This window comes from Ascaphus truei, chromosome 3 (genome assembly GCF_040206685.1).
Source record: "Ascaphus truei isolate aAscTru1 chromosome 3, aAscTru1.hap1, whole genome shotgun sequence".
NCBI lineage: Eukaryota > Metazoa > Chordata > Amphibia > Anura > Ascaphidae > Ascaphus > Ascaphus truei.
In genome coordinates this window covers 342,929,271-343,001,359 of record NC_134485.1, presented here as the reverse complement: position 1 = coordinate 343,001,359, position 72,089 = coordinate 342,929,271, and the positions used below count along the sequence as shown (strand labels likewise).

The following is a 72,089-nucleotide window of genomic DNA, read 5'->3' as shown; positions in this document are numbered from 1 at the left end:
AGTATAGTGGTACATCCTACCCATATAATAATAATATGGGCATGATAAGCCTCTATAGCACTCAATGGGCACCCTAATAAAAATACAATAATACACAAGACACACAGTAATAAAACGTAACTAAACTCCAAAAAAACACACTTCACTAAATAAAAACAGTAGCCAGCTAATGCAATCAATAGAAGCAATTACAACATCAACAATGAATTAATTCAAGCATTACCCAATCAAACCAATTAATCCCTAAACCAACTCAAAATGAATAGTAACACTAACCAATGTAAACAATGAATTAATCCAACATTAATTAATGTAACCATTAAAAGACAAAGAAATAAATTAAAACAATCTCTGAAGTATCCATAAAACATATGAGCTAACATAATATAACATTAAGTACAAGCGAACACCAATCGCAAACCTTTTCTTACATTAACCATAAACAAACAATCACATCCACATCATTAACTGCAATAACAAGCGAGAAATGCCCCCCAAATATTGGCATAATAATGTATTAATCTGTACCATAAAGAGGTACAGATTAATATATTATCAGTCAATGTGCCTCCCCCCAAAAATAAAAACCCAAAGAATACACCTGTAAAAAAAGACATTTACAAACATTCTATATATTACTTACCATTAGAAGTGGTGGCCCTCCGACTCCCGGGGAAACAGGAAGCTCACGTACCTTGAAGGCCTCCAACATCATACAATGCCATCCGCCATGAAGATCCTGCTCAGGTACCGCAATCTTCTTTTTTCTTTCTTTACTCACCGTCTTCTATCTTCATCTGTCACCATTTCTTGATCTTCTTTATCTTCTTTCTTCATCTGTCAATCCAAAAAACCCCATGCTAAATCCCAGCCGATGCTGTCTCATCGGCTTCTTGGGCTCAAATGAGGCGTCACGGCCTTAAATATGGCTTGTGACATCACATTTACCCTCACAATGGTTAACAGCCACCTGATTGGCTGTTAAAACCATGTGCAGACTTAAAAAAAATTTTTTGCCGTGACGTCACTTAAAGGGAATGATGACAGCCAATCAGAATGGCTGTGCTTCATTTACCTTTAACATGACGTCGGTAAATCCAAGATGGCCGCTGTGTCACAAGGTATTTCAGCCAATCAACTGTTTGTATTTAGTGAAGTGTGTTTTTTGGTAGTTTAGTTGGCTTTTCTTATTGTGTGTCTTATGTATTACTGTATTTTTATTAGGGTGCCCATTGAGTGCTATAGAGGCTTATCATGCCCATATTATTATTATTATATGGGTATGATGTACCACTATACTACTCAATGGGTATAGGGTGGGTATAGTCAGTCTGGGGTGGGTGCTTAGGCCTCCCGGGTCAGGGTGGGTTAACCCCTTAATAACTATAGCGGTTAGAAACCGCTAAGGTGATTAAGGTGTTAGGGACCATTAGAATGTATTTATTTTCTATATATGCTTTCTGGCAATGGAGGACAGAGGGACCTGCTGTTGTGGTATTTATTTATTTTATTCATGTATGCTGATGCAGTGTTTAATAATGGGTAAATAATCTATTATCCATATCTGGATAATTGTTATTTTGCCCATTACTGTACTGTACTGTATGGGTTTGGGCGGAGGGGGGGCGTGTATTGATCTGTTTTTAAATATTTATTTAAATATATATTTCTTTAATAGTGTAGAGGTGCAAGGGGTCTCCGGAGCTGAACCACGTTGGTTTTATGTCCGGGGACCCCCTGCTTCCCAAGATACAGGCCCCATTATGGGGTGCCGGTATCCCTCTGCATTGAAATGTCCCGCGTCACGTGACCGGGACATTTCCTGCTCACCTCAGCCAGGACCAGCTCTGTCCAACTTGGACCCTGCTCACCTCTCCCAGACAAACTCAGACCAACCCCCCAAAAATACAGAGCTTCAGCCTACCTGTAACTAGCTACTTGGTCATATGTAGCTTGGCAATATTGAATGGATTTGTAATGTACAAATATGATCCCACTGTACAAGACACTTGTACACCTTTGGCCAGGCCTGCCATTGATCGGGAACTGCCACCGCATCCAGAGCAGAGACGGGACACAATGGAAGGACAAATTGACCTTCTTCTGGAGAGGAAGGACCAAATAGCAAGGGAAATGGTGGGAATGGCGAGTGACATCGCGAGTCTCTATACTATTATAGGACACAGCAGCAGGAGAGAGCGAGCCATCTGGAGGAAACCTCTTCATTACCACCCCCTTTGTCGTCTTGCAATACTCAGATGTTACCCAACATCCCAGACAATGAGGACATTATGGCTACGAGCCTCTGTGATAAATAGACAGACCAGAAGGAAAGTGGCATCCCGGAGTAGTTATCTGTACCTGCTTTCCAAAAAACACCTGCAGCAGCACAGAAGCAAAGACCCAAGATGATCTATGAGGATACAGAAGAGGACATCACGCTTTACATAATACCAGCGGAAACGTGGGAAAAATATGTAAAAAATCAGTAGAGGACAACTCATTTGATTTGCCCAGCTAATATTTCTACACCATGTGGCTTTTGATCGCTGTGCTCAGTGGTACAAAAAAGTAAACTTTGACCGCTCTAGGGTTAAGATGGCTATTCCACATTTGAGGAGAGCTATTTTAGAAGAACAATATATAAACTGCTGCACAATTGAAAACTGTTAAATACACAATCAATGCACTTTTACGGCATCAGAGGACTGTGGGTTGGACTAATCAGTGATTGAAACTGATAACTGAAACATGAATTTATTGAATAATACCGTTTTAATACAGTAATTTATTTTATTCATTTTTTAATCCTTGTTGTGATCTATTTCTTGCAGGTTTGGCAGGCTGAAACCATGTTTGTGTAGGAAATGCATACAACAATACTGTAATGTAATTCATGCATCTATTTCTTCTCTAAATTACAATCTCACAATTATTTTACCATTTGAACCTGTAAAAGAAACAGCAAGAAGAAGATGTCGGTTGAAGATTGTATTATTTTAAAAAGTTTTTGCGTTACTTTAGTCATTGTTTAATCCTTGTTTTCATCCTTATTTTGCAGGTTTGGCAGGGTGATACACATCAACACCATGTTCGTGTAGGAAACAGATCAAGCGATATTGGATAATGAAGGTAATGTACAGTATGTGCTCCATTCAATTGCCAGTACCTGTAATGCGCATGCGTTCCATACAGTTCACATGCGTAGAAATTCAATGACACACATATGCGTTTCAACCAGGATTCATAGATCACGCATGCTCGGAATTTTTATGACAGACATATGCCTTCCTTAATGTTTTCGGTAGTACGCGTTCCACACAGTGTATCTCATGCATCTTATTCTTCTTAATTATTAATAAATAAAATGTTCCCAATTCTGAAACTGCATAAGAGATAGCCAGAAAAGGATGGTCAAAAAAGACTGTATTTTTATAAGAAGATTGAAGACGATTGTGATATAATACAAAGTCTTTGTTATTTATATCTTAACTGTCATTTACTTTGTCAATTCAAAAATGTCACACTTAAAAACACTTCTTAGACATATAATGTTTTTATGGGAATAAGTGGTGGGATACATTGAAATATCATATTATATGAAATGAGCGGGAATAAGGGATGGGTTACATTGCTTTTAGATTAAAGAGTAAAGACACACTAGCACACTAGCACTAGAGTACTACAACTGGCACTAAGCTCTGTTTTTGTGATCACGGCTCATTCGCAACTCAGTTGCGGTCGCCGCATCCACAAAAAAGCAAATAAATGCTGGGGATTTACACTAAGTTTCTCGCGGTCACAGAGCCAGTAAGTCTGGCTACATCTGTAATGCAATTAATCAAAATGTACAGTTCTTTGGATAGCTAGAAGATTTACCTAGATAAGAATGTAGCCCTCCCAGAGTAGCGTCAATTCCTTAACCCCAAAGACAGTACACTGGTAAACCTTTGGATTTCTTGATTTAGGATCACCACTTGACTCTCATTTTAGTTTTATTTCCCAGAACCGATGGTTCAATATCATTGTTAAGATCAAGGTTCACTGTATTGTATGCTGGTTTCTGAGTGATCCGAACTTGCAAGATTTCAGCATCATATTGTGTCAGATCTCTGGGTCATAAAAAAAGGAATCTTTACAACTCTTGCTGCTTGCTTCACATTAGGATTCATTTATTACCCTTAAAACCAAGCTCTCCAAACTAAAGCCCAATAAAAATACTGATACCAAATCTGGATGTAAATGGCTACAGTATTTATTAAAATAAATGTATCCCCTCTACCCCCCCACCTCCCCTAAGGGGGATTTGCAAGCAATGGGTGCTACAGTGCCAACCTGTAGGCTTACAGAAGGCCTAAGCCTCCGCTCCTATGGAACTTGGGGTGCAAGGTGCAGCACCTCCACCTGTGAGGATCCTGCCACAGATGAGACGGTTCCTCACAGGAACCTATATACATATACCGTAAATAACCACGCACACAGCAGTGTAAACAATAACTCTTTACCAGCAGGGTCCTAGCAAATACACATGCATAAGGCTGTGCCTATAGTGCCGTCGTTGGCGACGGCGGGTGACGTCACCCGTCGCCGTCACCACCAACGAAAGTTATGTTTTGCCGGGCGGCCGGGTCGCGGGATTCCGGCATGTAACGCGACGGCCCTTGAAAAATCAAATGTTGCTGGCTTCAGATTTTCGCGACGGCGGCGTCGCTCCGTCGCTTGTCGCCGTCGCGTGCACTATAAGCGCACGCGGTGGTGGCAATGTATTTGTTTTCGGGCGACGTCGCCGTCGCCAGCACTATAAGCGCGGCATAACACAGCACAGCAATAATAAGGTATCATCCCCTTTCCTCCTATCCCCAGGAGCAAGCTATATTCCCTTATGGTCTTGGAGTACAATGTCCTTTGGGCACCTAAGTCAGCAAGATGTCCGCCAAGGCAGTACCAAGTGTGAGTGTGGGGTCAGCTTTACCCTCACTTGTGTTTTGGTGGTGCACGTGGGTCCCTTCCTGGGTACTCGTGTACACAGGGGAATTCCGCTCAGGAGAGAAGCAGCATCCGTGATCCCATGATGCAGGGCCTCCCAAAATATCCCCTCTCATTACTTCTGGCAGCCGCGCGGTCGTTCCTCCAGGCCTGGGGAATCCTCTGCCACGGTCTGTTCCGCTCTGTTGCTTTTCCACAGCGTGAGCTAATAGGGCAAGTCCCTGACTACTGGCCAGCCCTACAATACTCGTCTGTGGCGAATAGGGACTAACTGGAGCCTGGGGTGTATCTCTATCCTAGCCCTAGGCAGCCTGACTGGCTCCCCGGACAGTCCTTCTTCTTCCGCAGCGCGGGCAGCTCTGACCTTGCGGTCTCCAGTCCCACAGGATATCCTATTGCTTTTTGCCAGTCCCAAAATGGCTACCGCATGTCCTGCATAGCAAGGGGAATGTCCAGCCTCTCAGCTTTGCCAACCCCAACATGGGCGACGCACCTCCGCTGTACACTCCTTCTAATAGGTGAGGAGGACTACCCTGCTACATCAGCAAAACAAATCCTTGCCTGCCAATAAACAATCTTAACATATTAAACATGTTAACATTACCATAGTTACACCAATATGCCAGCCACTAACACTAGTTGCCAAGTGGGCATGTACTCTGTCACACCAAAAAGTAAAAAGTGAAAATATTGTGTGAAAAAAGCGCTAATGCTTAAATATAATTAGTGAAAAACTACTAAAAATAGTTACAAAAAACCTTAAATGAAGGACTAGACAACCTGAAATAAATGACCAATACAGATCACTAACAGTACCACAACAAACAGAATATGACGGCACCCAGATAAAACTTATGTAGCCATGCATAATAATGGAAAGCAGACATCTTCCCTGTTGGCAGTGAACCCTGGTAAGTACAGGAATGCCATTAGTAGTTATGGAGGTTTTCCCTCACACCCTGGTGAGGTGCCCTATGTATGGATAGGAGTGGCTGCATGCTCTGAGTCCCTGGATAGTGACATCAGAGATGTGCCTGCCCCCTGAGGTATATAAGGCACAACACTGTCAAGTTAGAGTTGTTGTTGCTGAAGTGTTTGGCTCCTGTGAAAGGGATTGCAGGATAGCTTTGTGACCCTAGTGCTGTAACTAGTGGCACGAGTATCCAAATCAAGCCTGTCAAGGCCACACTGTGTCCAGGGACCTAGCACAGGGGTGATCTCCCTACGGGGAGAGGGGATCCCACTCCAATTAGGAGGGCAGTACCTGGCAAAGGGACAGCACGGAGAAATGTGCGGCTAGAGCTGAAAGCTGCATGGGGCAGTCTACTACAGTAAGATCGTCAATAAAGATGCCCTGTTCAAAGATACCCCCACTGTGTGAGTGTGAAATTACTCTGCAGTGGCAGTCACCACCGGGAAGGAGTTCCTCACCAGGACCATCTCCCTGCGGAAGCACAGATCCTGATGAGGTGGAGGCGCTGCACATGATATAGGTAGGACTCGCACCCACTACCTCAGCTACCTGTTCCTGATGACATCACCAAGTACCATCATGCGGGAGACTCAGGAGTCCTGTTACTTGCAGGTGAACCACCATACACGATCACGTAATGGGGACCGGTTAGACCACACGGGCCAATGTGAGATTGGGTGGGTCAGACAGGAGGGAATACCCGTTACACTTATATCACCTGAGTGATTACCCAATGACAGTCCAGCCCTCTGAGTCCAAGTAATATCCAGAAATGACTTGCTTGGTGTCTCATAACATGTGGGAATAAAAAAGACAAATCATAGTGCAACACTGGATTGCAGACTGATATAACAAACAAACACCACCGACACAAAACATTTACAGTAGAAACAGAATAGCTACAGTTTAACTGTTAACATTTAATGAAAAACTGAATGATGCGATAACACTCAATTCCCTTGAAATATAGGAAAACACTGATAGGAGATCACTTCCCGAGGGTTAAAATTGAAATCCTACTCCCAAGAATATGAACATAAGCCAGCATATAGCAGCACCAGCTGCACAGAGTTTCTGTGGTGGATGCAATGGAGAAGCCTCACAGGGCACTTCCAGACCTCATGCGTTGCCGCTGCGTGTCCCGCTGTTGCGATCACAGGCCAGCTGTGGCCGTCGCAGTCGAGTGACGCATAGCACATGCGTCGTTGCTCGGAATCCCTGTGGTGCACTGCGCATATAGCGCTGACAGGCAGGTCTTTCCAAAGTGATAGCAAAACACTTAAAAGGCAATAAAACCGAGGTGCAACTTTTCCAAGTCCACACAAGTGATCAGCACAGTGTATAGAACCACCCTACGCGTTTCATGACACTCAGTCACTTCGTCAGGGGCATGATGGGTAATGGGACCATACGCCTATATATACACTCATAATAAATCAATAAAACAATTAGCACAATAAACAATTAATCAATAATGGATCAGTAAAGAGCTATTCTGTTACAAACATACAGATATGCATACAAATAACCAACAAAGAACATAAATAACATAACAACAAAAATTCATACAATACCAGTAATGCAACTAGGATGAATGGAAAAGGGGATGATAAAAAGGAGCCTGATTGTATCAATGGAAACAGTCAAGGACACAGATGAAATGAAATTGAACTCTCCTTCAATGGTCAAAACCACACTGATCTCCCTATTGGGAAAACCATAACCCATAGGGAGCCCAAATTGCAGTATATAAAATATAAAATATCATCCAATGGACACAGCTTTAAGTATTAATAAAGCTCAACTCTTTAGGAATGCCCCAAGATCAAAATCAATGTTAAGATCCAAAGGTGACAGAGTTTTTAACTCATAGATCCAGTAGGATTCCCTTTTACTAATACCATTAATCATAACCCCACCTCTCCAGTTGCCTGAATAACCTTTAATAGCTTGGCATACAGTACCAAACCTACAGGGTTTTTCTGGTGATGTACCAAGGAGTGATGTGACACACTTTGAGTAGTAAGCCCTTTTTTAATATTGTATACATGCTCATAGATGCATCTCTGGTACGATCTCCCTGTACGTCCTATATTGTAGTCCGCAGGGACATCGTAACAGATAGATCACAAATGTAGAATGGCAGTCAATATATGAGCGAATATTGTACACTTGCTAGGTAACATTAGAAGCAAAGGTAGTCTGATTTGCACTATATTTACATGCCGTACATATTGTACAGGTAAAAAAACCTTTGCCTTTGCATATTTTACCTCGTTCAATACCTATATTAGGACAACTGGGGGCTAATCTCATTTTAAGATTAGGTGCCTTCCTAAAAATAATGGAAGGTTTAGGAGGAAGAATCTGCACAAGGTCAGTTTCCCTCAGCAAGATAGGCCAATATTTGGACAAACCTTGTCGAATTTTAGGGGCCATCGCATTGTATTGGGTAACAAAGGAAACTTGATTTGTAGATCCTACCTCTGGTCTGTTTTTATTTTTATTATACTCCAAAAGGCCAGATCTATCGACCTGCTGTATCTGTGATAATGTTAACGTGAGTTCCTCCTCAGGATGTCTCCTTTCAATAAATTTAGTCTTAAGTTCGTTAGCCTGAGACGCAAATACCTCATCATTTGAGCAGCTGCGTCTTAGACGAACAAACTTCCCTTTGGGATCAGACTACTGGACTGCTATAAGAGACTATCTTCACTGACGACCACGCCACGCGGTGACCACTGCCGGCGGATGGGGACGGACCAGCCACAAGGTATAGACGGTATGGTGATATTATCCACGCCAGAATTCACCCCACACGTAGGCGGACGACCACGTGGATCAGACGGATCCCTTTAGTATTCTGTGATAGCCGGTTGCAGGAGCCCTGGGCAGGTACCTATTCAGTGCACTAACACTCCATGGTATAGCGCTATCTACAACACATTGGGTGGGCCTTGACACAGGAAAAGGGACATCAGGGAATTGGTGCCCTGCACTCAATGTACTTTGGGGACATTGACGTATACAGTAATTGATTGTACCGAAAACAAAGCAAAGGTGGAAATGTATCACTCCCCATCCCTTCCCCCTCTTTTTTTTCTTTTGTACCCTCTCCCACCCACACCAAAATAACTTGTGTAAAAAAAACTATAAAATACAAGTTAAAAAAAAAAAACAATCCAACTGATGAGCACATTCACATGTCTCAGACAGGACCACTAACCGGTCTTTCCCCATAATCTCTCAGCATACGATGCTATAAAAATCGCAACTGAAGTTGAGAAAAAGAAACACTAAATGGGCAGTGGAATTACGATGGGATTCACACATCTTTATTGAGGTTGCACAGTGGTGACTGCATGGAAGGCCCTCACTGTGTTAGATACTGTCATCAATAAATACTTCTCTTGATAGAAACATGAAAACCCTAGTTCATCTACAGCTGCACTTTAAACAGAAAGAAAGGAAGGAGGGTAGGTACTGTAGGTGATATGAAGGAAGGGAGAGAGAAAGCTGGATACAAAATGGGAAGAAATTCATTGAGAAGAGGGAATGGAAATTAACAAAGAACTTTGTATTTGCTGTTTACTATTCTTACAAATTCAAATTTCACTTGTGAGCACATTCACATGTCTCAGATAGGTCTGCAATCATGCGTTGCACAATTATCTGTTAGCATACACTGCAATCAGAGATTCAGGGAAATTAAATGCTAATGAGAACATAGTGTCACCTTTTGCTTCCAATCCATTTTAACATGAGCCCCTATAAGAGTATGTCTGCCGTATTATACAGCATTGTAGCACAGCCTGGGTTAAAGAATGGCATAGCCAGTACAGGGCCGGATTACCCATTAGGCAGCCTAAGCACGTACTTAAGGCACCAGTAGGGGCACCATAAAAGGAGAATAAAAAATAATAAATTATTTGATATTGCAAAAAAAGCATATTAGTAGTCACCATGGGAAAAATCAAAACTGTTGGATTTTCTTACACTCCATTATATACTCATTCCCGTTTTTCTTCTCTTTTCTAACTTATCCCCACCTAAACCACGGGGTGTACTACTAACGTACTTCGCAATAATGCGAGGAAATCAGATCTTGTCATGTGTTGCAATAAATGTATGTTTAATTATTGATATATTTTTCTGAATTTGATATATACTTGATTCGTTGTTTTTATTTATTATATATACCGAAAACTATGTAAAATTGGCCCTTTGTGGACAACTTTGGCCCACCATGCAAAAATGTTGAGCATTTTTAAATCGAATATTAAGTGTGAAATGTGGAAAATTTGTACATGTTGATTTGTAGGTCACAGTTGCAACATTTGCAGTTTCTAATATCATTTTCATTTGTACCGTTAGATGTCAAGACTGATACTATTTTATATGTTAGTCCTCTATGGCTCGTTGCTGCATCCCTACATGGCTTTGTGTAACCCCCTGCTTTTAATCTCATTTCGGTATGGTTTTGGGCGACGCGAGCTATAGAAAAGTTAGAATCCCTATACCAAGAATTTGTTTCAAACTTTAGTATTTCGTATGTACAAAACATTTGTCTAATTTTCAATACTGCAATTATTTTCAAAGCAAATGTAAGTACAGTATTACATTAGGATAGTGATAGCATCATTTCTATTGTATATCCTATATTGTGTATTTCATTTCAATACAATTGATAGATTTTGGCATATTCCAGTGTTTTTCGTTTTATTCACATTGAGTGCTGAGGACTTTACCTATGTTGCTTTATAGTTTTAGAAGGGTTTAGGGTCCCTCCTGCTGTTCCCGTGCACCAGACATTATATACTTTAATCTTTATTTGGGAGTGCTGTCTGTAACACCGTACTTTAAGTATTATGCCGTTTTATTAGTAACTTAAAAAACGTGATGGTAATAATGCCAAATATTAATGCGTTTTGTATACATTTTTGGTAAATCAAAATGAAACAGTTTTTATTGAAATTGTAAAAAAAACTGGTTTAATTTCAGCATACTGTACTTGTAAGTTTTATGGCGTTTTGAACGGTTTAGTATTGTTTTTATTTTAAATTATATATGAGGAGCACCGTAATCTTTTCAGTGTTTAGGGCCTCTAAAGGTCTGAGCCAGTAAACATACCTGCAGACAGCTGTTTCAACCTTTTGGATTAGGTCATTTGCATGTAATTTCCCAGAATCCCTGGCTGCAGTGGAAGCACTATATGCTAAGAGATAATTATGAAAAGTTGAGTTGTAGACCTGTCCCAAACATGCAAATGGGATTTTTTTGGGCCTTAATCGCAAGAATATTTGTATTTGCTGTACACTGTATGGTGGAGGGATTTTGTCCCTTATTTACACCATAACTTATTTAATATACGAATAGTGATGATGTTGAGGAGACCATCCATTTCTTGTTGTGCTCTGCCATCTGCTGGTGAATGAAATTAAAAGAAAAATAGTAATTTAAGGTACTAAATCATCCCATCCAAGTGGCTAAACTGGTAATAAGACATAATGAGCAACCTCATAATAGGCTTTAAAAGTTACATGTACAGTGATTTCTGTAACATAACATTTACTTAATGTATAAAGGAGGCAAATTTTCTAAAGTGTGAAGCTATTTCAGTGCAAATGAGATGTTTATGATTGTAGCTTCCTCTAAAACTTGGATTTAGTACATTGTGCAAAGCAAACCCCCATAAACCTGTATCTGTAACACTAGGCCGTTTGACCTTCTAAGAACCATTTAAAGTGCACTAATATAGCACCAAAGGGAACTAATGGTACTTATATGTCTAAGGCTTCGTTCCCGGTGTCTGCGGCTGCGTGCGCGGTGCACACAAGGTACGGCCCTCTATGTGGCCAGCCCCAGTAGCTGCCTGCGCGCGCCTGCACAATGCACGAAGCGCGACCGCCTTTGCCAAAAGGCAAGAATTTTGTCTTGTAGTGCGGCGACCGAGCAATGGCCACATCACGGTGGCGGTTCAGCCAATGAGGGTGAACCAGCCACGTGATGTCATAACTGCGCCCCTCCTCCCCCCCAGTGCCGAGTGATCTGAAGTCCATCAGATCGCTCGGCTGCAAGGGGAGAACGCCGGGAGGCGCTCCGTTGCACGCGCACTGGGGCTGTAGTCTAATTGAAACTGGTCATTGGTGGATTTTTTTGAACACATGTCACATCCGAGGGTTCATTTCTTTAGTAATATTCATTACCTCTATACTAATACTTTGTGGTTGGCGCCGCTTGTTAGGTATGGTTTATGTGTACCCCGGTGGCGGCCATGTTGTGTTTGGTGCCTCCGGAAGGGGAGGGCCTAAGAGCAGGATTTCCTCCATGGGACAGGGGACCATTTGTGACAGTTGCTGGTCTCAGAGTTCTGAGACCTGTGTGGCAGTTGAACTGAAGCCTGCAGGAGTGAGGAAGTGTCCGGGGAGCAGGCAAGCAGGCAAGCAGGCAGGCCTAAAATATACACCCCTAGGCAGTCCCCTCACAGTAGTGAAGTGTGAAGGGCCGGCCATATCATTAGGGATTTCCCTGTAGTGAGGGATCGCAGCAGATGAGTTCTCCAGCAGCAGCAGCCTCGTGCAGCATCCGGGTGTGAGGCGTGAGGGGCTGCTGTCAGAGACCCCGCTCTATGGAACCCCGTCGCTGACCGCAGCTTGTCTGGAGTACTCCCTGGTTAGGCCGCAACCAGGAAGGTACCTGTGCACCAACACAAGGGGGAGGGTAGTGCTGCCCGCATACACACATTGGGAAGGGTTGTTTGCTGGACACCATGGTATAGGTGCCCAAGCACCCAAGGTATCGTTGGGGCTAGCTACCCCATGGCGTTCTACTGTTATTATTGTTGTTTTTGTGTTGTGTTCTGCTATCCGGGATCCTCATAGGTGGAGGCATTGCACCAGTGAGAGAGAGAACACATCGTCACCCCAGGCTCCCCATGATAGGAGGCCCAAGTCTCCTGTAAGTCAAACAGGTAGCACCAGTACCGTAATTACCGCGATATTCCCATTGGGATAGGGAAAGGGTGTTACACTTATATTATTAAGGTAACATTATCTAGTGTTAAAGTTTGCATCTGAAACTGCTGAGAACATTTTGCAAAGATCTTGCACTGGTTGGGAGGTGGGCTAAAGCCTGCTACAGAAATCAAAGGATGCCTTAAAACTCATAAAAAATAGCATAAAGAGTTTGATAATAATAATAATAATGTAAAAAAAAAAAACAGTCTACCTTGGTGTTTGGTGTGCAGGCTTAAGATATTTTGGCCATTGAATCAAACTAAATGACCATATGTTTTTAGTTTAGATATACATATACAGTGGTCGACAAATCACCAAAAATCTACTCGCCGAACAAAAGAATCTACTCGCCACCTAGTACCACACGTGTGCTGCTTGGGCCAATAGGAGCTCGCCACAATGTTAAATCCACTCGCCCGGGGCGTGCAAATGTATAGGTACTTTACTGTGTATCTGTGTCATTGGAAGTAGCATTGGGCTCTGTCTGTGTTCTATGTTCTGTCCTTGATTTTAACTATTATCTAATAAAGCGGTGTACAAACTGGGGCCACGCCCCCCAGGGGAGCACTAGATTTTCTGGCATTTAAATTAAATGCCGGGGGACAAAGCGAGGCCTCTATTAAAAAACTCACCTTCCCGCGACGCGTCGTCATGTTAACCTGGGGTCGAGCGGGAGGTTGGGGTGGGGGGAGAGGCGCGAGGCACAGAGGAGAGCAGGCAGGGAGCACACAGGGAAAAGTTTGCACAGCCCTGATCTAATACTACATAACTAATTTATTTATTTTTAAAAACATATAAGATTTCACATGTTTTGCTTCTTTAAATAAGTTGTGCTTGAACATAATGCTACAGTATGTTATGTTGCTAAGACATTTGAAAAGCAACAGTCCTTTTTACAACTTTTTTTCACGGGATGGGTACCGGGGGAGGAGGTAGTCCTCTGGAGCGAAACTGCTCTATTTTACACATTAGGGAACGTTACCAGCATTACTTTTTAAAGGGGGCCTAAATGGCTCTCGAATAGGAAGTCAGAACCGATGACATGAGATTTGGCAGCCATTTTGTTTCCCTTGGAGATTTAAATCAGGTAATTTAATGGTAAGTATCTCTGTAACAGGGCATCCCTAGAGCTGAAAATAATGTGGTTCAACTCCAGAGAACACACCAGTTTCCCCTCTAGAAAAAGCAATAGTAATGTGATTTAAAAAAAACAAGTGTGGGGGGGGGGGGGGGGGGGTCAGTGCTGCTTTAAGTTTGGTGACAAATGTGCATAGTAGTTCTAGTAGATGTATTGATCCCGAAGAAGTGTTTTAAGTTGTAAGACTGCACAAGTTAGGAAAATACAAAACTAATATTTTTAGGTAGGCAGAAAAGGAGGAGATAATAGTTCTTAGTTAAAGTTATTGGCAATGCTAGCCTCTAAACAGACTAAGGCTGAGTCCCCAGTGTAGGCTGCGACGAGTGCTACGGTTTGTGCTGCAGGAACACGATTCGCCCCTCTATGGTGCCTGGCCCAGTAGCTGCCTGCAAGCGCATGTACAGATCACGATGCCCGACCACATTTTTGCAAAGACAAGAATCTTGTCTTTGCTAGTAGCGATGGAGCACTGGCCACGTCACAGCGGCGGTTCAGCCAATGAGGGCGAACCAGCCGAGTGACATCATGGCCGCACCCCGCCATGCCCCACACCCCTCTGTCACGATCTTGTCTTTCCCCCTGCAGCTTAGCCACATACCACATATCGCGCTTTCACACATACACGCATCACCAGGCCGCCAGGCGCGTGTGCAGCAGCTGATCCTGGGGCTGTAGCCTAAAGGTCCTCTCAGGGCTCCCACTGGTTTGGGGGTTCCATTTGTCCCCCTATTCCCACCTAGTGATGTCAACTCACCCAAAAAAAATTGTAGTTTCCACAGACATGACTCCCCAGTAAGAGCCTCATGAAAAGAATATACTTTCTCACAGGCTGGGTTACATCAGTAATGTGAGTTTCTGCTACCCGAATAGGGTGACCACACGTCCCGGTTAAGCCAGGTCAGTCCCGGATTTTCATTAAACCATTTTGTTGGTTGGTGTCCCATCCATTTTCTCAAAATTGTTCACATTTCCCTTTTTTATGCTTTACCCTGTTTGGACTCACTTAAAACCATAAAAAAAGAAACTGCGTGTTTTTATGAGATCGATTTATTACAAAGAGTAAACATTTTAAATATATTGGTAAACTCTAATTAAACGATATATTAATTTAGCGCACTTTCTCCCACTCCCTGGGAGATGTGTGGCTACGGTGTGTGTATGGTGCAATACCTGGTGGCTCACAGGAGGCCTGAGCCTCGACTGCTGGGAGCCTGGGGTGTATCCAGGAATGATGCTCGGTAGCGCCTCCACCTGTAGCCAGATTCTATAGTGTAGAATGACCCCATTACAGGACACATAAGAAATAATACACACATGGTATAATGGAACAGTTTACTATACACACTAATATAGTACAGCCTACCCACCACGCCTCGCACGGCCGTACCTTCCAAAGTACCTAGTGGCCTTTGGGCACCCAACCAACCCAGTGTCCACAAAGTCAAATCCCCCCACCCAATGTGTGGTACAGTGCTGCCCACTAATGTGTGAAGGTGAGTTGGTGCACTTAGTTGGGTACCTGCCAAGTGTGTCCACACCCAGGTGCGCTGATGCTGTACTGATGATGGGATCCACGGATCCGTTGCTATAATCCGTGAAGCCTCCGCCTCTACGTTGGGTGGTGTCTCGTCTGGACGGTGTCACCATGAAGAGTGTCCTTGCTGGAGATGGTGGTCTGGTCCCAGACCACTGGATGCCAGGATGCAGCGTGTCCCGGCTGTGTCCCTCACTATTACGCTACAGGGCCAGAGTTCCTATCTATGGGCCTGTCCCTGCAGCAACCACAAGCTGAGGGGAGTCGGGGCCTAGTTGAGGCCTAATAGGGGTATATGGCATAGTGCAGGTACCACAGACACCTGCACACACAACCTACCCCTTCCTTGTCCCAGCTCCAACTGGTGTGGCCTCAGATTCGCACCAAACCCAACTCCCTTACTGTCGTGAATATAGCATCCCTATTGGCTCTGGTGAGACACATGTCTGCAGAACTGTAGTTCCCTTGCGGATCATAACAGAAGATCCCGCCTTACACTGTGCATGCATGCGCCTTCCCTAATCGCTGCGGCAACTGAGGGGTCTTCTGCGCATGCGCCACTCTACATAAGATGGCTGTGCCTTGGAAGGGAGCTGCCGGTGACGCGATTGCCTCTTCTGCTCCGTATCCTGCCTCTTGTCCCGCCCCTTTTGCTCCGCATCCTACCTCTGCTCCCGCCCCGCCACCGGCACTCATGTGCCCCTGCACTTCGGAGGTAAAGGGAAGCAAGGGGAAGCACAGAGGGGGACGCCCAAAGGGGAGACCTTGCCACATAATATAAACCAGACCGTCATTTTGTTACACTCAAAAGATTTTGTTATGTTACTAAACTGAAATAAATCAATAATAAAGCATTAATTGGGATACTATTAGACAAATACCATTATAATATTTATTTTTAAGTATGTAGTTTGTTATATAATTTTTTTAATGTATCCCGGTTTTTACTTTTGAAAATCTTGTCCCCCTACTCTGATATAGCTGATTACAGGATAGAAGCAACAAGCTCCCCTGCAGCTCCTGCCCTCATTGAACTCCTGGCTGCATACCAACGAGAGGTGAGGAGTTTAGTTTTAATAGTTACATTCCATAGGATTTGTGTATCAGTGCCTGTGTGTACAGTATGAATCAGTCTGCATGTCTGTTGTACAAGAGTGTGGATATGTGTGTATCACTGCGTGTGTATGAGGATATGTGTGTAACCGTGTGGATGTGTATGGGGATATTTGGGTATCAGTGTGTGTGGGATGTGTGTATCAGTACCTGTGTGTATGGGGATACTGTATGTGTGTACCAGTGTGTATGTATGAGGATATGTGTATATGAGTGAGGTGACCTTATCACATCTCTTGGGTTCAAATATCACCTCTATGCTAATGACACACAAATTTACCTTTCAACCCTGACCTTACACCGGCTTTACACAACAAAGTCTCTGAATGTCTCTCCGCTATATTATCCTGGATGGACCTCTACTGACTCAAACTTAACATGTCAAAGATTGAGGTCCTCATACTTCCTCTTAAGTCTGGCCCTACTGCCCCCTTATATATTACTGTTGGCAGCACTATCATACACCCAGTATCACAAGCATGCTGTCGAGGTGTAACATTTGACTCCTCTCTCACACTCTCACACTCTCCTGTCACATTCACAATGTAGCTAAAACCTGTCTTTTTTTACTCTGTAACATTGCAAATATACGCCATTTCCTCTGTTCCTTTGTCTCTTAAAACTCTAATGCAGGCCCTCGTTCTCTCCCATCTTGACTATTGTAACTTTCTACTGTCCAGCATTCCTGCCTCCCCTTTAATCTATCCTGAAGGCTGCTGCTAGAATCACTTTACTCTCTCCTACATCTGTCTTGTGTCTCTCCTGCTGAACTCCCTCTCCTGGCTTCCTATTAAACTCTGCATTATTTACCTCATTTAAGGCTATACACTCTTCTGCCCCTCCTTACATCTCAGCCCTAACTTCTCGCTATACATCTTCCGTTCTGCTTAAGGATGTCTTCTGTCTACCCCTTTTGGAGATACAGGAAGGGCACATTATATTACTGATACTCAAATGTAATGTGCCATGGAGTTTCAATCATGCAAAGACTATTTCCAGCTGACCCTGAGGCATTAGGAACTTAGAAGACTGACAAATTGCAGAATGAAGATAAGAGAGGTGATAGGAGTGGGGCATTTGGAGACACATGAAGGGTTCATTAAAAGACAAATACTCGGGGCGCATGCGCAACGTCAGGGAGCATGGCTGCATAACCCAATAGCTCCGTGACCCGCTCTGACAACAATTAAATAAAAAACTTTCAAAAGTACACTTTCCCATGTAAAAACATCACAAGCCAGTGAAGAAGTGACAAAGATGTCGAAAAAGATCAATAAAACCCCCAGAAAGAAGGGATTACCGGAGTATTCCGGCAGAGGCAGAACCAGCAGGGCGGCCCTCGCAATGGCGCCCGCCTCCCGCACGGGCTCAGAATCGGAGGAGGAAGGAGAGGGAGATGCAGGAGAGGCCCAAGGATTATTGCCGGTGAGGGGCTGCAATTTTGAGCGCCTTTATACAGACCTAAAGTCACTCCTGCAAGCAGAGATTAAAGAGCTCCGCAAGGAGGTTGGGAGCCTGGGAACAAGGACGAGTGATCCGGAAGGGCGAGTGGATGCTAACGCTAAATCAGCACAAAAAAATACAAAGAAAACAGTGGATCTCCAGCAGCAGATAAACGAGCTCCGGGAGCGGCAGGAAGATGTGGATAACCGCGACCGCCAAAATAATATCCGCCTCAGAGGGGTCCCAGAGACAGTAGGGGACTGTGAGGACTTCGTATCGCGCTGGCTAGAACACCTCTGCCCGGATAGCCCCAAAGACAGGCTACTGATGGACAGGTGCCACAGAGCGCTAAGATCAAGACCCTTACAAAATGAACAGCCCAGAGACATAATTGTCAGGCTGCATTATTACAGCACGAGAGAAGCGGTGCTGCAAAAAGCCAGAAACTCGGCCGCCGCGGAGTTCGAGGGCGCCAAGCTGATGGTCTTCCAAGACCTATCCCCGTCTACACTAGCGAGAAGGAGAAACCTTTGGCCCATCACCAAAGTATTGCGAGACAAGGCCATAAGATATCGGTGGACCTTCCAGTTCGGGCTGCTGGTGGTCTGAAACGGGCGGGCCATCTCCATGAGGAACCCAGAGGAGGGAGCCATGTTCCTAAAAAAACTGGGAATAGGGGAAAGTCCTTCTGGCCCCGTGGTGGACGAAGCAGCCCCAGGGCCCTCATGGACAACGGTGGAGAGTCCGGCCAAGGCGGGAGCCAATAAGGGCTGAAGCAAACATGCCAGTTATAACACTTATTTGAGACGTTTGGGAAAATTCTAATGTTCTAAAGTTCTAAAGTTTCACTGTTAAGAGGATTTAAAGTTGTATAGTTGATGGGTGCTAACCTGGGACATAACAACCATAAAACTGTAACAGCCCCTACAGAACTGAATCGTGGAGAGTTGACTTGCTGCCAAGTGTAGCAACGATAGCAGAAAGGGTAGAAGGAGGAAGGCATAATAAAGTAAATCACACAGGAAGGCAGGGGGTACGTAGCGAGGAAGTTAAGCGAGCAGGAGCGGAGGGTTACAGAGAAGGTAAGAGGAGGTGGGTAGCACGGAGGTGGACGAGGGAAAGAGGAGCGGACTAGTCAAGTAGATAAAGAGAGGCAGTAGGTAGGAAGTTCGTAATGAGCAAGGAGGGCTGGCAGATATTTAGGCAGTGAGCAGTAAGTATACCGCAGGTTGAGTGGAAGGCAGGGGGACGTTAGGAGAGCGAATGAGGGAGGAAGCAGGTAGTAGGGAGGGAAGGAGATAGGAGAGTAGATTGAGCGGGGAGAGGGAGGTGAGATGCTACTGGTAGGAATGAACAGAAAGTAGCCGTGCAGGAAATATGATTTGGAGGCGACAAAAAAGGGCACAAACTCAGAGGAATAGAACGGGAGTAAGCAACGAAGGAGTATGAAGTAATTGCCGACAAGGGGGGACAATCGGACCACCGAGGTAGGGACACGAGAGGAGCAGTACGGGGCATAAAGAGATAAGCGGCATAGGGTGGTACAGTGAATAAACTCATAGGGAAGGGGTGAAGGGAACTTCACAATAGTGAGGTCAACGTAGTTAGTCTTCAATGGAGGAAGGCACCCAGGTTGGAAAGACGATAGATAGGAAAGTTTTTGTTCAGAATTAATATGGGAGCGGGTCCGGACTGGTGGGGGTGGGGCCTGTTCCGGAATCCGCATGGGCCAACCACCGGGGACTGAGGGGACTCTTTCCAGGACACCGGCAAAGTCCCTTGGGTGAGGGAGAGGGACGAAGGAGGAATGAGGAGTGAGAGGAGAGTTCGTTCGGCCTCCTCCAGCACATACCCAAGGGCGTTGGACTCAGGACCGGGGTGTTCGCGCCAGGGTTCTGGGGACATTGTTTATTTGTTATATATGTTGTCTAGATGTTTTCCACCCCCCCCCCTTTTGTGTTTTCCTACCCCCCCTCCAGCATCCCAACCCCCTCAGGTCAGCGGAGGCGCAGGAGCATACCTGAAGAAGGAGCAGCCATAAAAAGGGAAAGCACGTGGAAAGCATTCCTGTCTGACATCGGAGCAGCACTACACGACAGCACAGATAAGTAGAGAATTAATTCTGGTCTCGCACAATGTCAAAGGTTTTAATAGCACGCTAAAACGAAGTGTAGCATTTAGGGATTATAACCGTAAGAAAGCTGATATCATTTTCCTTCAGGAAACGCATTTTTCAAAAACGAACCACCCAAAATATATTGATAAGAACTATAGAGCATTCTACTTGGCCTCGGCCGCCGTAAAAAAAAGAGGAGTAGCCATAGTGGTGCATAATAGATTGGCGTTAGAAGTCTATTAACTTACCAGCCTTTGATTCTGCTTTACGCTCCTCCCTCTCCTCTCCCAGTTCTGCTACAGACCCTGACAACCTGGTCAGGAACTACAACTCTGCCTTATCCTCCTCTCTTGATATACATGCCCCGATTTCTCTCTGCCGCCCTCGCCTTTCTAACCCCAGACCCTGGCTAAATTCCCACACGCGCATGCTGCGCTCCTCCACTCGTTCCTCTGAACGCCTCTGGAGGAAATCTCACACTCTCGCAGACATCCTTCACTACAAATTTATACTATCCTGTTTCAACTCTACTCTCTCTCAGGCTAAACAAACCTACTTTACTTCCCTAATCAACACGCACAAGTCTAATCCATGCCGACCCTTCTCTGTATTTGACTCTCTACTCAAACTACCCCCAGCTGCCTCTTCTTCCTCCATTTCACCTCAGGACTTTGCTGACTACTTCAAGGAAAAGGTGGAATCCATTCGTCAGAGCATCCCCTCTGTTTCCTCCTCCCATCCTACACTGCTTTCTAACAGCCCTCACTAAAATAACTAATGACTTCATGCTGCCAAAGACAGAGGTCATTACACTCTGCTCATATTACTCGACCTCTCTGCAGCATTTGACACAGTGGACCATCCTCTTCTCCTTCCAATTCTCCATACTCTTGGTATTCGTAACAAAGCTCTATCCTGGATTTCCTCTTACCTCTCCAATCGTAATTTCAGTGTCTCTTCTGCTAACACCATCTCCTCCTCCATAGATCTCTCTGTGGGGGTGCTGCAAGGTTCTGTCCTGGGACCTCTCCTCTTTTCTCTGTACACACTTTCTCTAGGTGACCTAATCACATCCCTTGGGTTTAAATATCACATCTATGCTGACGACACACAAATTTACTTTTCAACCCCTGACCTTACACCAGCTGTACAGACCAAAGTCTCAGAATGCCTCTCTGCTATATCATCCTGGATGGCCCTCCGTCGACTTAAACTTAACATGACAAAAACAGAGCTCCTCATACTTCCACCCAAACCTGGCCTTACTACCTCCTTCCACATTACTGTTGGAAGCACCATCATTCACCCAGTAGCCCAAGCACGCTGCCTAGGGGTCACACTTGACTCCTCTCTTACATTCTCCTCTCACATTCAAAACGTCTCTAAAACCTGTCGCTTTTTCCTCCATAATATTACAAAGATTCGCCTTTTTCTCTGTTGCTCGACTGCTAAAACTCTGACTCAGGCCATCATTCTCTCCCGTCTCGACTACTGTAACCTCCTGCTGTCCGGCCTTCCTGCCTCTCACCTGTCTCCCTACAATCTATCCTAAACGCTGCTGCCAGAATCACTCTACTCTTTCCAAAATCTGTCTCAGCGTCTCCCCTGCTCAAATCACTCTCCTGGCTTCCTATCAAATCCTGTATCACACATGCAATTCTCCTCCTCACTTTTAAAGCTTTACACTCTTCTGCTCCTCCTTACATCTCATCCCTAATTTCTCGCTATGCACCATCCTGATTCTTGCGTTCTGCTCAAGGATGTATCTAAATCCCTCTCCCGCCTTAAACCTTTCTCACTGACTGCCCCACACCTCTGGAATGCCCTCCCCCTCAATACCCGACTAGCACCCTCTCTATCCACCTTTAAGACCCACCTTAAGGCACACTTGCTTAAAGAAGCATATGAGTAGCACCGTAGATATTACTAGACACGATACATAAAGCACTTACCAAAATGCCCTCCTACTGTTTCTGTACGTTCCTCTTACATACCAATTAGATTGTAAGCTCCTCGGGGCATGGACTCCTCTTCCTAAATATTACGTTTGTCTGAAGCACTTATTCCCATGACCTGTTATTTATATCTGTTTATTATTTGTTATTTATATGATTACCATGTGTATTACTACTGTGAAGCGCTATGTACATTAATGGCGCTATACAAATAAAGACATACAATACAATATAATGTACTGGTACCATCAAATAGAGAGAGAGAAAAAAATACACAGGTTCTGCGCTCCATCTATGGAGTATGCAGCTCGGAAAATAAATGGCCTCACATTTATGGAATCCCTCCCACCCCCCATGCAGAAGGATAATGGCAGCAGTGAAGGAAATGTCGTGTATATATATATATACACATCTATATATATATATATATATATATAAATATATATATATATATAAATATATATATATATATATATATATATATATATATGTGATTCCGGTATACACCAATCAGCTCTGCTGTTTTTCCGGCGCAATTTAATCCCTGAGTGCCTTCGCGTCACAGCTTCTGCGACTACATATACAACCAGATTCAATACCCACGTTAAGCCCCCGGACGAAGCAGGTGGCGAAAAATGCGCGTCGGGGCTTATCCTTTGTGTGCCACAGTGTCCCTGATTGAGCCATTCATCTGTCTGCTGCAGGATACGTGAGATGATCCTTTAACCACAGACGGAGCCCCTGCGGTGGACGCTGAACCCCAGTCACCCTCTGACTAAAGACAATGCTTTTTGGACACTTGCTAAGTATTGCAGCAGCTACATACAGGCATATCCCGCATTAACGTACGCAATGGGACCGGAGCATGTATGTAAAGCGAAAATGTACTTAAAGTGAAGCACTTCCTTTTTCCCACTTACAGATGCATGTACTGTACTGCAATCATCATATACGTGCATAACTGATGTAAATAAGGAGTTTGTAACAGGCTCTATAGTCTCCCCGCTTGCGCACAGCTTCGGTACAGGTAGGGAGTCGGTATTGCTGTTCAGGACGTGCTGACAGGCGCATGCACGAGCTGCCGTTTGCCTATTGAGCGAGATGTACTTACTCGCGAGTGTACTTAAAGTGAGTGTCCTTAAACCGGGGTATGCCTGTACAGAGGTTTTATCTCTCATTCTTTTCAGTTGTGGGGATAGTGTTTGTCTATTACCTCTGCATGTTTTCATCTGTGTATGCTGCACTATTATGCCTGAGGTGGACTTAGACATTTCAGTTATTGTTTTTATTGGAGTGTCGCTTGCCTTACAGGATATCTGACAGGCTGGTCTGAGTGTTGGTAGGCTAATCATTTGCCACCACACCTAAGGGTTAGCTTATACATGCAATTATCCTTTCTGCTATTTGTAGTAACATCATTGTTTGTTCAATAGATACATTGTATTACTATAGAGGTCACTATTTACTTTAATCATTGAGGTTTCAGCTCACTTTTTTTGTCTCAGTGACACTGTGGCAAGGTTTTAATTATTATATGTTGTATGTGATGCATTTAATAAATTTAATATTTTTGTATGCTAGAGTGCTTGTACTGGGATACTTTTTTCTTTCTGTACACACACACACACACACACACACACATACACATATTTATTAAGGGAAAGAACGCGAGAAGAGTTCTGGTCTGAGGATAAAGAAGAAATAACTTTTTGTTTAGCTTCTGGACGGCCTACATACTGTAGTCATGGTCAAGTGGTCAATAAAAAAAACCCAGAAATAAAATGGACACGGGACCTGGATTCCTGCCCCGATGACAGCTACACTTCCCCAAAAATGTTATTAGCGGAAATGCAGCAAAAACATTTTACCAATGCGAGTACTGTATATAGAATAAGAGTAAGTTGTCGAGTATGCACTATAAGGTGTACATCAAATATTGACAACTTAAATAAAAATATATATAGAGGCATACCCCGGTTTAAGGACACTCACTTTAAGTACACTCGCGAGTAAGTACATATCGCTCAATAGGAAAACGGCAGCTCACGCATGCGCCTGTCAGCACGTCCTGAACAGCAATACTGGCTCCCTACCTGTACTGAAGCTGTGCGCAAGCGGGGAGACAATAGAGCCTGTTACAAATGCGTTTATTACATCATTTTAAGTAACACTGAGGTAAAGATCTCAACATGTCCTCTTCTGTTTGACACCATTGAGAGAGGGAGAGCGGAATTTCTGACCTTGATCAAATTGTTTGTCTTTCTTTCCTCGTTTCCCCATGAATCTCGGTCTGAAAGCCTTTCTACGGTAGGTCATGTTCACACAAGATTTCCTGAAAGATCCCATTAATTGCACAGTATATACAGCAGTTGTATGATTGATTCTCAAACATTCCCATTAAAAGGATTACTAGGAACCTACAGGTATTTGACTTCAACTAGTGGCTAAATGTTAAAATGCAATAGAGGTTTGCTGCATAGTAATCATTTCTATGCAATCTGGTCGTGTATACTAACTACAAACAATGCACATGCTTGAAAGCTACAGCTGGTAATTGTGACTTATTGTATAGTGCTGGACTGCTCTCAAACATCTATAAGACAGTTTGATTTTGTATATTGTGTTAGTGCAACATAGAGTATAAAGAAGTTAACACGCTTTCTCTTACTTTTAGTATGCTCAGATTCTCAATGTCTGGTATAAGAAAATATAAGGTCAAATGTTAAATAATGTATAGATATAAAGGTATATATTATAATTGTTACTATTATATTTGCTTTATTCCCTAGAATAAACTTCATTCAAATGTTCTGCGTTATTTCACTCGTTTTCATTTTCAATTAGCTCCAAGCTGCTGCCACGGGAAGAGGAGCTCTTAGTGGTATTTTGCAGTCAACCCTGGTTTATTGCTGGAGTATAGAGTGCTGGAAATAGCATTCCTCAGGTGGTCAATAGGAGATGTGAAATGATCTTCCTTTAATAAAGATGCGTTGATATTGGTAATGTCTGCATAGGTCCAAAACCCAGGGTTGGTGGCTATGTTCCACACAGGTGTACTTGTCAGATGGGAGTACAGACAGTAAAGCGCATCAGCTGTGGCAGTCATAGCTTCATGATCTGAGGAAATACAACATATCAAGATGACTTGAGGATGAGTGCAATCAAATCAAAATTATAAATGTCTATGGCCAGCAGGGCCAGTGCAAAGGTATTCAGCACCCTAGGTGAAACTTTTTTTAAATTAAATGATAGCCCTATTCTCTCTCACCCCCCTCCTCACCCTCCTTCTCTCACCATCCTCCTTCTCTTCTTCCTTTCGCTCCCCCTTCTCTTTCTCTCTCCTCCTCCTTCTCCCCTTCATCTCTCACCCCCTCTCCCCTTCTTCTCTCACCCCCTCTTATCCTCTTCCTTTCTCACCCCCTCCTCTTTCTCTCACTCCCTCCTTCTCATCTTCTCACCCTCCTCCTCTTCTTCTGTCATCCCCCTTCTCCTCTTCTTCTCTCGTTCCCTTCCTCCTCTTCCTCTTTCACCCTCTCTTTCTCCTCTTCCTCTTTCACCCCCCTTCTTCTCCCTTTCCTCTATCAACCCCCTCCATCACCTCTTCCTCTCTCATCCCCCCCTTCTCCTCTTCCTCTCTCATCCCCTTCTCCTCTTCCTCTATATCCCCCTAATTCTCCTCTTCTTCTCTACCCCACTTCCTTCTCTTCTTCCTCTCATCAGGAGGAGGACGTCAGGTGGCGGAGAGAGAAGGGAATTGTGAATGGCAGGAGCAGAGCAGCAAGACGGCGGGTGGCAGCGGCAGCAGGAGAAGAGGACTGAGGACCATGTGAGCGGAGCAGTGCGGCACAGGAGGACACCTGGGGATAAGCTGTGCTATAGCAGCAACAAACACCGGAAGTCAGTAAAGACTTCCAGGTAGGACTGCTGGGAAGCGTTCCTCCCCAGCCATGCACCTATGCCACTTTGCTCCGCTCACATGGTCCTTAGTCCTCTTCACCTGCCGTCTTCCACCTCTGCTGCCCTGTCCGCTCCTGCCATCCTCCTCTCCCTCTGCTGCCCGATGCCCTCCTCCCTCTTCTTCTCCCACTGCCACCCGCCGTTCTATTCCTCTGCTGCCACCACCCCCCAAAATATGCCGCCCTAGGCAACCACCTAAATCGTTTAATGGTAGCACTGGCCCTGTTGGCCAGGAATAAAGGCACTTACACTTGCACTTAAAGTGATTCTAGCAGCAGCGTTTAAGATCGATTATAGAGTAAACTGGTGAGAGGCAGGTAAGCCAGACAGTAGAAGGTTACAATAGTCAAGATCGGACTCAATAGCTTGTTTTTATTTTCTTAATTAAGAATTCACCATTAATTGATATTATTATCAATTAACCCAACCAAAATGATTTACAGGTTATCCTATTAGGGTAATGTGATCGAGCAATTTATCATAGGCTAGCTTTAGAATTTGTATTCCTGATACATATATGCAGCCCAATTAGTCTTGACTTCCACTTTTCTGTAGGTTTACGTGGTTCAGTTCCCTTGGCAATCCACATGCCACAAGCATAGGAAGCCAATACATAAACCACAAGCTAACACACAACCCCCAAAATCAAAGTTGCTGAGCTGCAGCAAATAGCATTCTTTAATGCAGTGAAAAAATAAGTCTGAAAACATACATCTGTAGCATAATAATTATTGAAATACAGGCACTGGGGTGGCAGTTAGAGAATGATCATTTGGAGCCACCTGTAAATGAAAAATATTTTTGGTGCAATTGGAATCACCAGTATGAAACTGTAAGAGGAGCTGGTAAGAAGTAAAGGAGTCATTGCTCTTAGGTAGTGGGCTATTGCTAATTTTTATTATATAGTACTGTACTGGTAATCTCTCAAATTAGAGGTGGAGGACCAAACGCTGTATTCCCTACCACTTACTTGGTAGTATATAGCTGGAATCCTCCATACCCATCCTTCGGACTTGGGACTCCAGAAATACTCTGAAATCAATGCCTGCTGCCAGTGAAGGGAAGAAGAAAAACCTGCCTGGAATTTTTGCTGTCGCATGGGGCTCCTCATTGGCAAATCCCAGATTATACAGAATGTTCTCTGCATTTTCCTGACACATCTCCAGGATTTCTGAGACACTGCGTAAGAGAAAGGGAGGGTATGAAAAAAGGAAGCGGAGTGGCGTGGCAGGTTGAGATTGGTACAGTACTTTATCTTGACAACTCTTAATTTCCTTATTCTAGGACCTAATGGATCAAAGATAGAAGGGGGGGTGGGGGTTGACAATAACACCACAACACAGCTTGAAGATGGCATTTGGGGGTTATTGTGCTTCTCCCTGCTGCTCAGACTGCTCCTAAATCCATAAACTGCTGCTCTTGAACTCTCCAAAAATTCTGCAACTCAACCATGGGCTCCTTATGTTAGTCAAGACATTACCTCCTGTGCCCGAATCTCAAATGGCAGATGAACAAGTGTATACCACACACTTCCCTCCACTATTGTTTTCATAGAAATGTCCCCAAAAAGGCAAAGTGGGACATATCTACTGCATACATTGTGATGGTTTACCAATGAGTGGTACAAATACATTTAAACTAATAACTGTACTCCCCCGGTCAAGACAGATATGAGTAGCTCTATTTAATGCTTACAGCAAAACTGAACCAGGAGTAAATAATCTGTGAGTGCTCTGGGTGTGCCGAGGGAAGAAACTACTCAATTTATAAAGGAGAGCTCAGTGGGAAAATAGGACACAGATAGTGAAAACATGGAGTTGTCCACTAAAGGGCTCAACATCAACAAATTTCAAAGAAATTGAGGGAAAACAAGGGGCAGTGCATCCAGAAAATGCCGTAACATTTTTTTTACAAAACCTAAGAATGGAACCAACCTAAGCCTGGAAAAATAATCTATACGATCACCAAACAAACTAGTTTTCTTGCAGATTTAAATGGATACTGCAAGAGCTGTCCACAATCCCCCCACTCTGGAGCATGAGACTTTTGCCTCCCACATGCGTGATGTTTTGCATGAGACCCTTTCTCAACTCTGGAGCAGGTGATCCATGCCTGAAGTGGGATGAGGGAAGATTCTGTCAGGATCTATAACGTGAGGGTTAGGGGTCTTTGACATTGGGGGCAGGTTTTGGACTGTCTCTCAGTCTCCCAGAACCATCAGATTTACTTCGTGCTCCATGAGACTGTGAGAGACATTCCCAGTGTGTGAGACTCACGAAAATTGCGTGAGACTTGACAGGTCTGTACTATACTACAATTCAACAATAATCTACTATAAACACTGTTTTGCCCACCCGCCACATCTTGCAGTACCCATTTTATCTTTGTTCTGTAATTTGTTAAAATAAATATTTATTAGCCACATACTGTACATACCTTGAACTGGTCTTATTAGTGGAGTTAGATGTCATACTGTTACTCAGGTGCAAGTTCTCAGGTCGTGGATGAGCCAACATCATTCTGTGTGAGCAATACATTTTTCTAAATTAAGTATCATTATACTTTCACTTCCACTCCCTCATATCACTTTAAATACATTGCTACAATATGCAGCTATGAAATCTATTGTGGCCAAGGGTATGAGGTAATAGGGAAAAGATATTTAGAATGTGGGAAGAAAGAAAAGGTCAATCTGGAGCAGTATTCCAATAATCAGTATGCTTAATTATTTCTGCTTAATAAGTCAGTTTGTGATCACTTATTTTTCTCTGACTATTAACTTTTTTTACACTGGAGCATTACCTGATGCAAAACTGCAATGTGGCATAAGTACTGTATAAGCAGAAAGAGCAAGAGGTAGAAATATGCATTGTAACATGATTAAGAGATAAATGAAAATTAAAGTGGATTGAATGGAATCATGCTTACCTCCCTCTGCTCTTACAGTTATCAGATAATAATGTTGCTAGAGGGAAAAGAAGAGAACCCATCAAATCAGACCTAACTTCTGTGCCAATGATCTACTGAGTTTGTCAGTTCCTGTAATAGGAGCATCTATAGCCTATTAATGCTATCTACAGGTATTTCATTGCAGAAGGATACAGAAACATGGAAACAAAAGTAATCTTTAGTCTCCAAAGATAATTGAAAGATATAGAGTAGAGTAAATACTACAAGTTCAAGGGCCAGTACTAAGCAGTGCTACTCCATAAGATAACCTCTTGACCAATTTACTTGAATGGGGCTGTAAGTCTTCCACCATGGATTGTGTTTTATGGATTAGCACCCCATAAAAAATATGGCCCCAAATGTTTATTATGCAGCCCAGTATCTTGTCTCCAACAAGGGTAAGCCATTGACAAGTCTGAGAAGACTACAGGAGAGCGCATCCATCTGCCGGAGCAAGACAATCATTTCTACTTCCAGTCTTGGGAGGTGTACACAGTACGGAAAGCATCGAGGCTGCATTTATATATATATCTTGCTAATCCGTCTCCCGGATTTTTTCGCATTTTCCCCCCAAAATCCATTTCACAGTGTAAAATCCACAAATGGATTTTGTTGGTTTTAATCCGCGCAAATTCATCAAAAAGCGCCGTTGGATATAATCCATTGACGGATTTGTAGAATCCAATCTGCGGATTCAGCAACTCGGTGGCGGATTCTTAAAAATCTGCCCACGGATTGCGGAATCCATGTATTGACGTGTATTTGTAGTAATCATTAAAAAAAATCAGCAAAACGCTTATCGTTCTTTTTGAGAATGATCTGCTGAAATCCGCGGACCAAAGGAACCAGCTGATCCGCTGCGGATTCAAATTCGCCCCCAAAATGTGCCCATCTCTAAGAACTAATACTGTAGCTCTCATGAGCCTTTGAAAAAAAAAAAAAAACATTAAAAGTACTTCCAGCCACAATATCCAGTGGTGAATTGTTCAATAAGTAAAATAGTTTTTCAAATTGTTTTTTGTTTATAGAAATTGTGTGCCTTCCCTATGCTCTTTTCCATGCACAAAAAAAAAAGATATTTTCAACCTCTCCTAGCAACGTATTTCTAATTAGGGTAACATTACTTCAATGTTATTTGTATTGCTCTTTGCTGCTTTCATTAGGAAAGTACATCTTGTACTGTATAGGTGGTTCATCAGATATTCTCAGAATGGAATAAGCCCGTGCATGTATCCCTCTCAGGGTATGGAAAGTCAATATGCATTATACAATCGCTATAATGGATTTTAACATACATTTATTTTTTTGCCTCTTACCTTCAGCTCCCAGAGTCAAATCATCATCAACGCTGTTTCCTTTACTGCAGGACCCTGGAGAGAGAAGCGGGTAGCCATCTGCATAACATACTCACTTGTTAACCCAATTAATACTTCACGGGTTAGAAATGTACCACATTAGTGTGCCCTGTATTATCTTATGTTGATTAAAGGTCAAATTTACTATGCTAACATAATATGTGGCCAGGGTCCGCTTGGTCCCCATTTAACCCCTTACCTCCAAGTCTGGAAGCAGAGGCTGGGGAGAGTGAGGGGAGGTGGTCCGTTGTGGGTGCTGGGAGTGTGTGGGGGTGCGGCTGTTGATGAAGAGGCGAGCGAGTCGCCGGAGGTTCCCGGCGGCACCAGTTACAGGGCGCCACCATATTGGTTATGAGCGTGCATGCACAGTACAGGTTGCACATGCGCGGATAGATCCCCTGTGCGGCGGCATGCGCAGTGAGGGATAGGAGTGGCGGCCATGTTAGGCAAAGCCCCACAGGGGAACTACATTTCCCAGCAGTCCCTGGGGCTGCTAGATCAGGTGCTACACAGCAGCCAATAGGGCTGCGAGGAATCCCTGCAACTAAGTTGATACTTTTGGCACGCTTGCAGCCACGAGAGTTGGAGCTGGGAGCAGGATAGAGTAGGTTGTTTGCAGGGCATCTGTGACCCCTGCACTAGGCCAGAGACCCCCCGTATGTCCCAGTTGGCCCAGACTCCCCGTGTTAGCTTGTGGCTGCTGCAGGGAGCCTCCATGGATAGGGACCTTGCCCTGTAGCCCAACCATGATGGAAAACACCAGGACGCGGCTGCAACCTGGCCCCTTGGTGGTCTGGGACTGGATCACCCCAACGAGACAGAGAGACTTTCTTCATGGTGGAACCATCCACGCGGGATACCACCCCACATAGAGGCGGAAGCTGCGCTGACATAGCTGGATCAGTGGATCCGCATTATCTTCCGGCCATACCCGGGTGTAGGAGCACCTGGGCAGATACTCAAAGTGCACCAACTATGACACCTTCATTTCTTGTGGACAGCATTGTCACACACATTTGGGTGGGTTGCTGCTTGTGGACACCGGGTGGTTTGGTGCCCACGGCCCTCAGTACTTTTGGGGAATAACCCATCCGGTGGGAACTTTGGTTGGAGGACACTGTGGGGTTACGGCCCTGCGAGGCCTAGTTGGTGGGGACGTGGTACTACTGCTTGTTGTTCTTCTTATGCATACAGTAAACTGTTATTATTACTATCAGTGTGTGTATCATTGCATGGGGTCCTGTAACGGGGTTATCCAACGTAGTAGGATCCCGTACAGGTGGAGGCACTGTCACCAGATGGATCAGGCACACCCCAGGCTCCCAGCAGCAGAAGCTCAGGCCTCATGTGAGCCACAGGTAACACACGACATACACCATAGCCACCATATCTCCCAGGGGGGGGGGGCGAGTGTGTTACAAATACAATATGGCGGGTGGTAACACAGGAAATATAATGTAGCCTATATCAAATGAAATATGTATATAAAGCAGTTTCTTGATTGTTTATTGACAAAATGGGCCCTAAGGATACAATTGTGACACCTCCTAACCTTATTTCTCATTATGCGTATTTAACATTAGTACAAAACACTAATGTTTAATGCAATATGACACTTATTTGTTTCCATGAGCAGAACTGAGCAGAACTTCATGGGCAGAACTGAGATGGTATCTAGGAGATTATTTTAAAATGAGATGAAAGTGAAAAACAGCATCATGGAGAGCTTTCTACAGAGAACTAGCACCTGACTTTAATTCTCTTGGCTATGGTAATGCACTGCTATGGGGACTTGCATACGGAAGTGAGTGAGATACATGCCTTGGTGAACAATTTTGAATCAACTGGAAACAGCTAGGCACTTGCCTGAGTCGGCTGCCTCCTTTCTAATGCCCTCCTGCTCCTTTGGCATCCCAGCATCAAATGACGCCGCGGACGTCATGAACGTGATTTCGCACCGCGGTCTGTTGCCATGGAAACGCGACATAATTTGCCGCTGGGATTCCAAAGAGCAGGAGTGCGACAGAAAGGAGGCCGCTGACTCAGACAAGTATATTCCCATTATGTCCAATAGGCCCGCGAGTGAAGCAAAAGAAAATGGGGGGGTGGGAGAGGACAATTTTTGCCACCCCAAAATTTTGCCACCCTGGGTCCGGGCCTAATGGGAAATCTGACACTAACTGGAAAGGAAGTAAGTGGGAGATAAAAACAGCTATAAGCATATTGCAGTATTTTAAACTGGATGTGAGGGAATGGATAAGACTAATTTGATTCTGTGTGAGGAAGGGCAATATTGTGGAGGTTGAAGCAGAAGGCTTTGTAAAACGCTAGAGGGGTCTATGGGGCATATAGTATGTATCAAGGCAAAAGTGGAGCAATTGTGATGCAAATTAACTGCATCATACAGGTCAACCCCGTTATAGCGCGATCCGCTACAACGCAGAACGCAATAACGTGGTGTGAGCATGGCTCCCGTTTTAATTTTTTTCACAAACTTGCAGAATTTGCCGAGAGGAATGTCCGGCTTCCTATACACACACACACCCTGCCAGAACAACATTTACAGCAATTGTGGCCTTACTGTGTTCAGTAAAATGCTATAGCATTACAAAGAAAGGAAAGCTTTACTGCAGAAAGAATACAAAAGATGAGTTCAATGGGCATACTAATGAACACCATTATTTAAAATTGACAGCAAGACTTCATAAAAAATAACCACATTTAGTTAATAAGGATTTTAACATTATACAGTCCCAGCCCTGCATAGATATACACACACAGTAAGACCCTGCTATCCCTGCATCCCTCCCTCCTTCCCCAGAGTCAGGGCCTCCCAGGGGACAAGCAGCTCTTACCCGGGTGAGCGGCCGCTGCAATGTCTACTTCGGGGAACCCCGGTCTCACTCTTGGCTCCGATAGGACTCGGGACCTCAGCACAGAATGAGGGAGGGATTGACACACAGAGAATGGAGGAGAGAGAGAGACACACACAGAATAGGGGAGAGAGAGACAGAATGGGGGGCGAGTGAGAGACAGAATGGTGGGGAGTGAGAGACACAGAGATTGGGGGAGAGAGAGACACAAAGAATGGGGGAGAGAGAGACACAGAGAATGGGGGAGAGAGATGCAGAGAATGTGGGAGAGAGACACAGAAAATGAGGGAGAGAGAGACACACACAGAGAATGGGAGAGAGACACAGAGAATGGGGGAGAGAGAGAATCACAAAGAATGGGGGAGAGAGAGACACACAGAGAATGGGGGAGAGAGAGACACACACAGAGAATGGGAGAGAGAGAGAGACACAGAGAATGGGGAAGAGAGACACAGAGAATGGGGGAGAGAGAGAGACACAGAATGGGGAAGAGAGAAAGAGAAAAACAGAGAATAGAGGAGAGAGAGGCACAGAATGGGGGGGAGAGAGACACACAAAGAATGTGGGGGAGGAGAGAATGATGGGGGGGGGGGAGAAAGAATTGAGTGTGTGTGAGAGAGGGGGGGCCAGGAGTAGGGGCGCAGTTGGTGATGTAATTTGTTTTCTAAATATTTTTTTTAATGTGTCCCGGTTTTTACTTTTGTAAATCTGGTCACCCTAGATAAGAGGGTTACATCTTTATCTTTTCAATGGCACGCATTTGGATGGGGGATATTTTTCTTAGGGGGGAAGGTAGAAAAATGATACATTTTCAGGTCATCTCACTCAAGCAGCGCCTCTGCTTAACCCCTACACTTTGAAATTACCTCTGGTAGCAATGGGGTTAATGAAAAGAAACCTCCCTGAATTGTATGTTGGAAAAGAGGGAGACTGAGTTGAGATTAACATTATCTGAAGAAATTGTCAGTTACGGGAAGCATGGAGGATTTAAAAAATGTTTTAAATCATTATACAGATTTAGGAAGACTCACTGCTCTCAGGGCCGCGGTCGAACAAGCAAAAGTCTGCAGCATAGAGGACAGTGCCTGTCGCAATCAAGCTGTGGGTGGAGCCCAGACGCATTATTTCTTCAATGCCACAACCACCGTGGTCGTAGCAGCGAAGACGTTAAGTCTGGCTACATCTGTATGTAACGGGTATTCCCTGTGAATACTGACGCTACTGCCGTGCTGTGTAACCTGCGTGGCTCTCAGGAACCTAAGTCTCCGCTGCGGAGCCTGGGGAACATGCATATATTACGATCTCGTGGTGCAACGCCTCCACCTGGGTTGGGATCCCAACGGAGTGGGAAAAGGCCCTCCAGGAAACAATCACATTGAGCAAACAGTGGCAGAACAGAACTGGCTTTACTGCATATACAATGGTTAACAACAATCAACAGGTGTCCCTCCCTTGAGGGGACACTGAATACTGCGTCTGGCAAAACACTTCCACTTACACCGGGTGATCCCACCCTGTGTCCATAACCCCACACAATCTGTCCGCACCCTTGAGGGAGAAAACATATGTGACTGCGCAGTCACTAGTCCCGTAACAATAATAAGCAATATCGTTGGTGCACTTGCTGACCAGAGTTACCTGCCGAGCACTCCAGTGCTCGGGCCTGCAACGGAACTTCACAAAGGATCGGCGAACAGAAGAACACCGAAACCACCATCCGGGGCGATCCCACCCGGAAGGCCTCTGCAACGGCAGCGGAGGTATAGGCCCAAACCTCTGGATGGACGCGCAGCGTCGGCTGTGTCTCTTATGGACTCTGTATAGTAAGGGGCAATGTCCCTGACTGAGGCCAGTCCCTACAATACTCAGCTGTAGTGACTTAGGGCTATCTGGGGCCTAAGGGGCTGCTGGCCTAGTGCAGAGAGTCGCTGACTCCTGCACCCTACCTTCTTCCCTTAGCTGCTCCCGGCGCCGACTGACTAACGTGCTCAGAGCCCGCGAAATGTATTAATCCCTCTGTGCAGGGAGATACTCCAGCCCTATTGGCTCCCTGGCATCACGTGGGGTGCGCAGAGGCTCATGGGACTTGTAGTCCCTTCCTAGAGCCTTCCCTGATAGGCTAGGGTTCGCGCACGCTCCTTTCTGCGCATGCGCAACTCTGCCGAGCAATGATGGCGGCGCCCTGCAGTTCGAGCCGCCGTGACCTTAACAACGCGACAACGGCCTTAGCAATGGCCCGCACGCGTTCCCGGCAACCGGCTGTATTCCTGTGATGGCGCGCTGCTCGCTACCATGCCCCCACACCTCTCTGCGAACGGCAGTAAGTACAAGGGGGGGAACCTGGCTACATCTATATCTCACCTTCAAGCTACGGTAATCATTTTTGAAAACCTCTAGATAGCAGAATGCCTGCACAAATCACTGAATTATCCAACTGACCGACCATTTCATTCCATGCCCATTTAGATAATGAATTGTCTTTTGTTTCATGAAAAGTGAAAGCCTAAGGGAAACTTAAAATGAATTACCGTTAATTAAGTTTGTTTTATATAGAAAGGGTGTAGGATCGTGTTGGAAGCCTTATAAAGCATTTCTTCTTACAATTACATTTTCATTGTTCTGCTGAAGACTAGATCCCAAAAAAACTTTCGATGAATACTAAAAATTGACAGAATATTTGCCATACAATAGTAAATATAGTCCATATTACATGTCAGAGGTTAATAGTACTATTTTCTTCATACTGCTCCACCGTAAAGAAAGAAAATAAGAGAACACCCGCTCAGCCATATAATTCCTGAGTCAAACCGGGGTGCAAAAGGAGTAGGGTAAGCAGAAAACTTTTAGTCGTTGTGTATACTGACAATGTAATATTTATTTACACTGTGTTTATTTACACAGGAGAGTGCGTTGTAAAGGGGTTCTGGGGGAGTGTTGTGTCTTCTGCAGCACCCCCCAATTTTCTTTCTCTAGTGCTCCACCGTAACAACATCATTTCTTGTGTCATCAACTACATAGATGTGTATATATTTTAGTTAACCATTGCAATGTACTCTAGAAATAACCTGTGTGCTTTGGGCCTGTTTTCTCTTGGTTTCTGTTCTCTTATATCACACAGCACATGGAGGCGTAGAAGCCACAATTATGTGCAAAACCACTTCTATGATCTTAAGTACCTCGATGGTGCGGATAGCACAAGTTGGGAACCCCAGTCATACTGTACAAGTGTGATCCCAGAACTAATTTATAATCAATTAGTTGGGCCCTAAAATTAAAATAGACAGATTTTGACACATCACTTTTTTTTTGCTAAACAATGAGGCATCCTTATATTTTCCAAAGTAAATTGTCATAAAAGCCCCAGTTTTACAGGCCGGAGTCTTCAGTAAACAACCTTGATGACTAACCTCAGTATAACTACTTTTATTGTCCCTTTAAATTAATTATAACACACAAATTTACTATGTTTTGGCACTGGGTGAGGACAGAGCATTTTCACAGTTTTACTCTTTCAAATATGGCGATACCCCTGCATGAGAGAGTGCAATGTCAATGCTAATGAGGAGAGCAATGTCAATAAAAGGTGTATCCACGTAAAATAAAGTGCAATTAGAAGTTTGTTTGACACTTTGCTCCATTTTCTGCTTATATTTCCATCAAATGTATCAAAGTGTTTCTTACATTTGACGCCCAAATTGTTAGGCACAAAGTTTACGCCACCTCAGACCTCGCAGATTGTTTTAATGCAAATACAAGATATAAAATTGACGCAGGGGATGCAGAATTTGCTACATTTCATAATCTGTGTATCATGTTGTGACTGTAGGGGGTAGCAGGATTCATAATAAAGGTGAAGCCCGACTGGTTACCCCTGAAAACCGTGGGTCCCTGGCAGCTACGTAGCAACATAAGCCAGGGACAATGTAATGTTGAATGCACTATAAAAGTCAAAGCATGCCCTATTTTTCTGTTTTACCTGTTACCCTTGTCCCAGACATATAAGACTTCCTGAGTGTAAGTTTTAAGTGGGATGTTTGGATGGAAATGCAGTTATTTTGTTTGCAGGAGTTCCGGGGACAAAGTTACCGGTAGTCCTCTAATTCTCCCTGGGTGCGGGCATAATTTGGGTGTACGCGGGGTGAATTACACGGGGGGCTCCACAGTGTCCCGAAGTCTCCCGGTTTTCGAGCCCATACATTCCAGACCCATTTCCCTCACAGGTACAAGAGTTCCCAAGACATATTCTTTATTAAAGTATGTTTTATTGTGTTTGGTGTATTTTGTATAAATGTCTATATAGCCAGCCCGGGCATCCACACAGGTGCCGGGATGTCTGGATAGACATTGGTGTTCAAAGGAAAGAGGATGTCCAGAGGTGACAAAACTGGTTGGTGAGAGGGGAAGGGCGATTTGCCAGGTCCGTAGTACAAAGTCACCCTGTGGTGACACCGTTTGCGACTGCCAGAACTGGTGGAACCTGCCCAGTGGGTGGCAATGAGTTAGCTGGGGGAAGATGCAGCTTGTAGGCACGTTTCCAATTGGCTAATTCATATTTCCTGCTCCCCCGGCTTTTGGAGCCAGCTTGGCACGCCTCTTCCGCTGACGTCAGCCAAGAGACGAGCCCCCTTTTCTATTGGCTAGTGGGATGGAATTCCCATGCTCTGATTGGTCGCTCCTCCTACTTCCATGCTGAACATAGAACATGTAAGGAGATGGGCGAGGCAGAGAACCAGACCATCTTGTGGCTTGAATCAGTGATGCAAGGGCGGGGTTTTCAAAGTTGTTCTGTTATGAATAGCAGAGCAGCCGGTTTAATTTCTGTAGTTAGGATAGCCTGCCTAGCAGAGACTAAGTTAGACGCCAGGTCCAAGTTCTCATTTTAGAACGTAGCGGTCGCGGCTAAGGTTTTTAGCCAAAAAGAGGACCAGGAAGCCGGGAGGGATTTCCCGGACAGGGTAAACCTTCCGAAGCAGACGCCCTGCACCTATTTAAGGCTAGTATTCACCCCCAGACTCCCAGTAAATGTGTATTTCAACTGTATTTTGTATTTCATTTGTGTGTACGTGGGTTTACCCGAATAAACCTCATTCTATTCCACTACCTTGTTTTGCCTCGTCAATTGATCCCAGAAGGTATACAAGGTGTTAAAAGTTCTGATCTCCTAATATCCCTCCCACAATCACAAGTCGATGCAAATGGTGCAAAGCCTGGATTAAAGACCATGATACATTGATATAAAGAGGCGCACGGTTAAAATGACACATTTTGCATCCATTTTGCCCCAAATTTGTAATGCTACCTCACCCCAAATTTGTCTGTAAAGTCTTGTAAAATGAAAGTTTCAAATAAAACGTAGAAAAGAATGTGAATGCAAAATATGTCCGAGGAGTTCACTTTAGAAACAATATTACTCACAACAATATGGCAGTAACCATGATTTACAAGGATTAGGCACTGTGTCAATTTCAGGTGCCCATACATTTGTAAGCAGATATACTGTTCTGCTGGTGCTCTGTGTAGGGGATGATGGGTTATCCCAGGCACTAGGAGGTAGTCTCATATTGCAGAATCAATGTAGGAGTCTCCAGTGTTGCACCTCATCACTCCAACAATACACCAACCTTTGTAGGAATCTGCTGTCAGTGAGGTACAATAGAACCAAGCCAAGGCACTGCAGACTGACTTGATCCCTATTTTATCTTAAGATATTTGATTATTTTTATTACGAGTGGGCACTTTCACTGTGTTCTAGATTTGTTACTCAGAAAATATATGTTTGGACTCAATGAGTTTTGCATTTAAATTTATAAAGAATTCTGGGGGAAAAATAAAAAATAATTAGGATTTTTTTAACCCACTTTTGACATTTGAAATGTAAAATGTTTTTTTTTTTAAAGTATCTGAGAATGAGCCTTTTTTTGGTTTTGGCTTGTGTTTTGCTCAACTCAGACATCTGAATAAACACTGAAATTCGCAAAGTTTGGATTTCAAACCTACAAATCTGTCCATCATAGTTATTACTAGTATCGTTATTTCTATTATTACCTTTGATGTGAGGCCGCAACATGTCCTCGGAGGATATATCCTCAATGGATGACCTGTGAGATGGAGAACATAAAATGCTTGCGTTACCAGGTGCCTTGTTTAGCGTTTTAAAAGACTGTTCTGAGTCTCTGGTGACAACAGATATTTTCTCTGACTTCCCCAAAACACTTTATTCTGAGAATGACTACAACTTACTGTAGATAACAGAACCTCCTACTCAGATCACAAAACCCTCAACCCCCCTATACAATATAACCCCAACATCCCCCCTCCAAGAATAGTACTGTTGACAACTACATCATGCCAATCATCAGTTTAAGCTTTGAAACAGTAGCAGATAAACTCCTATAACGTTAGTAATTTATATTGTATAGAGTTGTCCGAATGTCTTAAATTTTGAGTTTTTGATGGAACAAAAAACCCTGGAAACTTCACATTACTACAATAGTGTGTGTTTGACTATTTTCACTGTTGTATTTTAGAGGCCACTCCATGTGCCCTTTATTTATTATGAGTCTGGCCATAGCCCTTCCCCGTTCTCCACACTCTACCTTTCTTCCTCCATCAATGCATAACTCTCCATCAGTTGTGGAACAGCCTTGGTAGAAAAATATGCCCTACTATGTATTTTCCAGGGAAGCTTAGTGTAATTTAGTGGCTGCCTAAACCCCTTCCCCTTTACAAAGTTAAAGGACAGCGTGTCAACTGCAAGCATTTTGACATTTGGTATAAATGCCCTATTGTTAGAGCGATGGTACTTGTGCACCTTCAAAAGGCTCACAAACCGTTGGTTGGTATATTGGATTAGACACAATTGCTTCATGTGTTTGTCTACTGCAGTGGTTTCCAAACTTTCTTTTGGTTAAGCAACCCTATAATTGTAGTGTGAAATTTTGAGGAACTACAACCCTCTTTAACAGTCCGTCTGAGTTCAAATGCATTGTAAATTCTTCTGTATTTGGTTCAATTTTCATACAGTATGCTCTGAAAATGGCAGGGAACCCTTTAGGGATGCCCAGGGAAACCAAGGGTTGACAAACACTGGTCTATTGACAGAGCATCACCTCCCCATCATCATCATGACTACTATTACTGCATAGACTAAGATATGTGTTGCAATACTCCAAAAAGATGCACAACTTGCAACATTTTGCATCAATATATGATGGTGCCAGCTATGCTCCAATACTCCTCCACTTGCTCCAGTGAGTGCTGGATATAGGAGAGGTCCGGGAAAGAGATAGCCAGTGCAATATTATAATGATGTTTATTAAAAATTGTGCTTAGAACTGGTTCAGGTTTCCTTTCACTGTATCTCAGATAAATCTGCCAGGTCTTAACGTGGTGTTAACTTCTGCTTCTAAGAGATTTACACTAACTGTAATAATAACTTTTATTTCATATAGCGCTTTTCTCCCAATGGGACTCAAAGTGCTTCACAATTACAATATAGTGCGTGGCAAGCAGAATTGTATGTAGGATTACAGACACAGTCTCTGCCCAGATGAGTTTACAATCTATTATTTTGGTGCCTGAGGCACAGGGAGATAAAGTGACTTGCCCAAGGTCACAGTGGGCTGACACCAGGAATTGAACCAGGTTCTCAAATTCAAACTCAGTGTCATTGTTTACAGAGTCAGTGTCTCCACTGACTGAACTTCTTCTTGTAAGAAACAAGGTTAACAAGCTTCTTATATATATGCTTCTGGTGTAAACAATATTGTTTTGCTCAATTTTTAGGATCAACATTTTTTTTTGCTTCTAGTGTTTTCCTGGTAGGTTGCACACACATATATAATCTAGAATTTGACATATAATATGAAACATTTATTGATATATTTTCTCCTTAAATCGCTCTGACAGTATACACAGGGCTGCACAATGCATTTTAAAGGTACAATCTTGTTTGGTGTTTGAGGCAGAGGGAGGTTGAGTGACTTGCCTAAGTGCGAACCGACACTGGGATTTGAACCTGGTTTACAGCGTCTAAAAGCAGTGAATCATTACCCCTAAGCTACTCCTTCAGCCCATTTGGCTGTTGTGATCACTTCTGTAAAACTAAATGAACTGCCCATTGTTCCATTATAGGAAATACACATTTTACTAATCTCTGTCATGAAAGCAATAGTACTGGCAATCACGCCTCTATCATTTTTCCATTGGAAATATATATAGTGCTATGATTACATGCATCAAGAATGTACTGCAAAGGTCTCCGAGGCCTGCAGCTGGGAATTCAAATAGTAGCATATATCATTATCACTATGTAATTGCCTTTTTACATGCTTCAACCATTCACTGATCCCAAACACAAAATCCTATTATCTAAATAATGGAGTTTTGTTGTGTGTGTGTGTATTTTGATTGGATATTTCTTTTATGTTTAATGGATTATTTTTTCATTCTGTATTGGTTGTTTTTTATATCACATTTTGTACTGATAAAGATCTAAGAAGGGAGTGAAATACAGAGACAATAAAACATGTATTGATATTTGCAACATATTGTATAGATACTAGGGGCCCTATTTACTGTGCCGTGCTATGACATCTTCATAACACCCCTTAATAAATATGGCCCTTTATGGCAAATTAATGTGAATGAGTTGTATGGCATCTTACAGCATAGAAGGTGTCTTATAATTATAACTTTATTTCATGTAGCGCTTTTCTCATATAACGCATTTCTCCCAATGGGACTCAAAGCACTTCATAATTACAGTATAGTGTGCGGTACACAGCACATAGGATTGTTACACCATCCCTGCCCAGATGGGTTTACAATCTTTGTTTTTGGTGACTGAGGCACAGGGAGATAAAGTGATTTGCCCAAGGTCAAAAGGAGCTAACACCAGGATTTGAACCAGGTTCGCCTTCTTCACATTCGGTGTCAGTCAGGCCCTACATGTTGAATGTCTTCTGTTTCCCTTTCTGCATTGTTGCTTAGTAGAGTCTGGACTCTAAGGGCCACTTTGGACAATATTGAACAAGACCTTGTGGCCCAGATAAATTTAGCTCTGTTAGGCTATTTAACGTTAACTTAAAATTACATTTGGTTAATCATAACGCCTGTCCACTAATGCAAATAACCTAATGCTAACCCAATGCAACTCCTCAAATATAGTATTGGTTATTTTTATTCCGGCCATTAGGGCTAGTCATATGCAAAAGAGGCATTCCCCCTAACATTACATAACTACTAAAGGCCGTTCATGGTAACGCAGGGAAATACTGTTAGGTTTTATTAATAATAATAATAATAATAATAATAGCATGTTCTTATTTAACTCATACTAGGAAAGAAAGGATTTCCTTATGGCTGCACTCAGGAAAACACCCTGTAGTAATAAAATATACACTTTATTGAATATAATAAAATAAATGGGTCCTGAAAAAACGGCGAAAAAGAACTAGTATATAAAACAATTAAAAATGGAGGTAGGTGTGTGCTGATAGTAGATGCCAATAATATCTCATATATCACTTGGTAACGTCTTGAATATTCAACTTAATTGAAGGTTTATGTGTGGTTCCAAGTGGAAATGAACAAGGAGGGGTGCAGGCTGTTTATATTGTCTCAAAGGTTCATATATCAGTGCCTGCTGCCTATTGAAGTACAGAGACACTGCACCACCCACAGTGTAAATCAAGCAGAGGAAGATATAGCTACAGGAGTATCCACTTGAGTTGAGTATTTAGATAATGTCTCAACCCACTGTAGTTAAGGAACAAACTCCCTATAATGAACAAATGCCCCCGATGATGCAGATTTGGTGAAACGTATGTCTGATACGTCAGATGTCACTTCCGTGTGATGTCGGCTCATCGGAGAGGGGTGTGCGTTGGCCGGTAAGAGCACTTAGGGAGACTGTGTCCGTGGGCAGCACAGTGCTCTGACATAGTAGGATATATTAGGGCGCTTGCAAATACTTGATTTCACTCACAAGACAGAGAGTATCAGAATATCTAAGATAGCTAGATCCAGTATTAGTGTATTTAAAGCTATACAATTGGTCAATAGACTAGCCTATATATCTGGTACTTAGAGGCAGTTATATATAAAGAGAAAGAGTGGCTCAATGAGTAAAGACACTGACTGGCACTGAGTTTGAAGCAGGGGACCCTGGTTCAATGACTGGTGTCAGCTCCTTGTGACAAAGCAAGTCACTTTATCTCCCTGTGCCTCAGGCACCAAAAACATAGATTGTAAGCTCTATGGGGCAGGGACTGTGCCTGCAAAATGTCTCTGTGTAGCGCTACGTAAAACTAGAAGCGCTATACAAGAACAAACTATTATTTATATTATTATATAGAGGGAAAGCTCTCTTCTAATAATAACTAGTGCAACTTTGAAATTTATTATGTATACTCACCCTATACAATTATAGGGAGTTTGTTCTTTAACTACAGTGGTTTGAGACATTAAGGGCCCTATGCAGAGAGCAGCGCTATAGTAAATATTGCCATTTTTTTGAGAAATTTGCGTTGAAAACAGCAAAAAATGGCGGGTTACGAAAAACGCGCCATTTTTTTTTTTTATTTGTAAATCTTGCCGCGCGGCTGGCGAGAACCTATATTTCTTCAGTCTTTTAAACCGCCGTATGCAGAAAGGCACGATCGCCATCTAGTGGCTGTTCGCGCCATTAAAATGGAGAGAAATTGTACAATTTGCTCCGCCAAAAAAAGTTGGCAGGAAGCTTGAGCTCACCGGCGTGAGGGAAAAAACGCGTTTTTTTTCAAACATGTTTCACCAGCGCGCATCTCGCCGGTTGAAACTCTCCATAATCACACATGATTTTACATGCAGTTTTCGGGCCTTTCTGCATATGGAGATAAAATCACGCCATTACAGGTACAATTTATTAACATCTCCAATTTATTTTAGCGCTGCTCTCTGCATAGGGCCCTAAGTATCTAAATACTCACCTCAAGTGGATACTCCTGTAGCTATATCTTCCTATGCTTTATTTACACTGTGGGTGATGCAGTGTCTGCACTTCAATAGGCAGCAGACACTGATATACTGTATGAACCTTTGAGACTATATAAACAGCCAGCTTCACCCCAACCTTAGGGGAAATTCAAGACATTACCAAGTGATATATGAGATATTATTGGCATCTACTATCAGCACACACCTACCTCAATTTTTAATTGTTTTTTTTTATACTATTTCTTTTTCGCTGCCTTTTCAGGGCCAATTTACTGTATTTTATTATATTAAATAACGTGTATATTTTATTACTACAGGGTGTCAACCTGAGTGCAGCCATAAGGAAATCCTTTCTTTCCTAGTATTACTCAATTCTATTCCCTGCTAGGACCACCCTCCCCCCTCCTTTGTGGTCCTGATAAATTCACAATTATATACATGTCCTCTTGATGTGGAGCATGGTTTTCTTAAACCCTTGGGGGGTGTCCCCCTTATTATTTCTCATACATAAAGGAGGAATTAGCTCCCTCCAGACCCTGAAAAATGCATTAGAACAACATTTTAATGCTTCAAACATTCATCTTCATCCTTTATTTTTCAAGTAAATAAGGGGGCTTCACAATAATTTACAGTCAGTTTGAGAACAACTACAAATTAAATAAAATAATTTTTTTTACACAACAGTCAGATTGGATAATGCAGAGTTATAATAATACATGGTTGCATTAAATGAACACAGGTAATACACATTCAGTTTGGTGTATTAAATTCGATATTTAATGGACAGTCAGAGATCTGATTAAGGGCATAAGTAACATTTACAGACAGGATTACAGTGGTGTTAGAAGAGGTAGGATAGACATTCAATGTGTTAGAGGAAGCCCTGCCTCAGGGAGCTTACAATGTACAGACCCGGGTAAGAAGACATTGGGTACAGGGTGATAAGAGGGTTGGTGAGTTTCAGAAGCATCAGAGCAGCTGTATGTGGATAATCGAAATACATCTGAAATAACTCACATTCGAGTTTAAACCAAGAGGCACATGCAGGAGGGGCTGGTTGGGGTTATTACACCTGTTCTGGTGTTAACCTCCATTGACTTAAATGGGATTTAACGCCAGAATGGGTATGATAACCTGTATTTACATTTAATCAATGTTCCTCCAAATTTCTATCTATTGTGCAGTAACTACCACTGACCCATAACGCGTGACTAGCTATTTATTTTATTTTGGAAGATATATTACTTTAAACATATCTCACATCTTAAATACAATAAATATATTGACCTAGCACTCTTAATAATGGTTATAAGCCAGTAGGATGAAACAGTGTAATGCGGATTTCGCTTTCTGCTGCTTTTAGGCTGGGGGTGGTACTCCTCGTCAGCGTATGACATCACGACATCGGAGCCACAATGTCACATGATGCCACATTGTCATGGCAATGTACATCACGCGGCATGTGATGCCGCATTGTCATGACGACGCAACGCTACAGGAGAGGGCCTGTTACGGAAAAGGTGAGACGCACACACACTCACATAAACAAATTGCCGCTCTAGGCTTTAGCCTACTCAGCCTACTAGGAAATCGGCCACTGGTAATGACCCACTGGCCCCTTTAGTACAACAGGAGCCTGGTAGAAGAGACATTACAGTTACCTGCTGTACAGTATATCCGAACCCTGCAGCTAAACACATTCCTGGTCATAAACATAATAGGAAAAATAGAGATGCTTTAAATATGATTTTTCTTTTCTTTTATACATTTACTGTAGTACTGATTTCTTGCACTTGATTTTAAACTAGAGGACTTTGATACACAACCCCCTATTGGGATGCTTATTTGTTGTATGTGTTTCTAGGTGCTTCCTCATGCATGACGGACAGGAAGCGACATTAACATGTATGTGGGCAGTAGGGGAAGCGGGTTACTATATTTAGAAATGTTCACTTTTTTTGTGTGTGTAGTTAATGACTTCCTCTAGGGTTAAGACAATTCCTAATCTTCTTAGCATTACTTCACCTCTTCTCATGCAGTGCATATTAATACTGTATGCCCTTATACATTTCTATAAAGTAGCCACCAATAAACAGACATCTGTTTCCCTGATGTTGTGTGCTGCCTGTCTGCCTTACCCCTGTCACTCACACTAATAGCCACATCCCCACAGTGTTGTTGAACTGTAGAGATTTATGGGGCACAGTGGGACTCAGCAGGTGTAGTTTAGTTAGGCTTTTACATGTCCTCTCTCTAAATGGATGAAGCTGAACGTACAGTACAGTATACAGTATTGACTTTAATTGCAGTATGTTCTTTCTGAGTGGGGTCACCAATCGCGAAACACTGCTGTAGCCACTCATAGATCTTCATGGGATAAATGCAGCAGTACCCCCCAAGGTATCCTATGAATACTAAATATATAAGCCTTTAACTTAATTCCTTTCTAAATGTTTTCATTATTAATTTCTGTGCATTCGTCTAGTCCAGTGTTTTTCAACCGTGGTTCCTAGGGAGCCTTGGGTTTCCCAAGCAGCCCTTAAGGCTTCCCTGCATTTTTCAGATCATTTGAAAATTGTACCAAACACAGAAGAATTTACAATGCATCTGATCTCAGAGGCGCTTTTAGTGAGGATTGGGATTCCTTATAATGTATCTGATCTCAGATGCGCTATTAGAGAGGGTTGGGGTTCCTTACAATGCATCTGATCTCAGACGTGATATAAAAGAGGGATGAGGTTCCTTACAATACATCAGATCTCAGACGTACTATTAGAGAGGGTTGGGATTCTTTACAATGCATCTGATTTCAAACTCGCTATTAGAGGGGGTTAGGGCTCCATACAATGCATCTGATCTCAGATGGGCTATTAAGGAGGGTTGGGGTTCTGCAGAATTTCCCAATTTAATTATAGGGTTCCTTAACCACAAAAATAAAGGTTGAGAAAAAACATCCAAATGCACTTTCTATTTTGTCATCAGATTTTACTGTTATTCTATTATGTGATCTTTTTTGCTGTGCTTTATAAATCTTATAAATCTTCTGTACTGTATGTCTCATACACATCATATGGTTACAAATAGCCCTGTTCGTAGACACTGATTGAAACAAGTGTCACATGAGACATTACTGTTAGCTATTACACATTACAGAGGGGCATTAGAGTCATTAAACATTGCAGGCCTAGCAAAGGCAGGTTGCACAATCCCTATCTGCTGTTTCCTGTCCTGAGTACTAATAGTTAGGATCCTGCTAACCAGCTATTGGGAGTTGGAGAATCGTGAGGTGGTTCAATTAAATGTTGTCTTTCACAGATGCTCGGTAAGTACAGTTATCAGTATGCCTTAATTTGTCCAGTGTCTACTGTATGTAGGCAGCACTGCTATCTTAACTCCTTCTTTGCTTATCCATACTCACCTGCAGTCTTGAAGCCAGTCCTGGATCTTTTTAGTGGAATGTCCTTCTAAAAACAGAGATTTTTCATAATTAAATGTATAGAGTTCAACTGGTGTCAGGCTCTGTATCTACAGTATGTCACATGCCAGTAGGCATCAAACCCCCTTATACTTAATTTTAGAGGTTACAGATTCTGCATGCCCTGCTTCCTCCACTTAAGCCATCCACTTCTCTCAAAGTCCTTGAGACTAAGTATCCCGCTTACCTCAACTATTTAGTCCCCTCAGAGTCCTAAAAGTCAGATGCTCCGTATGTAAGCCCTTATCTATACAGTCATCCAGAATGTTGACAGTCCTAAAGGTGATAGACTCCTTACCACTTCATTCATTAACTGGCCATTCAGATTTAAAAACAGCAGGTTATGTATCTCTGCTCTAATTCCTTTACCTAACCACCACCGGAAAGTGACAAACGCTGTATCCTTGCTTTAAGCATATGAATTGAGCATATTTTACACTCACCTTCGAAAAATACATCATCCACATCATAAGTGAATTCTGGGATGGACATTATGGCAGCAACCATATCATCCTCATCGACTGTGTTGTGCCAGTGTCGCGTTCGTTGTGTCCATGCCAAGCGCCTCTCCGATGAGGTGGGGCATTCCACAGATGGGCATTTCATGTGTAGTATGGATGATGACCAGCAAGAACCGCTGCAAAATACGAGTTCAAAATCATTGAACATTAACCAAGGTGCGGATGAGTGTATTACTGTTGTGAATGTACATGGATAGCCCTGTACAAATAAATATATACATACATGCAAAGAAGTACAGTATTTTAATAAAATAATATACTTTTGGGGGAGATGACAAGAGACTCCTTTTCCCCTGTTTTGTTCAGTTCATGCCAAACCGATCCTTTCATTCCCCCGTCTGTAGTTTCAATGTTCCCTGTCTATTTGGGGGTGACTATTTCCTGTTCATCAGGTGGTATCTGCCACTTCTCTTGAATCTCAAAATTTTATTTTTATATAGTCTGCTTCTTCCTGGCTAATGTTATCTCCCATCTTGCATGTACAGTAAACAGTACCTGCTTTGATGTTTTCAGCTTTCGCTCAGTCTTGAAGCACTCTCATCTCTCTCCAATCAGTCCTACCTTGGTATTATCTGATCTCAGTGGCATCTACAATGTAACCATGTATTGTTATAACTCTGTGCCCAGGACATACTTGAAAACGAGAGGTAACTCACTTCTTGGTAAACCATTTTGGTAATTAAATAAATAAATAAATCTACCTCTCTTCTAAATGATGCCCTCTATTGCCTGATCATCCTTCTTCTAACGGTGGTACATTGCACTGTGGTCTATGTCCTTTCTATCTTCTCCCTCCTGTAAGCAGTACATACTGTATACAGTATCTTCTCTCTCTATAATGTCACTAGAGTTTCCTCTTCCAGTTCTCATAATAAACAGAAACAGTAGTGGCTTCCTTTCACCTATAACGCAGTAGACTTCTTTTTTCTAGCGCCTTTTCGTCTCCTCTCAGTTGTTCTCCCGCCTCCTCTGTCCTCCACACAGTAATTGTAATCTCTCCTCTAAAATTTGCTTCTCCCTTTTTCAACAAATAAAACCTTAAAGCAAAGAGGTTTAAAGTTGCACACATAATTCACCTACCAAACGTCTCCACTCAGCTCTTCACAGACCGTTTCTACTGCTTGAATGGCATTAACAAACTCATGCAGTGAGATCAGCAGGCACAGGAAGCATCTGACAGATACGTGAAATTATCATGTTATAGCATGTAGCCTTCAGTACTACCACAGTTGCATCATTTCTTGTGCCACCACCACACTTCCTATATTGTTATCACTTGCGGTTAAACCGACTGTTATGACCTGTTGACAAATGTTTATATATAGAGTACGTGGGAATCAAGTGTCTTTTCACATTAATACATTAACATAATTAATAAGCCGTGTCGCGTGTCTGAGCTGTGCGTTTGGGGCTTTTTTTTAAAAGCAATTTGATTCCGGCTCTGCAACTGTGCGTGGTATAGAAAATTTGTATGGAAATACAGTATGTCACACAAATTTTTTTTTAATCTGCTTGTGTTCATTAAGCCAGTGGTGCGCAAAATGAGGGGCGCCCCCCCAGCGGGGGCGGGCTGGCTACAGAGGTCCCTCTCTCTCCCCTAAGACACTTAAATTAAATGCCGGGGGGACCTCGTGAGACCTCTGCAGCTTCTTTTACCTGATCTTCGGTGAAGCATTGCCATGGTAACCGGCGTCAAATAACGCCGTGACATCATTTGACGCCGGAGCCGAGGGAGCACAAGGCAAGGAGGCAGGGAGGCACAAGTTAAAAACTTTGCACAGCCCCTAGATTAAGCTGTGTTAATAATAATAATAGCATGTTCTTGTATAGCGCTGCTAGTTTTACGTAGCGCTTTACAGAGACATTTTGCAGACAGTCCCTGTCCCATGGAGCTTACAATCTATGTTTTTGGTGCCTGAGGCACAAGGAGATAAAGTGACTTGCCCAAGGTAACAAGGAGCCAACACCGGGAATTGAACCAGGCTCCCCTGTTTCAAACTCTCAGTGCCAGTCAGTGTCGTTACTCACTGAGCCACTCCCTCTCCAGTGTTACATCCGGAATGCAAATTTGGTAACAAATAATTGCAACATGTATTTCACCGCCGGGCAAGATTACCTGAACAAATGTGATATCGCATGATAACAAGCGATTGCCCATGTTGGGCAGGGACGTCCTAATTCCATTTGTATGTATGTATATTTTTATTTCTATAGCGCCATTAATTTTATTTATTTATTTATAAAATATTTTACCAGGAAGTAATACATTGAGAGTTACCTCTCGTTTTCAAGATGTATTAATGTACATAACGCTTCACAGCTGTGACGGATCGGGGGACTCAGGCTTTCCAGCGTGTCCCCGTCACCTCTGTATCCACTGCCTCTAGCCCTCCCTCTTCCCTGCGTACTCACTCTTCCCCTTCCTTTCCTCGCGGCCGTTCCTCTGTGGTGCGGTTGGCATACCCTGACCCGCGTTCAGGTCACGTGCGCGTTCTCTGCAATGTGCGCACGCATTCGCAATCACTTGCTCCCATCCGCGGCCCCCGGCGTGTCTCTATCCCCCCAGCCTCCACATTACCTTGCTCTGCCGCTTCTCCGTCTCTCTCTCCCTCATTGCAGAGCGCCCCCATGGCGCTGCGTCCCTCACGCTCTGTGACACGCGCGGTGCACGCGTATAGTACCCTTACAGAGGGGGGGCGCGCGCACACGCTCCAGTTATCTGCCGTCCCCTAACTCTAGCTCAGCCCCCCGTGGCTTACAAGCCATATCTCTTAATTATTTCCCTGTCTCCTCCCTTGCTCTCTCTGACCTATCCCTGCAAACTCTCACTCAACCCTCTGCTCCTCCTCTCTCCCTTATTGGTTCTCCTTCCTTTATAACCCCACTCTGTCCTCTTACTCATTGCTCTGCATAGCTTTCCTGTGGCTCCTGTGTGTGCAGTGTCTATGCCTAGCTCCCTTGTTTGTTCCAGCGCTGGTTCCTGTCCCTGCCCCTGTTTGGATTCCCCTGGCTTGAACTTGTACTGCTTTGGATTTGACTACTCTGCTTTCTCCTGCCCTTTGAACCTTGGCTTACGGACTTCACTACGCTGCTTTCTCCAACCCTTGAACATTGGCTTACAGACTTCACTACGCTGCCCTCTCCAATCCTTGAACTCTGGCACATGGATATTACTATCTGATCTCTGGCACCCCGGACTCTGCAAGTATACGTTAACCCTTTCTTACCAGGCCCGGCAACGCATTACCACACTCCGGGCACGCCCTCACTGTGTGTTATACCCTTACCCACCTCAGTACTGGGGACTGGCCAGGTCTGCGGGCATACAGGCGTTACAACAAGTGTATTTTGTAAAGTCCAGCCTTGATCTGGTATTGGGGGTATATGTTGTATGGGGTCTGTGTAATCAAATGCATAGGGGCATGGTTAATTCGCAGGCCCCGGTGATAAAGCCATTAAGCTACAGTAACTCATTTTGTTTTCTCAGGAACCAGCTTTCTCTAATTATTTATACTTGCATTGCAGCAGGGGGCGGAGTAAGATAGTACCCACATGTGTTATTGTTGGTGAGGTTATATGATGCTCTGTAAACTTCAAAGACGAGTCATAAAAGCTTATTAGGCTGATAATGGAGAAGGGATGGATATCTCTGTCAATGCATGCACGCAGTAATTAAAATAATAGGCGTATATCATTAGTAATGTACAACTTGCAGCAGTGTCACTTATAATGTGGCCCTAATCAGTAATTTAAGGACAGAAAATACTACTTATTTATTTATAAAATGTTTTACCAGCAAGTAATGCATTGAGAGTTACCTCTCGTTTTTAAATATGTCCTGGGCACAGGGTTATGATGACAAATACATGGTTACATTAAGTGAACAGGGTTATACTAGGCCTACATGGTGAATATGTGTTTCACCCTCAAGGTTCCAAAGGGGCTTATTTAATTTGATATGTGTACCAGGAGGTATATGGAATATGATGATGTGGGTATGATGAATTAGATAATTACTGGGAGAGGGTTATTGGGTAAATTCCTGATTTAACTCAAAATAAAAGAATTTCCCCTCCCTCAGACCCTGGGTCATAAGACTGTAGAATAGCTAAGGAACAGTAGAAGATAACTTTCAGGACATGCCCCTACGTGTCAGCGATCTTGTGTTTTGGCATGGATAAAAATAAAAATTAAGTATAAGATTTACTGTAGGTGTGAAACCCAGAATGTAGACTCATCTTTCAGGTTTGAGTCTCGTTTCTTCCTCATGACTCCCTAGGGGAAACTACAACAAGTCACTTGAGGTGCTGTTCACTTCAGCTTAGTTGGTAAAGAAAGCCTTTTCTGTTTATCCCCTTTTATTTTAATATATGTGATCCTATTTACTGTATGTTATTTTGTAAGTAGTGTCTTTGCGCTCTAACAAACTATATACCTGGAAAGGGATTGCCCTCATTTTCAGACACGTTATACCATCCTGTTTTCTAAAGTGTGTTTTTTGTTACAGTTGTATATTCTTCTGTAGGACCAGGGAACCCCCAAGGTTTGAACCCCCTAAATTAATAATTTTGGTAGCAGTGTAATTGGGATATTGTCTGAGGATTTTTCCTGGTGTTCATGTTTATTTTGCTGCAGGGAAGTGAGACAAGCTGGGTGGCCAGTATGTGGCTAAACCATTTTATACATACACACATCCACATGACCGAGTGTGTATGTGACAAATTGGTGGCACAGCTTCAGTATGGGATAATAATTGTCTTCTTGATTATTAGAGCCTTCGTGCTTCTGTTTGTGCCTATGGGACAAGCTGAGCATTAACAGTGTAAGAGTCCTGCAAGAGGAGCACAGCTTAATCCACAAGGACAGAACACAGTGCTTTTAAAACACACACAGACACACAGACACACAGACACACAGACACACAGACACACAGACACACAGACACACAGACACACAGACACACAGACACACAGACACACAGACACACAGACACACAGACACACAGACACACAGACACACAGACACACAGACACACAGACACACAGACACAACCTGATCTACAAGAGCAGTCCTTATGCGCCCACTCCCAGCATTCACGATTTGACAAGTTTAACATTACAATTGAATGAATAGGCCCCAGAAAGTTCATGTTTTTTTTTTTTTTAATACAAATAATTTACTAGGAAAAATACATTGAGAGTTAGTTCTCATTTTTAGGTATGTCCTGGGAGTTAACACCTGTGTCTATGCCTGAGGTGAATAACTTTGTATTCCTTCCCATTCAAGACATACAGTCTGCCTCTAAGCCTGCGCTTATAGTGCCGGTGACAGCGAGGCGACGTCGCGTGCGCTTATAGTAAGCGACGGTGCGACAGAGCGACGGCTTGGTTGCGATCGCTGGAAGTCATCTCAATTTGATTTTTCCAGCGACCGTAGCCTGACGTCGCCGGCACTATAAGCGCAGCCTCATACACACTAATATTGCTCTACCCGTAATTACCGATGTTCTACTTCAGCACAAGTATGTATGTATGTATGTATGTATGTATATATTTGTTCATAGAGTACTCAGGACTCTGCAGAATATATATATATATACTGTATATATGTTTTTTTTTTAAAGACATAATAGAAAAAAATAGTTTAAACTGGGAATACGTAGATCATATAAAAAGTAAACATTGGGGGATAGGTGTTCAAAGACATTACAGTCTATGGTACTGCTATTAAAACTGCACGGGTACTTATTCAGTATGTAGCATTTCTGGGTTACAGTAAGTGTCTTGTTCCGTGATGGAAAGATCACATGCAATGAACTGAAACAGCCGGGCAGGTGTTGGAAGAGTCAGTGGAAAAACCTCCTACGCAGAGACATGGTGAGCGTCTTTAATTAGGACTTCTAACCGCCTCTCCTAAAGCTTATTGGCCCTTCTGAGTAAATAGCCACACATAATAAAGTTTACAGGTTGTTGTGTGTATTGCTCTATTCTTCACAAACACCTCATCCATGTCACAGTAAACTTCAGCCCAACTTTTACAGCAATGTGTTGCTGGTTACTTCAGCAGGTAAGGCCATTTATAATATGTTTGTAGACATATTTCCAGGACCAGTTATTAACTTTGTTGAACTGAGTCACTTTATTTTTCTATGACTGAGGTTCAAAATGATTTTTTGGCAGCTCTCCAGTATAGAGCTTTATTGGGCCTCTATTGTTTCATCACATTTAATCATCTAGGTCATTACGCCTTGTCAGATTATAAGGTACAGTACTACAGATGCAGTTATGAGTATTCTAACACTGCTTTGAAAACTCTGGGGCAATCTCCCAGTAATGCTGCAACATTTCTGTGACATTTCTGCAGAAAGACTAATGGCCCATCGGTTTAACACAGCAGGGATCCCTGGTCAGTTTGAATGGGACAGCCAGGGACCCCCCGCTGTGTTAATGCGATGGGCCATTAGTCTGTCTGCAGAAATCGCCCAGAAATGTTGCAGCATTACTGGGGTATTGCCCCTGATTTTCCAAGGCAAGTGTTAGAGTACTCGTGGCTGCACCTGTAACTGAAAAAAAACAGCACATAAAATAGCTGCATTTGGCTTCCCTGTTGTACATTGGTACTAAACATATCATGATTAAAATGGTCTATTTGTTCTTTTTTTATTTTTATAAATGTTTCTTATTTCCAAATAGGAGTGTAACCTCTCGCTTTCTCCTTAGACTGACACCCGCTGCTAAGGTCGGGGCACGGGTCCTCCTCGCTTATACAGTACTATGACTAAACGCACAGCCGTAGGTCAGAAAAAGGGAAACATACCCCAGTGATGTCAATAACAGAAAGATATTTATAATGTACGTATCGAAAGGGGCCCAAAATAACAATATGATTCTCAAACGTGAGGATCAATCAGTACATACACACAATCTCTGCGAGCTCTAACCGCGGCACCCACCACATCATATCATATATAGATGTAGCCGTGTCCCCCAGCCTCCTTTACCTCCGATGCAGGGCAAAGGGAGGCTAATGCGGCTGCAGGCAGTAGAGGGAGAGAGCTCCTGTGTCGGGAAGCTCCGCGGCGGACACCCAGGCAGGGCGTCGCCATTACCAATGGCTGTGCATACACAGAAGATAGCTGTGCATGCGCAGAAGTTCCCCAGTTGCGGCGGCCATGTTGGCACACCCCGCGCATATGCATTGAGGCACTTATTGCGGCAGCCATTACAACAATGCTGAGCTGGGGAACTGCACTCCCCAGAATGCCCCAGCAGCTGCGGTCACACGGCGAAGCTTGGCCAATACATTTGCAGCAATCTACTGAAGGGAGATGGATACTTTTGGCGCACTTTGAGCATGAGGCGGCAGTTGGAGTCAGGACAGAGAAGGGGAAGGTAGGGTCTGGGTGTCAGTGGCACCCAGATTAGGCCAGACTGACCCTTTAGGTCCAAGATAGGCCCCACTCACAAATAGCTTGTGGTTGTCACAGGGAAAGCCCATAGTCAGAGACCTTTCCCCAGTAGCTGCTAGAATTGAGGATAGACATCAGCGAAGAAGCCGTGTAGTGAATTGCGGCCTGTGGTCTGGGACCAGACCACCTACATTAAGAGACTCTTAAAAGTGAGACTCACCGGAGTTCACCCCACACAGAGGCAGACGCCGTCACGGATGACGTCACTGGATCAGCGGATCCCTGTTTCTAGTTGGCCGCACTAGGCTACTGGAGTACCCAGCAGGTACCTCAACAACGTGCACCAACGGTTCAAGGGTAGCGCTACCATACACACTTTTGGGTGGGCCTGGACATTCGGAAAAGGACATCAGGGTATTGGTGCCAAGCAACCAATGTACTTTGGGGCTGTACTGCTAGAGAACCATGTTGGGTATGTACCACAGAAACCTGTCCTGTGACCCCACAAACATCAGCGGACACAGATCGCGGTGAAACACCGTGCACGCACCGCCAGGACGCAAGGCGGGTGGGCAAGCAGGCACGTGCAGCGGGACCTTAGCCTCACTAAGTACTCCTGTAAACCCCTTGTAATAGTTTAGTTTGTTCAAAAAATAAAGATTACTTTCGTTGTGATTATTTGGGAAAACTAAATTGAAAGAATTGAATTTAAGACAAATATGGTTAATAATATTACTAATTTATTGGCATTAGCAGTATTTTACATTTAAAAATTAATTAATGACGATGGAGTGCAGGTTTTTAATAAAGCATTCATGGTTGAGGCCATGACCCATAGCTAGCCACTAAAGTAATGAAGATTTTTTAATAACGATTTTAATTCTAGTGTACGTGAGCAGGGGGTCTCTGGAGCAGAACTGCGTTGATTGCAGGTCCTGGGACCCCATGTTTCCCGAGATGCTGGCCCTGGTGTGGGGTGCTGGTATCTCCTATGCATTTAAATCCCACGGTCACATGACGCGAGACATTTAAATGATGATGTATCTCCAGTTGTATATATGTCCCTTTAAACTTACCTCCAAATAAATTAGGGAGAGATGTCTGTGCTGAAAAATTAACACACTGGGAGATTTGCTAATGCCTATGGAAAGAATATTTAAAGGAGTCACACCTACTAAAATATTTGAAGAGGATACTAGGGTTTACCCAATAGCATTTCCCAGCATCTGATTTAGTTTAATGATGAGCTGCTTCTCTGAGTAGAAGAGGTTGTGGCTTCTGATCCTGTTGGGTCTAAAACCAGTACCCACTCTAAATATCTTAGGAGGTGTAACTCATGCCAATAGTTATGTAAAGTATATTTAAATATCTCCCAAGATACCTCAGGTGTGTTTCTGTTTCATCACAGGCTTCTCTCCCTAATGTATTTGGAAGTAAATTTGAAGGGAAATATATACAACTGGAGATACAACTAAATTAGAAGTCCTCCCCTTGGAGGGAACTAACAATTTATTTACTGTAGGAGGCAAAAAAATGCGAGTTGTTGAAGCAGTTTAGCCTTTTGCACTTTTCGAAGCTAATAGAATTTAGCGGCCGACATACTTGTAGTTACAGTTTATTGATTGTATTGTATGTCTTTATTTATATAGCGTCATTAATGTACATAGCACTTCACAGTAGTAATACACGTGGTGATCATATAAATAATAAATAATATAAATAACAGGTCATGGGAATAAGTGCTTCAGACATAAAAGTAACATTAAGGAAGAGGAGTCCCTGCTCCGAGGAGCTTACAGTGTAATTGGTAGGTAGGGGAACATATAGAGACAGTAGGAGGGCATTCTGGTAAGTGCGTCTGCAGGGGGCCAAGCTTTATGTATCATGTGTATAGTATTATCCACAGTGCTATTCATATGCTTCTTTAAGCAAGTGTGTCTTAAAGGTGGATAGAGAGGGTGCTTGTAGGGTATTGAGGGGATGGGCATTCCAGAGGTGCGTGGCAGTCAGTGAGAAAGGTTTAAGGCGGGAGAGGGCTTTAGATACAAAGGGGGTAGAAAGAAGCCATCCTTGAGAAGAACGCAAGAGTCGGGGTGGTGCAAAACGAGAAATTAGGGCTGAGATGTAAGGAGGAGCAGAAGAATGTAAAGCATTAAAAGTGAGGAGGAGTATTGAGTGTGAGATGCGGGATTTGATCGGAAGCCAGGAGAGGAATTTCAGGAGGGAAGACGCGGAGACAGATTTAGGAAAGTGTAGAGTGATTCTGGCAGCAGGGTTTAGGATAGATTGTAGGGGAGACAGGTGAGAGGCAGGAAGGCTGGACAGCAGGAGTTTACAGTAATCAAGACGGGAGAGAATGAGGGCCTGAGTCAGAGTTTTAGCAGTCGAGCAACAGAGGAAAGGACTTATCTTTGTGATATTGCGGAGGAAAAAGCGACAGGTTTTAGAAACATTTTAAATATGAGAGAGGAGTCGAGTTTGACCCCTAAGCAGCGTGCTTGGGCTACTGGGTGAATGATCATACTTCCAACAGTAATGTGGAAGGAGGTAGTAGGGCAAGGTTTGGGAGGAAGTATGAGGAGCTCTATTTTTGTCATGTTAAGTTTAAGGCGGCAGAGGGCCATCCAGGATGATATCGCTGAGAGACATTCAGAAACTTTGGTTTGTACAGCAGGTGTAAGGTCGGGGGTTGAAAAGTAAATTTGTGTGTCGTCAGCATAGAGGTGATATTTAATCCCAAGAGATGTTATTAGGTCACCTAGAGAGAGTGTGTACAGAGAAAAAAGAAGAAGTTCCAGGACAGAGCCCTGAGGTACCCCCACAGAGATATCGATAGAGGAGGGGGTGTTTGCAGAAGAGACAAAAGTACGATGGGAGAGGTATGAGGAGATCCAGGATAGAGCTTTGTTCTGAATACCAAGGGTATGGAGAATGTGAAGGAGAAGAGGGTGGTCCACGGTGTCAAATGCTGCAGAGAGGTCGAGTAATATGAGCAGAGTGTAATGACCTCTGTCTTTGGCAGCATAGAGGTCATCAGTTATTTTAGTGAGGGCTGTTTCAGTGGAGTGAGCAGTGCAGAAGCCATATTGTAGAGGGTCTAGGAGAGAATAGGTGTTGAGAAAATGGAGCAAGCAAGAGAATTGATCCAGAGGAAGGAAAACCAAACAAAAACAGTAAAACATCATCTAATGATAGCTCATAAGGAGGGAAATAAATTCCTTCCTGACTCCAAATATTGGCAATCAGATTTCTCCCTGGATCAACATCCTTCCAATATGTACTTATTTGGTATATCGCTGTATACCTTTCCTTTCTAAAAAGATGTTTAACCTTTTTTTTCAAGATATCTATTGTATCTGCCATCACAGTTTCCATGGGTAATGAATTCCACATTTTATCTGCCCTTACTGTAAAGAACCCTTTCCTTAGTTGCTGGGGAAATCTCCTTTCCTCCAACTTCAAAGTTTGACCCTGTGTCATTTGTAATGCCCTTGGGATGAATAGTGTCAGGAATCGGCGTTCTCCTCGCTTCCCACACAAAGCACCCCCTCTCCGCAGGGAGCCCCTGGACCCACAAAACAATCCTGCCTTACCGTCCTCCACGGCTCCTCGCTCCTGCCGCCGTCGCGGGATCACTCCCCTCGGCGATTCCTCTGCTTGGCGCCAGGCGCGCCCACGCCCTCCTGCACGCACACATACACGCACGCCAGCCTCAGACGTTATGTGCATGCATTCCCAACTTACAGAGCACACACCTAACAGAGCACTTTTAACCACTGCTCCTGCAGTGAGGCGTCGCCCCCAAGCATCACACAGTTCCATGCAAATCAATGATTACACTCAGCTGGGCTGTAACACCTCCCTCCTATCAGGGAGGACTCCTTGCAGTCCTCCAGGCCTGCCCCCTTTTCCCATTGGCCTGCCCAGCTTTATTATGCCTGTGCTTCCCATCACTCGTCGCTCGACATAGTTCTGTATGGAAGCATTTGACTACTCTCTCAGTGACTCCTCAGGTATTGACGCGGATTGGACGACTACCCCCTCTGGCTCTCGACTTCGGCTCTACTTGGACTTCGTGACTTCTGGCATCCCTGTAACACGAAAGAAAAAACCTGTCCTGCGCTTCAGCCACACAGCAACTGCACCAAGGGTGTCAGTCCGTCATGATCCTGGGTATGAGGGAGCAACTAAATGACCCTAGAGTGACCGGAGTGTATGGAGAGGTAAATAAAGTTGAAAACTCTTACCTTTGTTCTCCACTCCGGTCTGGGTCTTGCTCTCTTCTCCCTCCAGCGTCCACGTGCTGACTTCAATACGTGCACATAGATTTGTGTTTGGTGAAGGAATCCCTCTGAGGTTGTTTCTTCTAATGTTGCAAGTATCTTTTTAAAGTACCTTCATGTTTAAGATTAGCCTTTTCAAATATATTAGTCTATGGGTAGTAATTACCTTTTATGTTCATCAACAGGCTAACTCTTGAATGATATACTATGCTTATACATAGCATTGTGTTAAATATATTTTTCCATGAAGGGGTTAACCACCATTATTACCCATTTTCGCGGGCTTTTTTTAGCTATAAATGTTCAGGCATCACCACATCTCCTCACTCCAAGACGAAGCCCTATTCCTAAGGGTGAAACGCGTAGAGGAGGAGATCGTGGTGTAGCCCCACTATGCATCTGTGCCAATAAAGTTTTTTGTATCATCCGGGACTTTGAGCAATTCTGTCATGCTCAGTAGCGCCTTCACCAAACACAAATCTATCCCTGTAACACGGCTTATACCTTCGATCATCCGCAACTCTCCTATCCCTGATCTTGGCAACGGCAATAACTACTCCTCCTCTACTACCGGTACCGGCAAGTATTGTCTTCATTACTATACCTGGCCTGGCAACACTAACACCACACTCTGGACGCGCTCCCTTTGCTGCGGGTGCGTGTATCCCTACGTCCCACCTCAGCACAGGGGACGGGTCTGGTGTGCGGGCAGCACCGGCGTAACAAATAGTTCTTTGGAAAGCTCCTTCTATTGTCCCGAATATATTTGTATATAGTTATCATATCCCCTCTTACACGCCTCTTTTGTAATGTAAACAGTTCTAATTAACTAGCCTCTCCTCATAAGTCAGAATATCCATCCCCTTTATTATATTTTTATGTATCTATTTACAATTTATTTGACAATCAATATTTTTTTTATATACTGTATATTAGGTGTAGATCTGTGTATTTCTTGTGTTATAAATGTCTCTGATTGGCCCATTTAGTATCCCACCCCATACACACTTACTGACGGACACTGTCACTTTAAAGACTGTTTAATCAGTAATGGTATATAAGGGACAGCTTTTGGCAGCTAATCATGAGCACCCAGGAGGAAGCCTAAGCGAAATCCATAGGGTGATCATACGCGGGAGAGAGACAGCAGCTGACATTTTCTTTCAAGTCTCGAGAGAACAGATAACCCACCAGGTGATGCCAAGTGTCTGGGACTTACAGCGGCAGCAAACGCGAGAGTGTGCAGACCGCAAGGACCGGAGTCTGGCTGATTTTATCTGGAGAGGAGATCTTTTGTCAGAGGACGCAGATGCTCTCGGGACCTGGAGTAGCGGATAAAGTCACTGTTGCCTGTCAGAGTTGGGTGTACTCTAATCCGTGCTTTTTTTAGCTACGAATTTATGAGTGCACTGTGCATCGTGTGTTACATCCCAGACAATTTAAGAGAAATGCTGCACACCTCAAAAAGGAAAATAATGATACAGTTACCGGTGTTCCAGTGTTTGCACGGAAGCCTGCGATCAGTCCTGAACAGATGAACAAAGGAACATAGGGCGCAACGGGTTTAGCAAATCAAACTCATTTATTGAGCCAACACTCAGTGTTGGCTCAATAAATGAGTTTTATTTGCTAAACCCGTTGTGCCCTATGTTCCTTTGTTCATCGTGTGTTACAAACATTTCTTTTTTTAATAAACAATATTATACTATGTTTGCCCTTTCCTATCTCCCTTTAAATATTTGAATGCCCACGTTTCCAGTCTCTCCAAGTCCTTTTGGAGAGAAATTACATCCTGCTCTGATTCCACTACCTTACACAATTTAGTGTCATCAGCAAAGATGGAGACTTTGCTCTCTATGCAACCTCAAGGTCATTAATAAACAAGTTAAAAAGCAGGGGTCCAGTACCGATCCCTTAGGTATTCCACTCACAAATTTAGCCCAACCTGAAAAAGTTCAATTTACGACAACTCTGTTGTCTGTCCTTTAACCAGTTTTCAATCCAGGTGCAAATATTTTTACTGAGACCAATTTTCTTTATTTTGTACACTAACCTTTTGTGTGGAACCGTATCAAAAGCCTTTACTAAGTAGTCCACATAAACTACTGTACATTACCCTGGTCTAAATTCCTAATTACCTCCTCATAGAAACTAATAAGGTTAGTTTGGCATGAACTATCCTTCATAAATCCATGCTGACTATTACTAATAATTGTGTTTTCCATTAGGTATTCCTAAATATTATCCCGTTCTAAACCTTCAAGTAGCTTCCCCACTATTGATGTTAGGCTTACAGGTCTGTAATTCCCGGTTGTGATCTAGCTCCCTTTTTAAATATAGGCACCACATCTGCTTTACTCCAATCTTGTGGTACAAAGCCTGGTGAAATGGAGTCCTTGAATAGTCATTGTAAGAGTTTGGCTATGACTAAATTTAGCTCCTTAAGAGCTCTTGGCTGTATGCCATCTGCGCCAGGTGCCTTGTTTACTTTAATTTTATCAAGCCGCCTATTAACTTCTTCCTTAGTTAACCAATTGTTCATTAATATAGAGTTTGTGGCTTCCTTCTGCAGCACTTCGATTGAAATTGATTCTTACCTGGCAGATACAGAGGCAAATAATGTGTTTAATACCTCTGCTTTTTCCTTATCTCCAATAATGTGCATGCCCATCTCACACTGTAGGGTCCTATATTTTCTTTTCTAATTTGTTTGTTATGAAGGTACTTAAATAACTTTTTAGGGTTGATCTTACTTTCTATTGCAATCCTTTTTTCATTTTCAATTTTTGCTAATCTGATTGCACTTTTGCAAATGTCGTTACATTCCTTATAATTCTGATATGATGCCTCCGTCCCTTCTGACTTAAAGAATCTAAGGACTGGATTCATCACATTTACATAAAGTGGAGATATAATTGACTTGTAAAAAAAAAATTTAGGGTGCGTTAATAGCGAAAGAATAATTAGTGATTCATCAATGTTTCTACGATCCTACATAAAGCGCAAACTGGAATTGAAAGTTTATTTATTATGTCCACAAAGTTGCGAGAAGGCTAAAATGGAGACGATGTCATGGACCTCTCAGAAAAGTTTAAAAGGGCCGGGAACGTGACATGGGGGATTTAAACAATGCACCCCATACCGGGGTCTGTAACTCGGAAACACGCGGTTCCCGGGGCTGAAATGAATGCGGTTCAGCTCCGGGGACCCACTGCTCCAATACTGCGTTATTAAAATAAAATAAAAGTAGCTTTGTTGAAGTGAAACTTCTTTAGTGGCACCTCATTCCTAATGGGATAAAAATGGATTGTAGGTACAGAAAATGAAACGGATGTGACGTCACAGTGCTGGCAGATGAGGCCGGGCTGTGTTCTGGCAAATCACATGCGGCGGCGGCAGCGGCGATAGATGCCGGCGCCGCTCCTAACAGGTGCCGCTCCCCCCACACGGCCGATGACATATGCGGCGGCAGTGGCAATAGCCGCCGATGATGCTCCTAACGGCCGCCATTCCAACCATCCCCCCCCACACCGTTCCCCGCCCGCGCCTGCTGACATCTAACTGCCGCCACATCCCCCACACAGCCGCTGACATGCGGCGGCGCCGCTCTCCCCCACCCGCTCAACATTTACTTTAACGCTCCTCCACACCGGCAGCCGTCCTCCTCAACGCATGCGCATAGGCTCTGTCCATAGCCATGTTGTGGATGGCAGGTTTCGTGGGGTGTGATTGGCAGAGGGCGCTGCTGCGAGGCAACCGGTGATTGGCTGTCGCGTCCCGCCGCTGACGATTGGTTGAGGGGCTGTCAGTCAGTTAAGGGGTCCCTTAATTCCCCTTATCCGGCACGGGCCCTGCAGTGCTGCCCGCCGTGGAGTACGCTGCTCTGTGGTGGGGTAGCTATCTGAGGCTGAGGCTCCACCCCCTGCCCTGTCGCTCCTGCTTCGGTAACGGGAGGAGGGGGTAACGGGGCCACCGTGTCGCCGGGGGGGCTGGGAGTCCGCAGCACCGTGTCGCCGGGGGGGGCTGGGAGTCCGCAGCACCGTGTCGCTGGGGGGGGCTGGGAGTCCGCAGCACCGTGTCTGCAGCTCCGCCGGGGGTAGTGGGAGTCGGGAGGAGGGGGGTAACGGGACTACCGTGTCGCCAGGGGGGCTGGCTGCAGCAGGACACACAGCCGTGTCCGCAGCTCCACCGGGGGTAGTGGGAGGGGGGGGGGAGGAGGAGGGGTGGGGGGCACAACACAGAGAGAGAGAGACATACACTGACTGACACACACTCACACACTGACTGACACACACTCACACACTGACTGACACACAGTCTCACACTGAGTGACACACACACACACTGACTGGCTCACACTCACACACTGGCTCACACTCACACACTGACTCACACTCACACACTGACTCACACTGACTCACACTCACACACTGAATCACACTCACACACTGACTCACACTCACACACTGACTCACACTGACTCACACTCACACACTGACTGACTCACACACACACACACACGCACACACACTGACTGGCACACACACTGACTTGCACACTCACTGACTGGCACACACACTGTCTGGCACACACACTGACTGGCACACACACTGACTGGCACACACGCTGACTGGCACACACGCTGACTGGCACACCCGCTGACTGACACACCCACTGACTGACACACACTCACACACACACTGACACACATGCACACACTGACTGACACACATGCACACACTGACTGACACACATGCACACACTGACTGACACACATGCACACACTGACTGACACACATGCACACACTGACTGACACACATGCACACACTGCCTGACACACATACATACTCACTGACTGACACATACACTGACTGACACACACATACATACTCACTGACTGACACATGTGTGCCGAGCATGCGCGTTATAAGTCAATTTCTGCGACAAAAGTCAAAGAAGTTTCACTTACTATGCGCGTGCACAGCACACACAGTTAAAATGGAGACAATATCACGGACCTCTCAGAAAAGTTTAAATGTCCCGGGAACGTGACATGGGGGATTTAAACAATGCACCCCATACCGGGGCCTGTAACTCGGAAACACGCGGTTCCCGGGGCTGAAATGAATGCGGTTCAGCTCCGGGGACCCACTGCTCCAATACTGCGTTATTAAAATAAAATAAAAGTAGCTTTGTTACCTTAGCGGCTAACCTCTAAGGCAATCAAGGGGCTAAACCGGGGTACCTGTTTATTTTTTTTAGAATCTATACTTTTAACGCACCCAAAATAAGGTGCCATATTGTTGGCAATACAACATTGATGTATTGCACCATACAAATAACTTATGTATTTGTAACCCATATCCCCCCCCCCCCCAGACACAGATGCTATATCTAGGGTGTATGAGGGCTGGCTACATGTGCTTTGGTTGTGCGTACCTGCAGGTAACAGGAGGGCCTGAGCTTCCCGCGGTGTTGTTGGGGACACAGGACCAGGCTTCTGGGGTAGTTGCCTCCATTCTCCTAGTGATGCAGCGCCTCCATCCTCTATAACTTCCCAGGGATGTGGGGTAGGCCCCGTATAGAAGAAGATCCCTGGTCCCAGGGTGAATGCTCCAGAATCACACAGTCTTTGATCAAATCAGCAAAGTCTTTATTGTCTTTCTGGCACACAGCAGCAGCAGTACATGACAGGTTATATGCCAAGGCACTCCAAATATACACCAGATCGCCTCCTCCTCTCCTCCAGATTGTACTCCTGCAGGATGGTCTCTGGGGTGCCTCAATACCCCCAATGCCCACCTCAGAAGGTATCCTCTGGGTGGGGGTAGATTCTCCCCCTCACCCTCTCAGTAGGGTGAGGAGGGGCATTGGTCCACTCTATCCCTGCTCGCTTTACAATCTCATAAGACCGTAGTCTCTCTCCTGGTCCCAGGACAGAACCTCTCTCCTCCAACTCCACATAACAAGAGCCTCTGACTAGAGTCACTGACCAGAGAGCAACATCCCCAGTCCTCATGAGTCAGCCCCACCCCTCATGATGTCAGCAGGACCTCCCCTCTGTCTCATGCCTGCAGCAGAGTCAGGGGCCTGCATCTATCACTCAGGGCAGGGCGTGAAGGGGGAAAACCCATGATTACTACTGGCGCCTGCCCTTAACAGGACTTACCACAGTAGGAGAAAGATATACATAGCCCGTGCTGTTTACAGGGGGCTACACTCTCCCTCTGGTGGAATCCAATGGTCCCCACTTGGACCTAACTTTAGCAGTACCATCCTGCGGTGAACAAACCTGGGAAACAACACACAACATGGCAGTTTGTTAGGCATAACATATACCACATGAGGTAGAATCACACGAAAAACCTGGTTACTCCCAACGGGGAGAACCTTAATAATAATGCTTCGAATCAGGTTTCCTTACTTTTCATACATTGTGATCCGTAATGGTCACAAAGAAGGACTGTACCGACCCATGCTCTGGCCGATATATTACGCTGTGCATGTATATGCACCGTCCTATACTCCAGATCCTGACCAACTCACTTATCCGGTCCTCATTATGGTAACCAGCTTTACCAAATTTTGTCCTCAAATATTCTTGCACGGCTTCTCGGAGCCAACTGTCTCTTTGTTCCTCAATCTCCTGCATTATAGGCTCAGGCACATAGGGGTATTCGTACCCATGGGACTGTCTGTACCTAGCCACTATGGCTTTGTCTGCTCGGCTCAATTTTGTGAGTTGTTATAGCAACCCGCCCTGATAAGCAGTACCCAGAACCGGGTTCGGTAGGGGCAATGTCATCGTACAAAATACTGGGCCCCCTGGGCAGAATTAGCTTCTGTTCTATCTCCCGATACCTATGGTCTATTTCGTCCGCCACCTCCTGAGGAGTATAGGCACCTGCCACCCACCAATAATCAACTACATTGTTCCTGATTAACAGGAACCTGGTGCGGTCCATACCTTTGTGGTACCCAGTGAATAAGGGTGCCCACCACTTGTCACGGTGCTCGTACTCTGATAAGGGGCTAGTGTTTTCTACCTCTAACTCTGCTTGGGTTGAGACACCGGACGTCCCCGCCTCTGTAGAGCGCGAGCCATCTCTCCTCCCTTTGGTGTTGATATACCTTGTAGGGTTCATCTTGTGAACCACCTCACTGACAGACCCAGCCTCTGCTGGAGTGTGGGACCCTCTGGCCCTCCCTCTAGCTGTAGGAGAAAAGGGCACAGGGTTAGGCACATGTATCACATTGTCATATGGTATTTCCCCATCAGACCCCTCATCGCTCAATTCCCAGTCCCGCACATCTCTGGAATATTTGGGGTACTTGCTCAATTTATCCCCGCTAGGTCCCGGTGACAACACTCGTGACGGGGCAGGGGCAGTGGCCGGGGCGATGGAGCTAGGGGTTGGGGCTGGGGCAATGTTCAAGTCAGTGTCCAGCAAGCGGGTAATACCGCGACCAGCGGGCGCTTTCTTGATTGCTTTCTCCGCCATGCTACGCGCTTGTCTGGATGGGCCTCGGCTCTTCAGGGTGGCCATTGCAGCTGCAATGGCTACTCTCCGTGGGGAGAATAGCGTTTCCCGTCAGACCCAGAAGTGACGTCATCGCCGGTGCCCGCGGAATCTCCATCCGCTCCGTGGTCATGCACCGGAAGTGTGTCGAGGACCGGAAGGGGCGGTGGTGGAGCATCCAGTTCGTGGACCGACAAGTATTGTATTGTATTGTATGTCTTTATTTATATAGCGCCATTAATGTACATAGCGCTTCACAGCAGTAATACATGTGGTAATCCAATAAATAACAGATAATATAAATAACAGATCATGGGAATAAGTGCTTTAGACATTAAGGAAGAGGAGTCCCTGCTCCGAGGAGCTTACAGTCTAATTGGTAGGTAGGGAGAACGTACAGAGACAGTAGGAGGGAGTTCTGGTAAGTGCGTCTGCAGGGGGCCAAGCTTTATGTGCCATGTGTTCAGAATAGCCACAGTGCTATTCATATGCTTCTTTAAGCAAGTGTGTCTTAAGGTGGGTCTTAAAGGTGGATAGAGAGGGTGCTAGTCGGGTACTGAGGGGAAGGGCATTCCAGAGGTGAGGGGCAGTCCATGAAAAAGGTTTAAGGCGGAGAGGGCTTTAGATACAAAGGGGGTAGAAAGAAGACATCCTTGAGAAGAACGCAAGAGTCTGGATGGTGCATAACGAGAAATTAGGGCTGAGATGTAAGGAGGGGCAGAAGAGTGTAAAGCTTTAAAAGTGAGGAGAAGAATGGAGTGTGAGATGCGGGATTTGATCGGAAGCCAGGAGAGGGATTTCATGAGGGGAGATGCTGAGACAGATCTAGGAAAGAGTAGAGTGATTCTGGCAGCAGCGTTTAGGATAGACTGTAGGGGAGACAGGTGAGAGGCAGGAAGGCCGGACAGCAGGAGGTTAAAGTAATCAAGACGGGAGAGAATGAGGGCCTGAGTCAGAGTTTTAGCAGTCGAGCAACAGAGGAAAGGGCGTATCTTTGTTATATTGCGGAGGAAAAAGCGACAGATTTTAGAAATGTTTTGAATGTGAGGGGCAAATGTGAGAGAGGAGTCGAGTGTGACCCCAAGGCAGCGTGCTTGGGCTACTGGGTGAATGATCGTAGTTCCAACAGTAATGTGGAAGGAGGTAGTAGGGCCAGGTTTGGGAGGAAGTATGAGGAGCTCTGTTTTAGCCATGTTGAGTTTAAGGCGGCGGAGGGCCATCCAGGATGATATAGCAGAGAGACATTCAGAAACTTTGGTTTGTACAGTAGGTGTAAGGTCGGGTGTTGAGAAATATATTTGTGTGTCGTCAGCATAGAGGTGATAATTAAACCCAAAAGATTTTATTAGGTCACCTAGAGAGAGTGTATACAGAGAAAAGAGAAGAGGTCCCAGGACAGAGCCCTGGGGTACCCCCACAGAGAGATCAATAGAGGAGGAGGTATTAGCAGAAGAGACACTGAAAATACGATGGGAGAGGTAGGATGAGATCCAGGATAGAGCTTTGTTCCGAATGCCAAGAGTATGGAGAATGTGAAGGAGAAGAGTAGGCCGCAAGCCTCTCCTTCTCATCCTCTGCAGGTGCCGTCTTCGCCTGGCGGAAGTAAGGGGGTGGCTGCCGGCTGCTGTACTCGGGATCCTCCGGAGTCGTCTCGGACGTCCTCTCTGCCGCACTGGGAGTCACCATGGCTGTGGGACTGCTACGGGCCTCAGGCCGCACCGGCGCTCACCGTTGGAAGGTGTCTGGACTCGTCTGCTCCTCTTTATTACTGCTGGGGTGGTTCGCCGGTAGGCGCATCGCCACCGATGGTACGCCAACCTCTTCCTCCGAGGATATTACTATTGGATCTTCCGCAAGGGAGTCACCGTGTTCTTCTGCGATACAACCAGTTGGTATTGGTACGAAACGGGCCCGCTCCGGTACCTCCACTGCGGTCACGCTCTTCTCCGCCGACGGTTCGCTCGACTCTGTAGCTGGCTGGGCCTTGGTTCTTCCCGCATGATTGAAACGGGGAACTAGGGCAGCCTTGTCTTTCGTCTCCGCCACCTCCGTTAGTGTTCCCGGAGAGGCACCCCACGGGGTCTCGATCAGTGGCCATGGCTCGTTAGGCCACAGGTAGTACGTGCCGCATTGAGGGCATCGTGCCTTAGTGCTTGGGACCGCTCCGGGTATCCCGCAGTGGACGCACAGACACCGGAGGTATTTGTGCTCCTCCACCTCCACTACCAGTAAGCCTCCCGGTAGCTGGTAAATCGTGGTGCTCAGTTCAGACATTGTTAGCTCAGGGGTGGAACAGTTCAATGTATCAGCTCCTTGCTCCTCGAATGTCAGGCAGAAGTGAAGCTCCTCGCTCTCGCTTCCTGTCCCTCCCTTTGCTGGGGAAGGCTCTCCTGATTGGCTCTCCTTGTGCCCCCTCCCTCTGGTGGAAACAAGAGACGGGGCACTCCTTCTTTCAGTGTGACGTGACCTGGTTTGTTGGCCAGTCACAGCACAGGTGGGTGGGCTTTCGGCTTTCGCGCCGCTCCGCTCCTCTTGCAGGGGATCTGGGTTTGGCGCCAAACCCCTGCACATCTCCCGCCACATTTCTCGTACAGTCTCTTTGCACGATTCACGTGCGCGCTCCAGGATTGGCGGGAATCGCCATTTTAGTTCGGCTGCTAACTTCTGGGCCGTGGATGGCGCGTTTGTCGCCATGGATTCTTCTTTGCTCCGCGGCGCACATGTAGTGACGGCCGCCATCTTCGATGAGCCCACCACATGTAAATGTGCACTATTCTCAGTGTCTATGGTGTAACATGGTCCTAGACACTGACGAACCTCCACTTGCTCCTTAACACTCCCTGATGCTCTCTGCATACTTTCTGACTGTGCCCACTGATATGATGTGGCATACCCCAGGCTAGGCAGAACTCCTTCTCTCGGTGACTGTTCCTGCAAGTGCTCTGTGGTGCGTTTTATGTGGGTGCTGGCTAGTGTACCGGGCATCTCCCTAGGTACTGCACCGACACACTTTATTCGAGCAAATGCCTGGTTTGTACCTGGCAGAAACCTGGAATCCGCCGCTGCTCACCTCTTGCATGCTTCGTTGCGTTTGCCTTCCCAGCCACGGTTCATGCCTGGCTGACGGGGGCCTGATCTGTTAAATGATAATGAGAATGATTTACTAGGCTGCGATGTTTCGATTGTCCACCAGATGGCATAAACTCATGACTTAAGTAATGTGTGGCCTTTGCAAGTTGTTTCGTTTCCAAAAAAAAGTTACTTTATCCCAGTACAGTATGCTATTGTGTAACTTGTCCTTGAGACTGAAGGAATAGTTGCAAAAAATGTATCAATTTAGGCTTTACATACAGTAATGTATTAAATAAAGACAAAGATCATTTTCACTTACACTATTCTACAGAGACATGAGTGTTCAAGTGGAGCCCGTGTTCCAAAAACCTGACAGAAGTTATGCTTATTTGATATGGGCCGCTATAAATGCAACAGAGGATAAGATGGCAACAGTTGTTCAAATTTATCAGTATTTTATCGAAAATTATGACTTTTACAGATTTTCGCCAACTCCTCATTTGTGGAAGCATGCAATAAGGAAAAGGTTATGTAGTGACCCCTGTTTTCACCGTATTGAGCCCCAATTTGTTGGAGGGTATTGGTGTGTGTCACAGGGTTTTTCCCGTATCTATGATAATGGAGGCGGCAAAAGGCGAAGGGTCGTGTTAAAACGAAATAAGAAGCGACAGTCCCTGCCAAGCAATGCGCCAGAACCAGAACCAGAACCAGCAGCAGCACCAGCTTATCATCATGGTCCCGCCGTCGGTGACAACTCTGAGATGGATTTCGCAGCCAGTTTTGATGAAGCTTGCATGTACCTAAGCGATTTCCCGCTGACTACAGGTGGGCTAGTCCCTCTGCAAAATGATGAAAGCTGGACTGGAAGTGGGCCGGCGCCAGCGCAAGCTGAATGGGAAATTTAGTACAATACTGTACAGTATGGTGAGTACTGTATTTTTGCCGTATTATTTTGGTGGGGCTGGCTGGGAACTTCTTTAGGGGGCTGACCATTACTGTACATTAAAACTTTTCATTTTGTTTTTCCTCAGAAAAGAAAACGGCTAATGGGGGGATTTCGATGGATTATATTGTACTGTATGCTGATGTTTTCCGGCCATACAGTATACTGTGTAATAAACCCGAATAAATAAAACTATGCATTTATTCTACAGTACATGTTCAGTAAATTACTGCACATACTGGGGGCGAGATGTGTTTGCAGCAGAGAGAGATTTAATAATATTGTACAGTGAGCAGGGGGTTCCCTGAGCCAGAAATTAATGATTAATGCTCAGGGAACCCCCCCCCCCCTGCTCCTGATCAATATTATTAAAAATACGGAAAATTCTGCGTCATTACCATAGCGGATAGCCGCTAAGGCAATGAAGGGGTTAACCCACCGTGCCCGCTTTATTGTGTGTAGTGGGGATGGGTGAGGGGGG

The 72,089-nt window shown here is 44.4% G+C and overlaps 2 protein-coding genes across 4 annotated transcripts; one reads left to right on the top strand and one right to left on the bottom strand.

The window, feature by feature from the left end:
- Positions 1-12,370: 12,370 nt before the first annotated feature.
- LOC142489990 (uncharacterized) lies at positions 12,371-20,167 on the top strand. Its single transcript, XM_075591709.1, has 3 exons — positions 12,371-12,651; positions 16,629-16,705; positions 17,581-20,167. The coding sequence occupies exon 3, from the start codon at positions 18,018-18,020 to the stop codon at positions 18,810-18,812; it is 795 nt and encodes a 264-aa protein (XP_075447824.1). The 5' UTR covers positions 12,371-12,651; positions 16,629-16,705; positions 17,581-18,017; the 3' UTR covers positions 18,813-20,167.
- Positions 20,168-25,032: 4,865 nt separating this feature from the next.
- On the bottom strand, positions 25,033-49,589 carry TESPA1 (thymocyte expressed, positive selection associated 1). 3 transcript variants are annotated; one of them, XM_075591706.1, is made up of 9 exons: positions 49,462-49,589; positions 48,304-48,497; positions 47,804-47,849; positions 39,454-39,506; positions 30,497-30,550; positions 29,160-29,196; positions 28,668-28,751; positions 27,202-27,410; positions 25,033-25,391 (listed from the first exon to the last, which is right to left on the bottom strand). In XM_075591706.1, exons 2-9 carry the CDS (start codon positions 48,464-48,466, stop codon positions 25,150-25,152), a joined length of 888 nt encoding a protein of 295 aa, XP_075447821.1. In that variant the 5' UTR covers positions 48,467-48,497; positions 49,462-49,589; the 3' UTR covers positions 25,033-25,149. The 3 variants fall into 3 exon arrangements, with proteins under 3 accessions (XP_075447821.1, XP_075447823.1, XP_075447822.1); XM_075591708.1 differs by having other exon boundaries at positions 27,310-27,410; XM_075591707.1 differs by having other exon boundaries at positions 47,804-47,846.
- Positions 49,590-72,089: the final 22,500 nt, after the last annotated feature.

Coding starts and splice junctions, on each gene's coding strand:
- LOC142489990 (XM_075591709.1), top strand. CDS start 18,018: ATGTCGAAAAAGATCAATAAAACCCCCAGAAAGAAGGGATTACCGGAG.
- TESPA1 (XM_075591706.1), bottom strand. CDS start 48,466: ATGAAATGCCCATCTGTGGAATGCCCCACCTCATCGGAGAGGCGCTTG. Junction 29,197..30,496: donor TTTGACTCTGGGAGCTGAAG/GTAAGAGGCAAA, acceptor TTTTCCCTCTAG/CAACATTATTATCTGATAAC. Junction 27,411..28,667: donor ACTAATAAGACCAGTTCAAG/GTATGTACAGTA, acceptor TCTCTTACGCAG/TGTCTCAGAAATCCTGGAGA.